The sequence below is a fragment of the Leptodactylus fuscus genome, chromosome 9 (genome assembly GCF_031893055.1).
Source record: "Leptodactylus fuscus isolate aLepFus1 chromosome 9, aLepFus1.hap2, whole genome shotgun sequence".
Lineage (NCBI taxonomy): Eukaryota > Metazoa > Chordata > Amphibia > Anura > Leptodactylidae > Leptodactylus > Leptodactylus fuscus.
Window position 1 is genome coordinate 74,220,731 of NC_134273.1, and position 69,843 is coordinate 74,290,573.

At 44.0% G+C, this 69,843-nt stretch overlaps 1 protein-coding gene across 3 annotated transcripts; it reads right to left on the reverse strand.

The window, feature by feature from the left end:
- Positions 1–1,107: 1,107 nt before the first annotated feature.
- LOC142218218 (putative ferric-chelate reductase 1) lies at positions 1,108–29,345 on the reverse strand. 3 transcript variants are annotated; one of them, XM_075286772.1, is made up of 16 exons: positions 29,259–29,345; positions 24,673–24,868; positions 21,316–21,452; positions 20,591–20,685; positions 16,230–16,374; positions 15,472–15,654; positions 14,851–14,949; positions 11,333–11,480; positions 10,997–11,110; positions 9,875–9,990; positions 9,390–9,476; positions 9,113–9,210; positions 7,574–7,632; positions 6,792–6,932; positions 5,552–5,613; positions 1,108–4,703 (listed from the first exon to the last, which is right to left on the reverse strand). In XM_075286772.1, the coding sequence occupies exons 1-16, from the start codon at positions 29,280–29,282 to the stop codon at positions 4,611–4,613; spliced, it is 1,797 nt and encodes a 598-aa protein (XP_075142873.1). In that variant the 5' UTR covers positions 29,283–29,345; the 3' UTR covers positions 1,108–4,610. The 3 variants fall into 3 exon arrangements, with proteins under 3 accessions (XP_075142873.1, XP_075142875.1, XP_075142874.1); XM_075286774.1 differs by lacking the exon at positions 29,259–29,345 and adding an exon at positions 26,785–26,830; XM_075286773.1 differs by lacking the exon at positions 29,259–29,345 and adding an exon at positions 26,123–26,213.
- Between the last annotated feature and the right edge of the window lie 40,498 nt (positions 29,346–69,843).

The following is a 69,843-nucleotide window of genomic DNA, read 5'->3' on the forward strand; positions in this document are numbered from 1 at the left end:
TCTGAATATACCTAATACCTTGTTCACATCTGCGGTTACCTGGGAAAACACGCGGACCCCATAGACTATAATGGGGTCTATGTGGTTTCCTCTCGGTTTCCGCACGGAACGTGGTGAGAAAAGTGGTGCTTGCAGGACTCCATGTGTTTTGTGCGGAAACCACACAGATCCCATTATAGTCTATGGGGTCCGCGTGTTTTCCCAGGTAACCGCTTTTCTATGCGTATACATTTTCGTTCGGGGGTCCCCAAGTGCAGATTTTACTTACAATTGCAATACTTAGGGTGAGTTTTACCACTAACTAGCATTATTTTATGATGTTACTTCAAGTCAAAAGTGTCAAATAATGAAGTGAAATACCAGAACATATCTATCTATCTATCTATCTATCTATCTATCTATCTATCTATCTATCTATCTATCTATATAAAAATTAGGGTTAAGGGGATATTGTCACTCCTTAGGGAGAGACCACCATTTAGGTGTGTGGAGTCTTATTAAGCCATTTGCGCTCCACTGTGCAAAGGAACATGGGAAGAATATGCTAATCTGTCTTCCATGATGTAATTAGGAAGACAGTGCCTCAGTCATGCAGCCCAATAGAGGGCGCTCCCTTTAACATCATGTGCCCTCTATTGGGCTGCATGACTGAGGCACTGTCTTCCTATTTACATCATGGAAGACAGATTTGCATATTCTTCCCATGATCCCTCACAGTGGAGCGCAAATGGCTTAATAAGACTCCATACACCTACATGGTGGTCTCTCCCTAAGGACTGACGATATCCCCTTAACCCTGTCTAGAAGCCTCTCACCTCAGCCAAGTCAGTCTTCTCTGCGCCGGGCTGAATAGATCCAATCAGATTGAAACAGCTGTCCTCGGCTGAGAGACTGTACTCGGTAAAATCCCACATCATTGCAGCAAAGGCCTCTGGGAAAGTCGGGCATGATGTTAAAGAGAGCGCCCTCTATTGGGCTGCATGACTGAGGCTAATTACATCATGGAAGACAGATTTGCATATTCTTTCCCAAACAAATTTAGGACACAATTCTTCTACGGAAAGAAAAATATTTATTTTGTAATAAATACATCTGTAATAAAATCAGTAATTCAGAGACATTCTTCAGAAGTGATTTTGGTAGAGACCTCAATACACTGATAAAACTTACAGATTTCTCTTGGCCAAGGCCCAGATTGACTACAGTCCTTGTGCCAGAATTTTGGTTTTACTTGCACCTTCTTTTTGTTCTCGTTGTCAGCCCATTGCTGATCATACAATAGGTCATCAAAATTCTAATTTCAAAAAGCCCTATCTGTCGTAGATTTCCATTCTGGCGCAGGGACGTTCGCAGGCTCATAAATCTCTCGGTCCCTATACCAGATAGAGTTAGAAAATATAAGCTAATGGGGCAGATTTATCAATGGATGCAGTACATAAAAGATGCAGATGTAGACTAGACAGTCCTACCCTGCGCCAGATTTATCAAAGTTCCTGATGCAGTTTTAGAAATCTGTCGTATTCTTAGGCCCGGTTCACCTCTGTGTTCGGTATTCTGCTTGGGGACCCCCTGAACGGAATACCGAATACATTAAAAAGCGGTGATCAATGGAACCACATGGACCCCATAGACCAGGGGTAGGGAACGTACGGCTCTCCAGCTGTTGCAAAACTACAACTCCCAGCATGCATACTTGCTCTGCTGTTCTTGGAAGTGAATGGAGCATGTTGGGAGTTGTAGTTTCACAGCAGCTGGAGAGCCGAAGCTTCCCTACCCCTGCCTTAGACTATAATGGGGTGCGTGTATTTTCTGCACGAGTTACGCGGAGAGAAAAGTGCTGTTTGAAGTATGGCGCGTTTTGATTGATAGATCTCCCCCAAAGTGTTACTAAAAAAATCTGCTAATATAACAATGTATTTATGGCAAGATGTATAAAAAAAAATGGCTGCATTCACGGCATCTGGTTGGTTGCCCATATGGACAACTACTCTTTTTCATTTCGATTCGTTTCGATACATCTACCCTGTTGGCTCCTTGGTTCCTGAGTTACCTTCAAAGATATGAACACCGTCTCATCAAAACCAGCTTGTCTTCTGGAACCTGCATGCTTTCTAATACAGTGGACGCTGCTCAGTGCCAGGCTCAGTAACATCTATCAGCCCAGCTCTAGGCCAGTCCACTCTGTAGCCGTTATCTCTATTCTATTGATCCATAGCTTTAATTTAAGTGTATTTTACTTGGTTGTAAAGATGTCAGTTTAGAACATCGTCCTGAATGATCTGAAAAAATGTCAAAGATTTCTCCAAGGCATGAGCAGCCTGCAATGTATGAGAACACATGCAGTCTGCAGAAGATTGAAACATATTCATTTTTTGAATAGGTTTGAATGAAAATCACATAATAGTATATACAACTGAACATATATTGTTCATGTGATGGTGTCCACGGCTGTTAAGGCTTCTATATATAGTCATCTATATATCAATATACATATATTAATACATTCTATTCATTCCAAAAAAATAAATTCTAGTATCGGATAAACCTTCCTACTAATGCAACGATGGTACACGTGATGCCATTTTCTAAAACAAGCATGGCCGTAGCTGCCTTCTATGCACTATAGATCTTCTACAAGCAGACTAGCTTATTTCATAGCTTCTTGTTACCCGATTTTGCACAATTATCTTGTCCTAAAGTTTGATAGACTGTGCACAAACTATAGGCAACATTTCCACCAGCAAAAAATTGTTGCGCTAAACTCTCACTTGCAAAATAGCTTTGATTGAAGATGCAAAGCGATATTGAAGATTTGGGCAATATCTAGTACTTTTTAATGTTAATTGCCATTTTTTTTTAATGTGGATTGTGAGCCCCATATAGGGGTCACAATGCACATTTTTCCCTATCAGTATGACTTTGAAGTATGGGAGGAACATACAAACTCCTTGCAGATATTTTATCCTTGGCAGGATTCAAACCCAGGACTCCAGCGCTGCAAGGCTGCAGTGCTAACCACTGAACCACCGTGTTGCCCCCGTTAATTGCTATTTTTAACGACAAAAATTGTAGTTGTAAAGCCACAAACGTATACCCATGCCACGAATTTGTAGCCATAGAAGACTGCTGAACGGTGATACAACTATAAACGGATAGAAAGGAGATTCTCCTCCCATATTGACAACAATTCAATCCTAATACTACCTCATTGATCCTTATATGTGTTATATAAGCTGAATACGGAATGAGGATTAAGGAAACAGTCGACGGGCCAATATATTTTAGGACTGCATTTGCAAGCAGAAATTTATATTAAAGGCACTAATATGGTCCCTGGTGACTGATCTACCCTGAGATGAGCAAGTCAACCTGATACTTCATGAATACATCTTATGTGCCAGAAGACTAGAAGTTAGTTAAAAGAAGGCTCCAGGCAAAACCAATGTGGTGTTAGACCTACTGCAGTGACTAGGGGGGTGGTACGTGCTTATGGATAGTTGGCAACAGTTCCAAATTTGCTGATTTTTCTGTAACAATTCTAACAAATTTGGCCTGAAAAGTGGAATGACTTGTGCAAAACCTCCTTCCCTTGGAGGATTCCAGAATTATTACAAAGCAGAAGTTGGTAAATATTGGTAGACGTCTACTGGTTCTCTCACCACAGAGTTTTCCATCCAGTTTCAGTAGCCGCTGAATGCTTTGCCTTTCATCTCCTGTATACATATATACTCTGTTTGGCAAAGAGTACATGGGTTTTCAAATTGAGAGAAGAAGGAGGAACAAAGGATGGAACGTGATAGATTTGATCATGTCCAATCGTCCTCCGGGGAGAGTCGGGAGACAACATCACTTAGTCATGCCCAAACTGGTGGGTTTAGAAGACTTTACTCTTATGTATAGGGGTCCTCAAGCGTGGATATGTTTGCCTGGAGTGTTCTTTTAAAGAGGATCTCTAACCAGTTCCAAAAAGTCCAATGTCCTAAATCATCTAAGTGCTGTCAACCTGAGCATTCTGTTCATCCAAATCTGTTCAGCCATTCCAAAGATATAATCCTTTTCACTGTTGATGCAATTTAGGGTAAGTGGGCAGTAACTCTGCTTTTATTGGGGACAGGGTCTCCCTGTGCTATAGGACATGCAGTGTTAACACCCACTTGGCTATTAGACACTAATTTGTATTCACACCAAAGGGGCTTATATCTTTGGAATGACCGAACAGATTTGGATACACAAAACACCAATAGGCTCAGGGTGACAGCGCCGATCGGATGACGTGTGTTATGGGGCTTTTCAGATCTGTTGACATGTAAATCCTCATGAAAAGCAGAAGACCAATATTTTAACAGCAGAAAATTAGACATAAATACACACGAACGCTTATGTACCGGCCCGGTATAGCTCTAAGGCACTTGGAATTCGAGGCCACAGTTCATGATAAAAGGTCTTTGGAGCATAAAATAGTTTTCTGATTCGCATCCGTCACACTCTGTGCAGCACCAGGTACTTCCACCAGCACACGATAAACGTCGTGTATACAGTAGAAGACCGGTTGGCATAGTAAAACAGGCACATATAGCAGCAATAAAAAAAAATTTTCCCCAGTGTTTTCTTCAAAGCTGGTTAATTGCAGCCAAGAATGTTATCAAAAAGGCAAAGTTTCCGCAGATGTATATGGTCAGCACAACCTTCTTGAAGGTGTAACCCTGAAAATGCAAAGATAAGACATTCAGTGACACAATGCAAAATGTTGCAGATAAAATATAGTAATGGGGGAGCGCCCTCTCTTGGCCATTATATGAACTGCAAGTAGCTGAAAAACGGCAATCAAGCTAAAAATAATACTATAGGGGGCATCATTGTCATCATATTGCGGAACATTACATTTTGATAAAAGCATATTGCCAAGCTTGTTTATAGCTAAACATACAATTTTATACATACTTTATTAAATCTAGTATAATCCCTTTATATTTAACATAGATCTACTATACAGGTGTAGCATCCATTAACATGTCAAGCAAATATCACATTAATGCAATTGACCTGCTATGTTAACTTGCAGTGCAGGCAATTTATTTGACTTTGTTGAGTGGTCCCTCCATTCATTTGCATTACAAGGCCTGCCTGCATTTCATATGAATAGCCAGGCAACACCTTCTGTTTCCTCCACACCCATCCTCGCTGTCTACTCTAAAATGACACAGTGGATGGATAATACCGTGTATCATACAGGCACAGTTACAGTACATAACACATTGGGACCCCACTATCATTTAACCTTCTAGTCATTGCACAATGTGTAGGAACATGGACAGTGGCACAAAGCCATACTGCAACCTACTATTGAGTGGTAGACACTCTGCATGCTGGTCTATGATGTCTCTATGCAATGTCTGTGGAGGCTGAGCAGCCTCTTGATTCAGAACCTGACAAAGTCTGCCATACAGAACTAAACCTCAAGAAAAAACAGCGTAATATGGAGCCATGAACATCAATAGGCGCTTATTACAGCTACGTGCTTCAATATGGAGGTTTTGATGCAGAGACTTACTTCAATTTTAGCTATAGATGGGTTGAGAATCTCCATTTGGTCTTCTAGTACTTTTCCACTACCTGCAAAAAATTGTAGCATGAAGCTTTTAAAGTATGTCTGACAACGCAAACAAGTCACTGCTAATAATTCTGACGCATCTTATGAGGATCCATAGGCCAGAACTGAAATCTACATGAGTCAAGTATATTTTAGCTATAATTTCTGCCAATATTCTGACCTGAGTTATAGGAAATCTTATGGCATCCCTGTCAGTGGCCCATCTTGATCCCCACTACACATAGTCTTACAAAGTGGGGAGCGGGGAAGAAAAAGGGTCAAAGTGGCATCTTTGGTGCAAGTTGGGCCCATGGGCCACTTCTACACCAGTTTTTTTGGTTTACAATTGCCCCACGTTGAGCACAGAGCCAGTGTTTGTCCATCAAGTGTCAAAATTGTGAGTGGCATGTGTCTTATGAGTGCTGTGAATGCATAGTGTTTACAATGTGTCAGTAATTGTATATTATGTCATAATCTGGTGCACGTTACACCTTAGAATTGTTATATTCTGATATAGTTTGTGCTATTATTTTAATATCTTTGCCCAATTGTGGTTTCAATATCAGGGTGCACACCCCTAGGCTGCATGTGTCGGAAGTGAACCGTCTAGAGAAGCGTGACATCACCAGGACAGTTGCTATTTCTGTGATGTCACTAGTCCCCTGTATAGCTGTATTCCCGGGACCATGAGATCTTGGACCGGGCTGTTATTTCTATGACACAACCGGGAATGCAGCGAATGTTTCCCAGCCAGCTCACTGGGGGAGATTTAGAGCTTAATGTAGCAGAATTCTGAACTAGTGCCAAAAATCTGATGTACAATACATGCCTTGTGCCACATTCAATGGAAATTTTTAAACTCAGATATGTTGGAGTTTGCATTGTTATAATTTGCAGTAAAAGTATCAGATTTGCACGAAGCTTTATAAAGTTTGGCACAGCTATATATCCCACAATTTTGTCCTGAGATGTTACTCGATTATCTACATTACCCCTATGGGAGGGAGATTGCAGAAATTATAAAGTCACCATGATCACTTTTCAATAGTTGAGTCCAAGTTTACAGTGTCCACATCTTGGACGGGATTACAAAGTCTTCCGCATAGACTTTATTCTCCCGACCGCTGGTTCATGCAACTACATAAGGTGCATTTAGATAAAATATTAAGTCACAACATAGAAATATTGAATGTTCATTTACCTTTGAACAGGCAAAAGTCATGGACCTCGAGTAAGATGTCTATGAACACGTGCCATAGGACAAATCCAGCCATGGTGTAGGTGTCCCAGGGGTCTGGGAGATCCAAAGCTTGTACATCCATGCCCAGGAATATTGCAACCACTGCAAGAGGAACAAAGGCAATATATATATATTCACACACTATACAGTTCCTCTCCTATAATAACAGTTCCCTGTTTCTATATAACAGACTCCACCTTATATATGAATAGTTCCTCCTTTATACATAATAGTATAACATAAAAGCGCCTTATACACAAGTCTCTCCGTTATAATAGCCCCCCTTATATATAATAAACTCCTGCAATAGCTCCCCTTATATATAATTCCTCTCTTATAATAGCGCTCCTTACATATAATAGTTCATTTCCTATAGTAGCCCCCTTAAATATAACAGTCCCCCCATTTAATACTCCACTTATATTTAACAGCCCCCTAATATATAACACTCACCTTTATAATAGCCCCCCATGGAGCTCCTGAGAATCAGGCCATCAGCCTAAAAGCCTGGTACTCTGAATCTCAGGGGTCCCCTTGCAATTGCCCAGTTTCCTCCCCCTAACACCAGCCCTGCCAGTCACTGCTATGGGGCTGCTGGAGATTGCATAATGTGTAATGGCATCTGTGATCAATGATGGGATCTCTACTGCTGTTCCTAATGTAATGCCATGTGAGCATAGCCTTAGACTGACATGAATCCACTGCAGGCTGGAACAAAGCACCAATTCCTAAAGATAACTTACCTGCCACTGTTCTGGCAATTGTACCAGTTCCCCAATGCATCCAGTTAAACAATGGCCTGCTGTATAGAAAAGCATTAGTTACTACAAATAACGATGCGGAAATGTACCGTATTTCATTAACAAGTTCCTGTGTTATACCCCTACATGCACGGATATGAATGGAGCTTCTGATTTCATAGATTACAGATTTAATAGAATGACATGTTTGATGTAGATTTCCATCATTTCCTAGTGTCAGAATATAGGCCGCAATGATGGAGTTCAGAGGATCAAACCTGACACCCCGATACATCATTCAGCACAGGATGACTAATAATCTGAAATTTCACTGTATATAAAAACTGCAAAAACTGACACTGAAATCCACTCCAGGTCTCAAATCTGCAGTACTTCCTGGATCAGTCTGTGATGGATGAATGTGGATGGAAGGAGCGGGATCATTTTGCTTTCTTAATGGGGTTATTCATGCTTTGGAGCAACACGTGGGGATGATAGTTAATGTAAAAGAAAAAAAAAGACATACTACTGGAAACAATGAGTGACTACTAGTCAGTGACCTCAGTGGTTGCTGTTAACGAACCGGTGATATGTCCCTATCTGGCGACTACTGAGGTCACTGATTGGTTTCAGTGGTCATGTGATCCTCATGACTTCTGGCGGTGTGAGCGCAGGCATACAACAGAGAGGAGACCAGCAGTGTACAATGGAGCAACGGGAAAGGCAAGTATGACCTTTACACCCATCCAGGGCACCCTAAGGGTAAGTTCACATGGGATTTTTTGGTCAGGATTTTGAGGCCGTATCCGCCTCAAAATCCTGACCAAAAAGATGGCTCCTATTGATTTCAATTGATTTCGTTGGTTCCGGCTCCCGGAAAAAAGAAGCGAGATGCTCATTCTTCAGGGCGTTTCACCTTGCAATTCGGCCTGAAGATACTCCCTCCTCCCAACTAGGCCCATTCATTGGGCCTAATCCGGAGCGGAGTGCGCGACTGGATGCCGGTGCAGTGCAGCGGCATTCCGTTGCGGCTACCTGTTTTTTGGTCCGGAACCTGAGGCAGCCTCTTCCTCAGGTTCCGGACCAAAAACCCTGTGTGAACTTACCCTTAAGATTGCACTTGGTTTCTTTAACCTCCAACAGATATCTCCTTCCTTTCTTTTCTTCTTGGGTCAAGATATCCTGGACAAGCGGCATAAGATGACCAGCTTTAAAAGGAATTTTTTTTTTTTTTGCTTAACTCCTATTGGGCTTTGCAAATAACATGAAAGCTTCTTCAAAAATGGTTAGCTCATGCTGCGGCTGACCTTGAAATATCTAAAAAAAGTAAGGGCTCCTGTAAGTCCTGTTTCAATAAATGAAAATCAGCATGCCCCCTGTTTCTCCTTACTGAGTGACTACAGTGATGAGGGGTTTCAATGGATTTGGTCCAGCGTAATTCCAATAAAAGTCTATGGGAACAGTAAATATGGCCAAGACAAGGTGGTTCTGTACCTGGGTAAGCAGTGGCAGTCATTTCTAGTGTAATGTTGGATTCCATACCTGCGACTGTGGGGTGGAGGTCTGAAAACAGCAAGTATTGGCTGGAGAATTGCCAAGGCCATTACAATACAACCTAAGTATGGATGGTAACCAGCTCGCTGCAACAAACATAACACGACATGTTAGTAGAATGAATTCTATGTGAACGATAACAAACTGATAAAACTACATGAACAGGATGTGATGGAATATACAACACGTAGAAAAGCAATTCTAGGCTGATCTAATACCGGACATGGAATCAGGTTGGATAGACGCAAAGATATTTTATACTCACAGAGCTCCAGTGGCCACGATATAAAAATGGCAGAACAAAAGCTATGGCTGTGAGTAAGACTGTGGTGACCATGAAGGCACGATGCAACTGGTAAAGGAAAGAAAGGAGTAAAAAATACATGAAATAGTAGAATACTAAACATTAGAAAAACTTCAAACTGGAAAAGAAGAAATTCTCTCATAACTAGGCAACAGCAATGGTCAATACACAAAAAAGACTTGACTATATGGGAGGCTTAACTATAGTGGTGCAGGATTTTTCTATTTGCAAAATGACCATACTATAGCATGACCAAAGGGGCCCAACCTCCTATAAGCAAGTTTTGCACAGATCCCTAATATGGTCGCTATGAGATATAAATTGAACTCTGTGCACTTAACATTTTGGGGCCATTTACAATAGGATTCTAACACACGATGGCCCAATGTAATGTAATGTAATGGTTCCCATATAAAAACATTCCACACATCCACAAAAAACCCCACCTGGAACCAAACTTTCTCCCCACACAGAGTAGATGTCGGCCAGACAGGTTTGAAGAAACGGGCGACCAGTACACCGATACTGACTGTGGTCATCCAAGCAATGAACATCATGGCTCCTAATGAGGTAAGCAGAAGAGAGTGAGAAGTGGCAACGAAACTCAAGCAGAACATCTAAAGTGAGATCTAGCCCGTGATCAAGCTTTATTGTTCACATATTCAAGGTCTTGTTTAGTTACAGGAGGGCAAGAGATTGGACTTTGTGTTTTGCTTTTGGTGTGAGTGAAGTGGGGAGGGGTAGAAGTATCAGCTCTATAACTACTTGTATGTACGTTCCATGTAGGCCCGAGGACGAATAACAGAAAAGGCTAGACTTTGTCATTATGTAATACTACTAAAAATAAGGCCCTGTTCACGCTACTGTCATGGTCAACATGGCCAGGATTTGTGATATGTATGATCCAGTCTACGGGCCTCAGGTCAGTACCATCACCCAGTCTTGTGGTTCCTAAAAACTGTGCCTCCATGTTGTGGTCTTACACCATTCATCATTGTCTCCTGAGTCCTCTGGCCTGTACTTCTGACCAAGGGAACACCAACCATCATCAGGCTCAGGAAGACTTACATAGGGAGGTTCCGCCAGGGATACTACCACCTCCAACTTCAACAACCTCGCCATTGTGCTAATGCTGAGAATTCCTGAATGAAAGGTTGGCCAAGCCATCTGAAGCCTCCGTGAACCCTACCACGGCTGTCTACTACTCCCATCCTCCCAGCAGATCTCCACTGACTTGTTGCAATTTCTGGATCTTATCATCAAAGGTTTCATCACACCTGAAGTTCTGTGACCTCAGTATCAACCATCATAGTCACATAGCGGATACATTTTGAGAAAAGATCTAGGTCCATCAAGTCTGACAGGTTGCCAATCATACTAGGGAGGGGGAGAAGCCTTACAAACTCCACATATGGTGATCAGAATAAAAGCGTTTGCTTAAGGATATTTATACATTGTGAGGATTTAAAGCAACATATCAAAATCAATTCAATTCTAAGTATGAAGGATCTTTATCCAAGCAAAACTTACACAAAATGGACAGGAGAGAAAAATAAAAGTTGACTAACCATGGAACTTAATAAGCAGAGGGGATCGTGATCCACCGACGTCCTCAGCAGACTCAGCGAGGTTATACATTTTGCTGGTAATGAGAGGCTGCCGTTGATGTCTGTGAATTTCACCTTTGATTTAAAAAACATATATTTATTAATAATAATAATAATAATAATAATAGTAATAATCAGAGAAGCTTATCAAATACTAAGAAATTTTGAGAATTTAGCACACCAAAGCCCAATCTGCCCCGGCGTTATGTTCCCAATGTGGGCACAGCACATCTATAGGACAAAAGGAAAAACAAGGATGATACCAACAATAAAATAAATGTCGCCATCCTTACATACCATCCTCAGCATCGCCATCAGCTAAAAATATATAATAACTGCCGTCCAATGGAAATCGTTCCGGAGTGTCTGGGATACGGATGTTTCTGTGGAAAGAGCATTGAAGAATTCCATCCTCCATCCTCCATGCCAGGTCACGCAGATCATCCTGGAGTAAAACGAATGCAAACTCAGGGTTAGTCCTGTACAGAGAAGAGAATGTACCGTATATACTCGAGTATAAGCTGAATTTTTCAGCATAGTTTTTGTGCTGAAAAAGCCCCCCCTCGGCTTATACTCGAGTCAGCAAAAAAAAAAAAAATATATATTTTAGGGTGGGGGGGAGGGTTTCTATGACCAGCCACAATATTAATGTATAGAATCTCTCATAAAATAGTGGGGGAAAAAAGAAGCTTTAAAAAAAATAAAAGTTGTGAATCCATCCTTTTCTTAGAATACATATAAAAGTAAAAAATGACTGTGAAGCACATACACATTAGGTATCCTGTGTCTGACAGTGCCCGGTCTACTGAATATAGGGGATCTGCAGTGCTCCTGTTCCATCGGGAAGGGGTTAATAGGAGCACTGCAGATACCCTATATTCAGCCAGGCTGAGTTCCAAGTGGGGGGAAAAACCCCAGTCCTCAAGCTCAGGGAAGGGGTAGACAGACAACCAAAACACCCCCTCCCCTTCCCCAGCACCTACGGCACCCAAAAACTCCGACCATTTTCATTTTTGAAATTTTCCAGTATCTGCTGCATTTCCCCCCTCGGCTTATACTCGAGTCAATAAGTTTTCCAAGTTTTTTGTGGTAAAATTAGGGGCCTCGGCTTATATTCGGGTCAGCTTATACTCGAGTATATACGGTACTTTACAATGGATCAATAAAAGAAACTGAACATTTTTAACATGAAGCATAGGAAAACCCTGATGGAAATGTTGTGTTGCCATCACTGGGCAAACAACAGGAGACTTCAGTATTATTTGCTAAACCACAGAACAAACAGGTTTTCATTGACTTGAATGGATGCCAGCATACAAGCGCTACCCATTAAAATCAATGGGAGGCTTTTTCCCCTATTACTTTCAATGGGATACGCGCGTATGCCGGCCAGGGCCGCCATCAGGAATTTTGGGGCCCCATACAGCCTACGTGTCTGGGCCCCCCCCACGCGACAAATTTAGCCCCACCCACTTTTCTGTTGACTCCGCCCATTCATTTTTCATGTGCTCCTACACAGTATAATAGTCCTACAGTCACCTGTAAATTATATACCCCCCCATCTCTCCCAGTTTCATATACACCCTTCCTCTGCCCCCAGTTTCATGTCCCCCCTCCATCTCTGTCCCCAGTTTCATGCTGTTCTCCCCCTTTCAACTGCCCACAGTTTCATGTCCCCCCGTCTCTGCCCCATTGTCATGCCATTCTTCCCCCCCTTCATCTGCCCCAGTGTCATGCCGTTCCCCCCCTTCATCTGCCCCAGTGTCATGCCGTTCTCTCCCCACCCCCTTCATCTGCCCCAGTGTTATGCCATTCTCTCCCCACCCCCTTCATCTGCCCCAGTGTCATGCCATTCTCCCCCCTTCATCTGCCCCAGTGTCATGCCATTCTCCCCCCCTTCATCTGCCCCAGTGTCATGCCATTCCCCCCCCTTCATCCCAGTGTCATGCCATTCTCCCCCCTATATCTGCCCCAGTGTCATGCCATCCCCCCCCTTCATCCCAGTGTCATGCTATTCCCCCCCTTCATCCCAGTGTCATGCCATTCTCCCCCCTACATCTGCCCCAGTGTCGTGTCATGCCATTCCCCCCCCTTCATCCCAGTGTCATGCCATTCTCTCCCCACCCCCTTCATCTGCCCCAGTATCATGCCATGTTCTCCCCACCCCCTTCATCTTCCACAGTGCCATGCCGTTCCCCTCCTCCCCTTCATTTGCCCCCGTTTCATGGTCCCCTTCACTTACCTCTTCCATCGCTTCGTGTCACCCGCCGCTCCGCTCTCACGCCACTGAAATAATTTAGGCGCGATGTGATGACGTCATCACATCGCGCCTACAGACGCCGAAGCCGGACAGCAGCGTTTAAAGAAGGAGCTGAGCTGTCACAGCTCCTGCTTTAATCGCGTAAGTATTCAGCTGAAATCGGGACCGGCAAGTGCTGGGGCGGGCAAGTGCCGGGGGCCCCAAGAGGCTCTGTGGGCCCCGGCACTTGCCCGACTATGCCCTGCACTGACGCCGGCCCTGAATGACTGGTGCAGGCGCCAGGAGGCCAGCACACGGTGGCGGGCCAAAACCGGGCCCCACCAGTTTTCAATTTGGCCGGGCCCCTGACGCCAGTACCAGTAATACTGGCCTATCGGCGGCCCTGATGCCGGCACCCATTCAAGTCAATGGGATCTGGTTTTTACGCGCTCATTCTGAACGTGTTTTACGTTCAGAATGAGCAGAGAGTATACTCCGTGTGAAGGCTCCCTTACTTTTCAACTCCGGGTCTTGAAGTGCAGGGTAATGATTTTTGTTGTTGCGACAGTAGAATTTTTTAGCCAGATCTGTATATGGGGACACTATATGGAGCTGCTACATAGGCTGTCAACTGGCTTTCCTGCAGTCATAAAGGGCGAAACGACCTTGTTGAATGCAGACAAAGAGACAAAGGGTAAAGCGTACCATCTTTGCACAATATATGACATGGTGAGAGGAGTTGGTACGGTTAATCAGGAGTGGTGTGCCTGGTGTTTTTTTTTTGTTTTTTTTTTATGTAGATTGTAAGCCCACATAGAGCTCACAACGTACATTATTCCCTATCAGTATGTCTTTTGGGATATGGGATGGAAATCCATGCAAACACGGGGAAAACATACAAACTCCTTGCAGATGGTTTTTTGCCCTTGGTGGGATTTGAACACCAGGACTCCAGCGCTGCAAGGCTGCAGTGCTAACCACTGAGCCACCGTGTGGCCCCTAGTGTGCCTGGTGTTGTTACAATTTAAGCTAGGGGTGCTCAACTTTGAACATCATTCTCATCCCATGATCAAAGTTTGCAACTTCTTCACTAATCCTTTGCAATCCTGACTTCTAGTCGCAAATTTTTTGGGCACTCTCAGAGTAGTGGCCAAAGCCGTGGTACGTAAAGTGGTGCAAATCTTCATTTACATACGTTCCCTGCAGACATGGACTTCATTTTTTGAGACAACATAATTTAGTCTGCCATTTTCAGATTTTTCATTCTGTTCACCTCCAATGTGGATGTGAACCTTGTCTTGGATACCAGCCAAGTAATTCCACTTTCATGGGAACCCCCTTACAATTTATGCTCATCTTTTTAATCCCTTTCTAGTTCATAGAGTAGGACATTCTGTAATATACTATAAGATATACCTATATATACAGTATATATATATATATATATATATATATATATATATATATATATATACACACTACAAGAAGACAAATGTATCATGTTTCATTGCAAAACTCTTCTCTAAAATACAATAAAAAAAAGTGATGGTGTCATGTCACAATTGCCTGTATTTACCGGTTGTGCTATATCTGGATGAGTGCGCCCCCTATTGTAGCCGGGGTTTATCTCAACAGTCTGACCGTCAATCACACACAGGTAGACATCATCGTCGCCCTAAGAAAAAAACATCAAAGAATTAGTATATGTAGGAGGACCAAAGACTTAACCCTTAGTGTTGGGTTTTAATAGGTTTTAATCCCCCAGCTCTCCTGGGTTCTCTGGAAGGTTTGGGGTGATCCCTTGGGGTCCTCTTCCGGTCTCTTGCAGCCTTCTAGATGACATCATGGATCCTGGGAGGGCCATTTGGGTTCAGAGGTCCCATGGGAGTACTCAGGCCCAATCAAAGGACTCAGTAGTCCCCTGGGGCTCATGATGTCATCCAGGAGGCTGGAAGAGGACACAAAGGGAGTGCCAGACACTGCAAATTTCCACATCTTCCCTGGATCTCCACGTATTATACTCTGGGGTCTGAGTGGTGTGCCCTGAGAAATTCGGACAGTACGGAGACATCCCCAACTGGAAACACCCTAGCCAAAAATTTCTATAGGAACAACAGAGGAACCGCACACAACAGAGTTATAGGAGACGATACACTAGAATTGTTACTTTATGGGAAATATATGGGTCTATACTAACCATCCACTGGTCATGTGACAAGGCAAATGCTAAGTATCCCTTTACTGGCCCGCTCATTTCAACCAATATGGAATCTCCTTCTCTTGTGAATGAAAGGAAGAAGCACTCGAGGTCCTTCTGAGGATCACATGACGTGGGATTCCTGACGCACAATTTTTTGCTTCCACATCCAGATGCGCTGAACTGCAAACAGAAGATATAATTATTTTTCTATAGAATTGTAGTCTTAACAGGTGTTTAGGTATTTGTGGCCGCCTGGTAACCCACCTCTCCTATGACCAAGAAGTTCTCTGCATGACACACTACATTGTATGGTTTGCATAGGGATTATATCTAGTATCTGCCTCTATTTCACTACAAGATCACAACATTTATTGTAGTTTACATAAAGAGACTAAGGCCTAATTTACAAGACCGACGCTCCTCTCCTCCAAATGGGCATCCAATGGTCTGTTCCATGCCAATGACCAGAGAGCAAGTCCTATCCTGCTCCATGTCTTTGGACATGCACTGAGCCCATCAATGTGTTAAAGTGGAACAGAACAGACTGTGTGGAACTCTATGAGGAGCCCACCAAGGAATATATCCCTACCACTACAGACCGGTGAGAGAAGGGGAACTATATCCTACTAACCGCATAACATCTGAGCCATGAGTAATGCCAAGAAGATTAACTGAGATGATGAGAGCGAGCTGGTATGTCATCGATACAAATACTACTAAAAGAGATCATTATATGTTCTATCAGACTGTATTACCCCTTTAGTAAGTAAGGACATCGCTGGCAAGGTTGGCAGCACAACAGGATCGGGTTGCATTGAGATGGCTGGAACACTGGATTGAGAAACAATCGGTCCCGGAATCTTCACCCAGTAGATTTTATATTTTTCAACAACAGTGGCGCTAAGGAGCAGAACAAAGGGAATCAGTGAGCAAAGAGAAGACATAACAAAGGACACAATATATTATAGATAACATTCACATGGTACAAGGCAATAGGGCAGATTTATCAATGTGTCAATGATGAAAAAAGAACTGCACCTTACTAAACCAACAGTTGTCAGTCGCTATACCCTGCAGTGTTATACCATTACTGACTACTCTCTTCCATAACTCTCTTACAGGCATGTCTGGTCCACGTGACATTGCAAACACGCTGTTTCAATACCAAAAACCCACCCAAGAAACCTAGAAAACCAGAGTGGTAACCTGGGAACAAGGATTTACCAGAATCCTAAGTTATTATCTATTGACAGAATAGGTGATAAGTGTCTAATCGATAGAGGTCTTACCACTGGGACCTCCACCAAATATGAGAATGGGCGTAGGGAGCCCAACATTTGAATGCTGTATTGGTCGCACATGGGGGCTAACACTTATTATTATTCACTCTCTAGAAGACTAAGTATGCTGCTATCTCTGTAAGGCTACATTCAGGTGTGGCATCCGATGCGGGCATCTGATGGTCCATTGAAAACAGAGCAGGTCCTATCCTGATACATGGGATGATAAGGACCAGCCTCCTTTGAAACATGTTGTTTGCATTGTCCAATAAAGCATTTCCAGTTCATTTAGCGTGAGCGCTGTTTGTTTGCTGAATCTTCTGAGGAGGCTGGTCCTTATCATCCCTTGTCTTGACGTGTTTGTGACGTTGGTACAGCAGCCGCCCCCACTTTCCACCACATAGGTGTTTCATGCTTCAATGGGTGTTGTGATGTATCATAACACCACCAGGTGAGAAGCTGTTTGCTCTTCTATCATCTGCTACATCCAGTGGTAATATACGAGGATCCGCTCAGTGCTTTTTTGCTATCCGGATCCATGTCATGGGAACAGTACTCATTAGAAGCCCCCTTGGGTGCCATCCAAGTGCACTCCACTCCAAACTTGGCCCCATATCAGATTCACACTCAGTTGTATGATTGGGGTCTTGTCTTATAGAAACAAATATAACAGCAGTGCATATGCTAAGCTAATGTTCTATTTAATTGGGGGACATGGGACCTCCATTGTTATGACCTGTGGGAGTTCCAGCAGTGAGACCCACATTGGACAGACAGTTATCACCTATAATTTGGGGAGGCTATTCTTCTGGGAAAACCAGTTTAACCTCATGATGACAAGGAGCAGCCCTCACTCCCATATAGAACATGGTCCTGAATTTAGCTATATTACATATAATACTACACTTTTCCTGCAGGCTACACAGGTTTCAGAAGCCGGTCCCCAAAGCGTCTCTACAGTAAGTTCAACGCTGGGAAAAAATGGTGTTGTCCGATAGGACCCCTTTAACAAAGGTCGTAGCTCAAACTACCTGATTTATAATAGGTGTCAGAATTGAGATGTTGTGACAATATTGGTCAATCTACCCCCGCAAGGACTGTACAGTCCAATGGATCGTATTAGAGAAGTCTGCGCTGACCTCGATGCCGTGTTCTGTAAAACAAGTCTTTCAAGCCGTAGAAGAGATGGCATTTGCTGAGTTAGTAAAGAATGTGGCCGCAGAAACCTCAGATCGGCTTACAAGTGTAAACAATTGGTGTTCCAGTAAGACGGATTCCTACCATTCTCTGCTAACACTACGACTCTCTGAAATGTGCTGAAATATTTCCTTATTACATGGGAACAATGGACGGGCATCTGAATAAGAAAACTGAGTGGCGGATTGACTTACAGACTGAGCTATTCATTTACTCTGCAAAAGTCCTAGGAAGGCGTTGAAGAATACTTTCAGAAATAGAAATGCTAATAGTTTATGTTTGTCAATGAACAAAATGACGTGAACAAAAGAGAAATCTAAATTCCATCAATATATGGGGTGACCTTTGCCCTTTGCCTTCCATCGGTTCTCGGTACTTGAAGAAAGTTTTTGCAGGAACTGGGCAGGGAGATTGTTCCCATCATCTTGGACAGACATTCTGTTGGTCCAATACTTCTGGCTCTTCATATCATCCAAGACAGACTGGAGGATGTTGAGATCAGGGCTACGTGAAGACTATACCATCACTTCCAGGATTCCTTCTCCAAAGAGTAGTCAAATATTGATTTGATTTAGATTTCACTTCTTTATGTTAATTGACAAAACTATTAACTTCAGTTACAGGGTAAATAATAATCCAATATCTGCATTAACAATTCTTCTGGCTTCAGAGCTGAAATCTCCCAGCATTCCCAGCTTGCTCTTTGCCACACAGAATGTGACTGACGTGGTATAGTAATGTAATGTTTTACAGAAAGCGTTGCAAGAGTTCATTGTATTATAGATTGGCTTTCCAAAGGATTGAGCGGTTCCATTACCAACCAGCAGAATAGTGAATGCAGCTATTGGCTACAATGTGGGCTACAAGACATGACTATTGCACCATGATGCCACATTTGTGTAGTGAATTTTTCACAGTGACATTTTTTTTGAAAGAAAAGCAAGAAAAGATTTAGAAAAGAAAGAACTAGACAAGAATGTATCAGGACGTGGCAAAGGTTAACTTGGTATAGACATTAATTGTTCTTGGCAAACTCTACCAATGAACCAACAATGTAAATAGACTGTTACACAATATTTCCCGGGGTTGGAAGTAAGGATGGCTTTTGTTCTGAGTAACCTAATGATAAGCAGCATGAGAAGGGCCTGGCAGCTACTTGTCTCCCCTTAAATTTCCATGTTTAGAGATTAGAGGACAGTAGACTGCTGAATGTTCACTTAGGTGGCATAATCTCAAGGGTCATTGGTTCCTTTGATCCCGTATTGGGATAATACTACAGAAAAGCAGAACGGGATGTCCTATATACAAAGTGGAGGGGATATTGTCACTCCATAAGGAGAGAACCACCATTTAGGTGTGTGGAGACTTATTAAGCCATGAGCGCTCCACTGTGCAAAGGAACATGGGAAGAATATGTAAATCTGACTTCCCATGGGAAAGGAGCGCCCTCTATAGGTTTGTTTGACTGAGACTCTGTCTTCCTAATTACATCGTGGAACTTAGACTTGCACATTCTCAGTCAGCGCCCTCTATTGGTGTGCATACTTGAGGCACTGGCATCCTAATTACATCATGGAAGTCAGATTTGCATATTCTTCCCATATATACAAAGTGATGACACAGGATGTTTATCTCGGTATACCAGAATAGAGGAAGAAGTGAAGTCCCCGAGGATCAGATGCAGATGCCAGAGTAGTGAAATCGCATGTGAGAGTGATAAATCCTATTATGGATGAAGGTCTTGACCCAACCGTGGACCTACCGACCTAAACTCACAGCCTCAAAGATCAAAAAAATGGGATTGTAATAGGCTTTTGTGAATCTGGACTCAAATGACAAACTTTAGAAAAAAAGATACTTTTCCAACAACTATCTGACAACCTGCTGAAAACAAAGACATGAATATAGAATTCTATTCTGAACATTTACACACCTCACAATTAAAGATATATGGGAAATTTACTAAACTAAATGTGCCAGAATTTGCACCAAAAAGTGATGTACAAGCTTAGCACCACATCTATTTTGCATTTCAGACACTTGCACCTAGTTTGATCATGGAAACGGCTTAAAGGAGTTGTCCAAAATCGAATAGTAATGGACACCGATGACTTATCCACCACAGGATGGGTCATCAGTTTCTGATAAATGGGGGTCTGATACCCAGGGGCCACATCAGTCAGCTGATGGAAGCCATATACAAGTGAATGGGAGTGGAGCTGCAGTTCCCTGGCACCACCATTACATAAGCATACACTATAGTGGATACTGAATACTCTGGTCATTAATATCCATTACCCTTAGGTCTATAGGATATGCCAATATGTAGCACAAAATCTGCACAGTAAAGCAACCGATAGGTAATACAAAGGAACATATGGAGAGAAAAGTCCTGCACAAACTACTTTCCTCTCCGCATGACTCATGAGGACACCGCACGGACCTCATTATAGTCTATAGGGTCCTGTGCTTTCATTGCTCACCGATTGTCAATGCATTCGGTATTCCATTCAGGGGGTCCCCAAGCTCCCTGAATGCCGAACACAGATGTGAACCAGGCCTGAATGCCAAAAGTCAATAAGATTTGCAATAATTGCAAGTGAAAATTTACAGCAGACTGAACCTTTAACGTGACATACAGGAACTGGACGTGCTGCGGGCCACCGCTGGGGGCAATCCAATAGATCTCCACCTGGTCTTTCCTCCTCTTATTGGTCTGACTGACAGCAGAATCCTGGAAATAGAAGCAACAGGTCACACAAGGTTGTCACTTGATACAAATGATACAAATACACACAGTCTAGCCAGGCCAAGTGACCAGGATGTACTGTAAAGGAATACTATCTTCTAGGGGGTGAAGCTTCAGCTTAGAGCAACTTTTGCACAAAATATAATGTGCAGGACAATCCATAAGCCTGCAGGCATTTATACTATATCAGACACCGTAGATGACCCCCACCCCATCTGCCTCTAGACCCCTGTCCAGCCTGGCTATGGCATCCAGGCATGGGGACCCCTGAATGGAATACCAAATGTAATTGCAAGCGCTGTGCAGTAAAAGCACACGGACCCCATAGACTATAATGGGGTCCGTGTGCTTGCCGCGCGCTGCCCGCACGAATCATGCGGACAGGAAAGTAGATGGTGAACTACTTTCCTGTCCACGTGTTCTGTGCGGAGATCTGGTGGCAAGCACATGGACCCCATTATAGTCTATGGGGTCCGTGTGCTTTTACTGCACAGTGCTGGCAATTGTCCCCATGCGGACCCCCCCGGACGGAACACCAATGCAGATGTGAACAAGGGGCAAGATGGAAACCTTCTTTTACTATAAGAACAAACTGGAGAAGAAAAGACACTATACCTGGACTCCTCCACATGTTAGAAGCCGAGATACACGATCATCGATTAAAGAGAAGGAGCCCACCGCATCGCTATCTAAATTGTTTGCATTTCGAGCCTGAATCAAAAATCCATCAAAGTGCGATCCAGACAAAGTGACTGAAAGAAAAGAAAAGTCTGCGTTAGTTTTCAGTAACAGCCATATTTACACTGCATTAATGTGACAAAATAACAACAATACAAGAACAATTTGGACCAATGGTCCTATTTAGGAGAACAGCGCTCACTGGTACAGGAAGAAGATGACAGAACGAATTTCCAAGGTTCAGAAACGTTTATTGAAATAAACAACAGCACAGCATAACGCGTTTCAAGCCTTAGCCGGCCATTTCTCAAGTGCACATAATGGTGGGTCCCGTCAGGCCAGATGCATTTATGCAAAATAACAACAATGAACTGTTATAACTCTGTGTTCCTCTGATATTCCTAGAAATGTATGAATAAATTGATAGCTGGACGTTACCAGTGGGAGAGGTGTCCTTACACAGTCTGATACTGTCCAATCCATGCTGCCTGTATCAGACGCTGTAGGGACAGAACTTTTCACAAGACAAAGGGTGACCCAAATTGTCTTTAGTTCTCTTGGAGCTTCAAGTCCTGCTCACCCTGTGGACCAGGGCCCCTGGAATATTTTTGCATTTTGCACAGAACCAAATGCAGACTGAAGAAATAAGGAAGCTAGAAGAGGTGCAAGACCTTTGGAGACGTCACATGACAAAGATCCTTCACGTATAGTTCCTGCATTCCTCTCCTGCCTCCATGTAGTAAATTACAACATCGTCTGCGGTACTACATGCCAGTCTTAATACATACAAGGCCAGTGTCTTAACTCACATCACTACTGCCACTTTACTCCGCATGTTTGGTGCGGAAACCACACGGACCCCATTATAGTCTATGGGGTCCGTGTGGTTTCTTAGCTAACCGCTTTTTAATGCGTATAGGTTTCCGTTCAGGGATCCCCAAGCAGACTCCCCGAATGGAATACTTAACGCAGATGTGAACCGGGCCTGATTGGGGTAGGAGGCGCCGTGGAGAGGGCTACTATTCTCCATTCGGCAGCTTTATGTGACCATGAATTGGGGCAGCTCAATTACGCCATCATCTTCTAGCTGTTCTGCTTTAAACAAGTCTGATCATTTTATTTCTTTTTAGGTTTTATAAATGTTTACTGCTTGTTATATTGTTACCTTTTATGCATAACGTGAATGTTTCTCTGCATTACTAATAGAGACAACGTGCAATTATTTCCTTGTGATTTGTCAGCAGTCTACAGTGACTGCCACCGAGCAGTTTATAATCTTCTTATGGATTTGAGGTTTCCCTGTTCTTGTCGGAGCAAACAAAGCCAAAAGAATCAATTCCTAGAAAATTACATTAGTCTGACTTTATTAGACACTGATGTAACCCACATAGATTCTTCAGAATCTGAACACTGCTACAATATTAATTTGGATAGAATATATAGTTATATAGTTATATAGGTTATCCAACACGAAGAATTAACAGGGGTTATGTCATGAAAATAAGACTTATTCTCTATCCTATGGACGATTAAACTGCTAATGGGTTGGGATCTGACTGCTGAGACTGCCCCATCTGCTACATCTGATGCACCCTCGGCTCTGCTAAGCACACACATTCAGCTCTACTTCATCGGGCTAATAGAATGCATTGGCCAATCAGCGCTGACCAATGCATTCTATTAGCGTGAGCTGAGTTTGCACAGGGGTTCTAGTGCACCCTCGGCTCTGCTACATCAGATGTAGCAGAGCCGAGTGTGCACACTCGGCTCTGCTACATCTGATGCACACTCGGCTCTGCTACATCAGATGTAGCAGAGCCGAGTGTGCATCAGATGTAGCATCATGTGTGCATCAGATGTAGCAGAGCCGAGTGTGCATCAGATGTAGCAGAGCCGAGTGTGCATCAGATGTAGCAGAGCCGAGTGTGCATCAGATGTGTAGTTGAGCAGAACTGGTTCAGCACTGCTAAGTCTCTGCATTCGCATAGGAATGCATTGGCTAGCCTTCGGCCAATCAGCGCTGGCTCTGCCGGAGGAGGCGGAGTCTAAGGTCGGACCTGAATGGAGACTGGTGTGGAGCGATCTTAGAATCCGCCTCCTCCAGCAGAGCCAGCGCTGATTGGTCGAGTTCCGTACTCTGGCCAATCAGCACTGTCCAATGCATTCCTATTGGAAAAAGTTTATGTCACAAAAATCACAATTACACACCCGATAGAGCCCCAAAAAGTTATTTTTAATAACATTCCTACCTAAATAAAGGTTATCCCTAGCTATCCCTGCCTGTACAGCTATCCCTGTCTCTTAGTCACAAAGTTCACATTCTCATATGACCCGGATTTGAAATCCACTATTCGTCTAAAATGGAGGTCACCTGATTTCGGCAGCCAATTACTTTTCCCGATTTTTTTCGATGCCTCCGGTGTCGTAGTTCCTGTCCCACCTCCCCTGCGCTGTTATTGGTGCAAAAAAATCGCCAGGGAAGGTGGGAGGGGAATCGAATTTTTTTGGAGTTTGCCACGTGATGTTCCATTCGAATCGAACACATCGAACAGCCTGATATCCGATCGAACATGTGTTCGATAGAACACTGTTCGCTCATCTCTAATAGTAAGGATACATCATTATTTTTAGTCTGGGACAGCCCCTTCAATAACATGGAACAAAGTTGCAGGTCCTTCAAGCTTAACCCAAACATCCTACAACGCTGATCAAGAGGATGCCTTGAAGGAAATGACCCCATATTAGAAAAAAAATCCTTCCTAACTGCAAATATGGCCCCCCTCATCTCCAAAAATATAGTCCCCATAACCCTCACTGCCATATTATATGAGACAAGTATATGGCTGTTTTAACCATTTTACCTCTTGGTCCAGGGTTACCATACCTCGAATGCTCGAACTGTAAAGAGGCTTAATATGAAGATCATGGACCCCAATGCAAAATCAGTGCATGACAACTATAATGTGTCATTCATAGTATTGGGAAGAGACACCTTATGGTCTCCTAAGGCTCCTGGGCGCTCCTGCACCCTTTTCACCCCATCAAGTTACACCTGTAAAGAACCGTATTCTATGTAGATGTCTATACAGATATCATAGTCTAAGGGTTATTGTGTGGTTGATGCATATCAGTCCCCATATCAGTGCCACAAATCCATGAGTCCTAGCCTAGTAGTTGTCTGATGGGTCGCTCTAGTATTTTGCACTAATGGCTTCCTATTTGTTGTGTTTCTCCCAGTAGCCAACCCAACATGGCGGGTTTCCCTGAGCCCACTTTTGGCAATGTATCTCTTACCTTTGATCTGATCTCCTGGGTTAAATACAGTCTTATCCACAGTGATGTTATGGATGATTTCAGTCTGAGGACTATGTGAATGTTGCGGCCTCATGTCTTTGCAGGCCACGGTGACTTTCCCATCTGGGTAGCTGGTAACAGGTGAATAGGTGCAAGCAAGCAGGCAGAGAAGAAGAAGCGGAGTCTCCGCGGCCATCTAAAAGTGGGGTATAGAAAAAAAACAAAACATTATATTACAGAACAGCAATTATGACAACAATACTCCAAGTGCTCTACCCAACATTGACTACAGATGACCAATACCTTAGGCTTGGACGACAGCGACTCCGGTTGTGCAACTAAAAATTGATGTGTCGCCCTGAGACCCCTTCACAAATGTTAGTGGATTTGTATTGACACCACAGCTCAATCTTCTTGCGATTAGAAGCTGCAGCACCCAATGTGACTCTTTTCATGGACATTAGAGAAGGACTCACAGGGCAACACGATTTGTTGTCGTGGAACAGGCGTTGCAGCCAAAGTTACAGTGTAGCACTAGAATAACCAGTCAAACAGCTTAACATCAGACAACGTTCACACTATGTTCCCTTTGCAGCCTCTGCTAAATTTTACTACTGCAAAAATATCTCACAAAGGAAATTTTAGCCTGGGAAATTGACAGGCATCATAACAGAGTCCCGACAGTCCCCATTATAGTCAGCGGAGTCCATCAGCATCTGTTTCTATCCACCATATGACAGATCTATTCCCATATCCATATTGTGTTTCCTTTTGCCAGAAAATACTCAGAGAGGTGTGAACATAGCCTTAGAAATAATATCTTGTCAAGCAGACATTGGAGGGGGGTCCTGTACTGCACCCCCTATAGCACCCCCTATAGCTACTCCCCTAAAACCTGTCACATATGGTAGATTTTATGCAGAAGTTTCTGCGACGTTCCATATTTATGAATGAGATTGTTCCTACAGCAGGTGCGTGCCCCATTCAGATGAATAGTATCGTTACAGATAATTCTGCAATTAATCGTCCTCATGTCAATTAACCCTTAGGCCAGTCTGACAGCGCTAGGACACAATTCTACCGAACGATTTTATATAACGCAGCTTCACCATACTGGATGTAAAATAAGATTCTAGTCTCTGCATTGTTATATATATTATATGCACTTTTAGCGACATCATGTATAGTCAGCTATATAGTTCATAGAGGAATATATTTCCAAACCGCAGCAGGATATTACGTATATTGGTCTTCATTGCTAAAGAACATTCAGTGACAGTAAACTCTCCACCTCCATGTAACCGCTCCACCACAGACATGACACAATAGCAGCTACAGACAAGGAAGTGATCTCGCTTGCCATTGCCACCACCTACACTCCATGCCCCACTCCAGTGCTACCGGATACATGTGGGCGACAATGCCCAGACCCCTGGAATCTCTCACGTACCTTATAGCGGATGGACTCTTACTAGCCTCCAGCAGCCCCAGCTAGTCACTGACCCCTCACCGGTGTCTTCTCACACACTGGAACTGAAGGGGTGCGGCTTACTGGACGGAAGGTGCGGTCACAGTACTTGCCTTCCCGGTCATTGGCTAGTAGGTGTGTCGTGATAGTGAATGGGAAGTTATGACGCCCTGGGACTGCTGCTATTACGTTTCTCATTCCAGGCTGCCTACAGTAACTACATGCAAGCAGACATTTCTGTGACTGTCCCATTTACCTAAACAATACAAGCCCCCTAAGATGTATGCAATTTGGAATTTTCAGTCTTAGAAGTTTCTGAAACAAATCTGCCACATCTGAATAGACGCCAAAAGAATAGGGTTAACCTTTTCTCTTCTGTTGTGAAAGATCTACTCCCAGCATTCAATGCTCTGCTGTAGGACATGCTGGGAGTAGTAGTGTCACAGTTAGACACTCTGCCTTCCTTCCCCGGCTGTTATGACAAAAGCTCCCAGCATGTCCTGCACAAGCCCCTGCCATAGGACATGATGAGGGTGGTGGCTTTAAGAGAGCACTGGAGTCCTAACTATGACAAGTAACCACTTAGCTTTCCCTCTTCTGCGGCAATGGAAAAACAGCATGCCCTATGTGAGCGGCTACTATACCTGGGAAAGCTGGGGCTTCAGGACAACCAGCCTAGCATGTAATACAGAGGCTCAAACAGGGACTGCTGGGAGTTGTTGTTCCATAGCAGCAGGTAGCTTCTGCTTTGAGCAGGGTTAGTGGAGTCCCTAGAGTGTAAGGAGGAAGAAAGCAACATCTTAAAGACATCAATCCTCAGCTTGTGTCTCCTGTTCTGTCGCTGTCTACAATGTTATGTTTCTTATAGGGAAGCCCAGCTCTGCTTTATGATGGTCACAGCTAGGCACAAAGAAAATAAAGAAATTGTTACTTTTTATATAACTGCATGACGGTTTGTTTTTTGCAGGACAAGTTGTATTTGTTCAACAGTCCATATATTGTATCGACAAAATGTGAAAAAAATTCATAATATTTGTAGGGTGAATGGAAACCACATTAACTTTTTCTTTTCTTAAGCTTAGGGCCACACATTACAGAAATGCAGAATATCTGTCTGTTGCTTTAACATCATAAGAAAACATGCTGCGATGTGCATACCCAGTATAGTGAAAGGGATTTTATTTAATCTCATCCACACACACACAAACTGCAGCAGTGCGTGCTTAGATAATTGTAGCATGTTAGGATACATTTTTCATGGCCGTCTTGCCACCCAAGGGATACCCGTTTTCATGCATTCCCCCATGCATACAAGTTTATGGAAAATGGACAAAAACAGGACATGATAGATTAATCGTTGTTGTATGAGGTTTTACCTGCAGAAACACAGCACCCGTCCCTGGTGTCTCCCAGCCCAATCTGGTCCAGCTGCTCCAGTGTTTTCTCAGGTGAAGCCCTGTCACACGTGACCATTGAGGCCAATCTAACTGTGACATCCTGTATCCTGTCCTTAGGTCACTGAGGCCTATCAATGGCCTAATGAAAGGAACATGGGACGTCACAGTGCAGCGGGAACTTCCACTACAAGAAAACAACGGAGGAATGGAGCGCTGAGAAGAAGCGGAGCACTGGAGCACTGTTTTTTTTTGTTTCACCTTCCCTGGCCTAATATAAGAAGTTTATTGTGGACAATCCCTTTAATAATAAAAGCTCCAACTGGGAATGAGTGTCTCCAGCTTCCTCATAAATCGCCCACATGTGCCAGCACCAGAATGGAAATCTACGGCACTTAAGAACGCCCTGCCCATTTGCACAATGTGGAGAGCAAGGTGTGGCGCAAGTTTTGTGCAAGAAACAGTGTTGCATTCAGGGCTCGTTCACATCTGCACCCGGTCTCTGTTCTGCAGGTTTCCGTTTCCTGCACAAAACTGAACAGGAGACGGAAATCTGCAGGAGTCTTGCAAACCCATTCATTTTAATGGCTTTGAAAGATGTCCGGCTGTGAGCACCGGTAAGCGTTTTATGCTCTCCGCCGCGAAACCGTTTTTTTTTAAATCGGACACAGAGTCGAAGATGCAGTACTCTGTGTCCGATTTTAAAAAACTGGTTTCGCGGCGGAAAGCATAAAACGCTCACCGGCGCTCACGGCCAAACCCGGTCTGACAGCTTTCCGTCTTCTGCATGCAGAAGACGGAAAGCTGAGAACGGACTCCGGGCGCTAGTGTGAACCTAGTGTCAATGTATATCACAATATCATCCGTATACGCCAGTTAAATATCCCCCACTGTGTTATTTCCTTGCAGAAAATAGCTAAATGCAATGAATAAACGCACCTACTGAAGTTGTTTACAGCCTTTGACACCCATAACAAATATTCCACCTACATAGCTGTTTGAGGGCTTGCTTTTACAGGGCAGATCTGTAGTTTCAATTGATGATACCAATTAAGTTTATTTATTTTTATTGCAGTTTTTTTTTATAGGTAAAATAGTAATTTTATATAGTATATTGTAATATAACATTTGCTAGATTTGCTAGCTTGTACTTCTGCATTACAGTATTTCATACCTGCTCTTTATATTACACCCTGTCTGTGGTAGGGTATACCAGCCACAAAATCCCATTATGTTGCATATATCAAAAGCTAATATTGTGCAAGACTATTGGTAAGGGTTATCCCTTTCAGTCTGGTGAATTCCTGATACTCAGCACCATACTCTGTGTGTAAGGGCTGATAAGACTCCTTGCTGTCATTTGTGCCAAGAGATAAGGAACTTGCTGTAAGGGAGATATTGGCTCTGCTGTGCTAACACTGAAGCTTGCCCATGTGTGTATGTTGTTCCCAAGCCCAAATTAATTATTTACTGGGGGTGATACTGAATGGAGACAAATCTGTGACATCCTAAACCACAGCTCAGTGCACAGGTCATGTGTTGGACTAGTGTGTTGGAAGTATATGGCCTACAGATTTAAAGGGGCTCTATCAGCAAAATCATGCTGCTAGAGCCCCACATATGCGTGAATAGCCTTTAAAAAGGCTATTCAGGCACCGTAAATGTTATATTAAACTTCCCCCCATTTTAAAATAAAACCCTAAAAAAGAATGTGATCTACTTACGCATCGTGCACACTGGGCGGGCATTCAGGGTGCGCCGTCTTCTTCATCCACGCCTCCTCTTCCTGCGATGTCCTCGGGTCCCGGCCTCCTCCGGCGCTCGCGGCCTGGGCGCATGCGCTGTAGCATGCGGCTTCTACTACGGCTACTGCGCATGCGCCCAGGCCATTTTTTTATCAATGTCAGTTCGCGAGCACCGGAGGAGGACGGGACCAGAGGACATCGGAGGAAGAGGAGGCGTGGATGAAGAAGAAGACACACCCTGAATGCCCGCCCAGTGTGCACGATGCGTAAATAGATCACATTCTTTTTTTAGGGTATTATTTTAAAACGGGGGGAAGTTTAATATAACATTTACGGTGCCTGAATAGCCTTTTTAAAGGCTATTCATGCATATGTGGGGCTCTAGCAGCATGATTTTGCTGATAGAGTCCCTTTAAGGGGATTTTGCTGCCCCAAATTGAGTTTTCATTATGCATGTCCTATGATATCAAATCCATGTCATCAGTATGTGAACCGTCAGGCTCCGATACCTGGACCCTGCACAGATCATCTGTTTTAGCAGCTTCTGGGTGCCATAAGTTACTAGTGGATGGGTCCCACATGTATCGCTGCTTCTATTCATGTACAACAGGCTTGTCCACTGTATAGCAATGGTTCCAGTGAACTGCAGCACTGCAACTATGACATAAATAGGAATGGGGCTGCACACAGTAACCATACACTAGGTTGCTAAAATAGATGACATGTGTGAGGTTATGGTGTCAGACCCTCAAAGATTACATACTGACTATGGATAAGTCATCAGTATGAAAATTCCATATGGGGTTTGAAAACCCCATTACGGATGCACGTAGTGAACCACAGTGAAAAAGTGCTGCGCAAAAAACCCAGCCAAGAGGGGTTGTCCAAGACTACATATTTCTGAGCTACAATATAGGTCTGTACATGGTGCAGATGTCACCAGATTTGTGAGTTTGCCATATGTCAGCTTGTAACGGTCTTTGCCCGTTGTTATGCTCTCTCTCCTTGCAAACACAGCCGTCAGCTTGCCTCTGGTTCACACTATGTAGGTTCTGCTTCTTCATGTTGCTATGTGTTTCCTTCTGTTGTTTCATGTGATCCAAAGGACAAACCGTCTAAGGCCAGGGCCCCGCAGGTCGTAAACGCCGCGATTTGCCCACGGAGGAAACGCTGCAGTACAGGCAAAGTGGATGGGATTCTGGTGAATCCAATGCCCACTTTGCAGTGAAAACCGCTGTGCGGACATGTCGCGATTTCCAAATCCGGCAAGGTTTTGGAAATCACAGCATGTCAATTATACATACAAAAACACTGGTGGTTTCTCCATAGGTATAATTGCAACAGAAAGTCCATGGAGGACTGTTTAAAACGCTGCAGGAAGAACCGCGATGCTTTGCCGCCATGGTTCTTCCCGCAGCGCTTTTTGGCTGTGGCACATCCCATGGGTGGGGCCTTAGCCTAAGATAGAATTCACTTTATTTTAGATGCAGATTTTGCACTAGGGCCCTGGAGATTCAAGATGTTTCTTGATATTTCAGACGAGCATTTTTCGTGCCTCAGAGGACCCTGGTCTATTAATTCTATTGCTACACCTGTATTATGCTATAAACGTTGACCTCCATATCTTTATGACAGCTATTCTTAAAGCAAATATTTGAGCAGAATGCAGAGCAAACAGAGGCAGAGAGTATTTCCTTCAACAAAGACTAACAGTGAATAGAAATAAATGAGGTTGGTTAAGGTAGCCGAAAATCCAAATAAGCTACAGGCAGTGGTGTAACTACCGCCATAGCAGCAGAGGCAGCTACCACAGGGCCTGGGACATTAGGGGCCAGGTGACAGCCGCTACCGCTGCTATCATTATACTCAGGAGTCTTTTCGGACCCCCAAGTATAATGATCGGTGGACCGGGAGAGGTAAGAAACATAAAAAACATGTTACTTATCTCTCCACAGTCCTGCCAGGCCTCCTTCCTAGTTGTCTGACGTCACATGAACCCGGCCTGCGTCCCGGGTCATGTGACGTCCGACGTCATTGAACAAGGACGGCAGCGGAGGCCGACAGCGTAGGAGCCAGGGGAGAGGTAAGAAACAGCAGTTTTTTATGTTTTATTCTGAAAAGACCCCAGAGTATAATAATTGTTTATGGGTGCCACAGTGGGGCATAATACTGTGTGCAGGGGACACTACGGGGGATAATAGTGTGTGCAGGGGCCACTAAGGGACATAATACTGTGTGCAGGTGCCACTATGAGGTATAATATTGTGTGCAGGGGCCACTATGGGACATAATACTGAGTGCAGGGGCCACTATGGGGTATAATACTGTGTTCAGGGGCCACTATTGGGGATAATACTGTAAGCAGGGGCCACTATGGGGGATAATACTGTGTGCAGGGACCACTATGGGGGATAATACTATGTGCAGGGGCCACTATGGGGTATAATACTGTGTGCAGGAACCACTATGGGACATAATACTATGTGCAGGGACCACTATGGGGGATAATACTGTGTGCAGGGGCCACTATGGGGTATAATATTGTGTGCAGGAGCCACTATGGGACATAATACTATGTGCAGGGGACACTAAGGGACATAATACTGTGTGCAGGGACCACTATAGGCTATAATACTGTGTGCAGGAGCCTTTATGGGGGATAATACTGTGTGCAGGGGCCACTATGGGGGATAATACTGTGTGCAGGGGCCACTATGGGGTATAATATTGTGTGCAGGGGCCACTATGGGACATAATACTGAGTGCAGGGGCCACTATGGGGTATAATACTGTGTGCAGGGGCCACTATGGGGTATAATACTGTGTGCAGGGGCCACTATGGGGGATAATACTGTGTGCAGGGACCACTATGGGGGATAATACTGTGTGCAGGGGCCACTATGGGGGATAATACTGTGTGCAGGGGCCACTATGAGGAATAATACTGTGTGCAGGAGCCTTTATGGGGGATAATACTGTGTGCAGGGGCCACTATGGGGGATAATACTGTGTGCAGGGGCCACTATGGGGGATAATACTGTGTGCAGGGGCCACTATGGGGCATAATACTGTGTGCAGGGGCCACTATGGGGGATAATACTTTGTGCAGGGGCCACTATGGGACATAATACTGTGTGCAGGGGCCACTATGGGGTATAATACTGTGTGCAGGGGCCACTATGGGACATAATACTGAGTGCAGGGGCCACTATGGGGGATAATACTGTGTGCAGGGGCCACTATGGAGGATAATACTGTGTGCAGGGGCCACTATGGGGTATAATACTGTGTGCAGGGGCCACTATGGGGGATAATACTGTGTGCAGGGGCCACTAAGGGACATAATACTGTGTGCAGGGACCACTATGGGGGATAATACTGTGTGCAGGGGCCACTGAGGGACATAATACTGTGTGCAGGAGCCACTATGGGACATAATACTCTGTGCAGGGGCCACTATGGGACATAATACTGTGTGCAGGGGTCACTATGGGACATAATACTGTGTGCAGGGGTCACTATGGGACATAATACTGTGTGCAGGGGCCACTATGGGGTATAATACTGTGTGCAGGGGCCACTATGGGACATAATACTGTGTGCAGGGGCCACTATGGGGTATAATACTGTGTGCAGGGGCCACTATGGGGGATAATACTGTGTGAAGGGGCCACTATGGGGCATAATACTGTGTACAGGGGCCACTATGGGGGATAATATTGTGTGAAGGGGCCACTATGGGGCATAATAGAACGCGCAGGAATGTGTAGGAGGGGGTCAGTTGAGGTCTTCCGGGTCGTTCTGGGGGGGGGGCCATGTCAAAAGTTCACCACGGGGCCCCGCCATTCCTAGTTACGCCACTGGCTACAGGTATGAACAAAAAAGTAACATCATAGAGGACAAATTACGTGATCCCCACAAGTAGCACACGTAATGTAATCCTCATCATAACAGGTAACAGAAAATATTTCCTGCATTATAAAAGTTGTAAGGAAGCCAATGGGGAAAACACCATACAGTGTCAATGATCATGTCCGTATGCCTACATATGCAGCCTCTGTGTCGCATTGCCTACACCAGCAGATGTCCAAGGGGTGCGGGGGGGAGGGCACAGGTGGGCGTTGGGGAGGAGGGGGGTCAGGGTGGGTCCGGGGCACACCTAGATATACTGCTCATATATACAGATGTAGTCAGATGCTAGTGCTGGATATAAAGTGTTAATGATTATTACTTCTGCAAGAATTTGCGACTGACATCTGTCCAATTTAGTTACTTTAAATACATCCAGCTCCATAATTCAAGAATGACAAAATCTACTAATTGAGGAGATTTTATTACAGTTGATTAATATTTAATATGGAACATAAGTCAGCAGAATTGTATTGATCGTTCAGAAATTGCTGTCACCATATGTTATTTGTAGGAGTGAATGGAAACAAATCCTTCCAAGACATAAGTAGGTTGAAGACCTTAGACTTTGGAATGTAAATTCTCCTAAGCTCCTTATATGAATAAATTATCCTCATATGCACAGGGGCCATTCGCTGTCAGTATCTTCTCCGGTTTTGAGATTTGGAGATACCAGGTTTGAAGTCTTATGGAGACCTATGGGGAAAACACAAGAAAAAGACATTATACCCACTCCAATCTAGCACCTGTCCTAGTGTCCTCACCGATGGCTCGCCATCTTCCATTATACATGCCAGTGCACAACAACATCAATACATTTGGCGAAGTGGAACATAACAGCACACTCAGGGTCGCAATGTGACTCCATTCACTAACTGGAGTAAAAGAGTCACAAGGCGATATGGCAAGGGAAGTCGTGGCCAAAGTCGCCTTGTAGTCCTAGCCTTATGGAGAGGTAAGGTAACTACATCGCTCCATTACAAGGATTCCTTCTCAATACACAGGGTTATGCTGTTTTCCTTCCTTTGTTACAGTCCTATGAAAAAGTTTGGGCACCCCTATTAATCTTAATCATTTTTTGTTCTAAATATTTTGGTGTTTGCAACAGCCATTTCAGTTTGATATATCTAATAACTGATGGACACAGTAATATTTCAGGATTGAAATGAGGTTTATTGTACTAACAGAAAATGTGCAATATGCATTAAACCAAAATTTGACCGGTGCAAAAGTATGGGCACCCTTATCATTTTATTGATTTGAATTCCCCTAACTACTTTTTACTGACTTACTGAAGCACAAAATTGGTTTTGTAACCTCAGTGAGCTTTGAACTTCATAGCCAGGTGTATCCAATCATAAGAAAAGGTATTTAAGGTGGCCAATTGCAAGTTGATCTCCTATTTGAATCTCCTCTGAAGAGTGGCATCATGGGCTACTCAAAACAACTCTCAACTGATCTGAAAACAAAGATTGTTCAACATAGTTGTTCAGGGGAAGGATACAAAAAGTTGTCTCAGAGATTTAACCTGTCAGTTTCCACTGTGAGGAACATAGTAAGGAAATGGAAGACCACAGGGACAGTTCTTGTTAAGCCCAGAAGTGGCAGGCCAAGAAAAATATCAGAAAGGCAGAGAAGAAGAATGGTGAGAACAGTCAAGGACAATCCACAGACCACCTCCAAAGAGCTGCAGCATCATCTTGCTGCAGATGGTGTCACTGTGCATCGGTCAACTATACAGCGCACTTTGCACAAATAGAAGCTGTATGGGAGAGTGATGAGAAAGAAGCCGTTTCTGCACGTACGCCACAAATAGAGTTGCCTGAGGTATGAAAAAGCACATTTGGACAAGGCAGCTTCATTTTGGAAACAAAAATTGAGTTGTTTGGTTATAAAAAAAGGCGTTATGCATGGCGTCCAAAAAGAAACAGCATTCCAAGAAAAACACATGCTACCCACTGTAAAATTTGGTGGAGGTTCCATCATGCTTTGGGGCTGTGTGGCCAATGCCGGCATCGGGAATCTTGTTAAAGTTGAGGGTCGCATGGATTCCACTCAGTATCAGCAGATTCTTGAGAATAATGTTCAAGAATCAGTGACGAAGTTGAAGTTACGCCGGGGATGGATATTTCAGCAAGACAATGATCCAAAACACTGCTCCAAATCCTCAGGCATTCATGCAGAGGAACAATTACAATGTTCTGGAATGGCCATCCCAGTCCCCAGACCTGAATATCATTGAACATCTGTGGGATGATTTGAAGCGGGCTGTCCATGCTCGGCGACCATCTAACTTAACTGAACTTGAATTGTTTGTCCAAAATACCTTTATCCAGGATCCAGGAACTGATTAAAAGCTACAGGAAGCGACTAGAGGCTGTTATCTTTGCAAAAGGAGGATCTACTAAATATTAATGTCAGTTTTCTGCTGAGGTGCCCATACTTTTGCACCAGTCAAATTTTGGTTTAATGCATATTGCACATTTTCTGTTAGTACAATAAACCTCATTTCAATCCTGAAATATTACTGTGTCCATCAGTTATTAGATATATCAAACTGAAATGGCTGCTGCAAACACCAAAATATTTAGAACTAAAAATGATTAAGATTAATAGGGGTGCCCAAACTTTTTCATAGGACTGTATATTCAGTCTATACTTTGTGTTTGCCTCAGATTTCAAGGTAATGATCCGTCTTCAAGTTCTGAACCTCACATAATAAGGTGTTTTGTTTCTCCTCGATGAATATGAAGTCATGTCTGTCTTGTAATTGCAGAAGGCTTTATTGTTAGACTGGCCTCATCTGGGGACAAGGGTTAAGTGATCATTTAGACCGCTGTGATCTTAATCTTAAGGCTTTGAAGCTGAAATAACAAAAAGTCATGGTTGTGTTGGCATGGGTGTTTACTTAAGTCAGCATCATGGTAGGGGGTTTGCACACACGTCACTTTAATGCTGTATTTTATGCTTTTTTATGCTTACGATTTTTAGTTTTTCAGCCAAAACTATGAGCGGATTAAAAAAACAAAAAAAACCCAGAGAAATCCAGTTTTATATCTGTCCCATTATTACCCACTTCTTGCTGTAGCATCAAAAGGTGCATTCAAAACTAAATCAAAATGGCTCATATAAAAGCATTCTCAGGGATTGTGACCAACCATCACTGACGTCATCGAAGACAATTGTCACTTTGTTTTAGGCGACATGCACATGACCATATGTGTGTCACCGGGCTGCTATAAAATCCATGTCCCACCATTGAAATCAGTTTTCATGGACCGCAAAATGGGCAGAATTAGGACCTGTCCTGAGTTTTTATCACGACCCCATACACGGGACCCTGAAAATACACTTTAAGCTTAAAGGGGTTGTCCAAGCAAAAATTTTATTTTTTAAATAGGCCTGTGCAGGTGAAGTCAAGTGACCCGTGTGGCCAATCAGAGGACGTCACAGATGGCGAGGAATTTCACTTCAAGAAGACAGCTGAACAACAGAACCGGAGCGGGTTGGGAGGACCCTGGAGCACTGACAAGAGGTATGTCTTTGTTTTTTACACCTCCACTGGCCTATTAAAAAAATAGAATTTAAGCTGGACAACCCCTTTAAGGGGGCATTCACATAGAGTAAAGTGGCGCTGATTCTGCCACGATAACTTGCGGCAGAATCAGTGCCGATAAAAAGACTCCCATTGAGTTCAATGGGTTCTGCGCGGAAGACGGGACCCAGTGAACTCAATGGGAGTCAGTTTTCATCAGGTTTCTGCCCTCTTATAAACCAGACAATTCTATTGTACAATTTCCAAGTAATAGTGACAACATGCCGATGCAAAGTCCAGTTCTGCAGTGGCGTTGAGAATTTGTTCTGTGATCACGATCCAACCACCACCCTCGTGCTACATCCATCGTAGCTCCGTGCTAAGGTTAAAGGGTCTGGACACCTTTGCCAAATTATTATTTTTACTTATGGTAATGGTTCCTGAACACCAATTGCTCAAATATGAAAGGGAGTTTGTTAGCACTAAATTGGTTATAAAACTAATTCCAGTACCTTACAGAGGTGACTCTACAGCTCCAAAAATGTCTCTGTGATTTGCCAAAAATGTCTCTGTGATGTGCCAAAAAACATCTATGGTAAGACAATCCTTTATTGCCAGTTACAGAAGCCAGGTGGAGGATTTCGATGAAGTTATATATTACATTGATATTGATTAATTGATTGATTGATTGAATACAATGAAGGAAAACTAATTTGGCATCTGAACATTATAATGGTGCTCCCTCTGCTGGCTGTATACAGAAAATGCAATCACATTATTAAAGTGTAACTGAACTGTAGAATAACTTGATTTTCTGGCAGCATTTGTGTCATTTTGTCTCCTTTCTGTAGGATCCTGCATTTCTTTACTCGTTCCCTTACCTCTCTATTGAGAGCTGTCCCCTGATTCTTTCTACATATGATGCATGAGCTTGAAATTAAGAGAAAAATGTATATAAAACATAGAACATACTTCTGGTGTATGAAAGAGAAGATCCTCAACTTTCATATGAACCGAGCCTGAGCTTCATGATGGACTCTGTAGATAACCGGTATCTCTGCCCATCTTCCAACCTACTGACAGGTGAATAGCACTTTTGTGTGCGAGTCCTCTAACAACAGACAGAGCAGTGTCCATGACTGCAGGCGCTCACTGAACTCATTCCCTTTAATTAATAGACCTGGTAATTATCCCTATACACCTCTATTTATAGGTAAAGCTTCACCATGTACGGATGGGGTCATACACACTCTTTTTGTGACATATTTCTCACTCCTTTTGTGGCTAAGTTCCTACACAGTACAACGGCTAAAAAAAAACACTGCAGAAATAAAGGCAGTGAAGAAGCAGCGCAGCATTTTTTTCTGCAACCTTTTCAGGCTAAGGCTCCAGGTCGCAACTTGAAGCATAAAAGTGCTGCAAGAAAAACCATGTGGTTTCCATTTTTGATTTTTGACTGAAAAGGGTGTGGCCTTGTGGGTAAGGGGCGTGGCCTAAATTGCACCTCTGTTTGGCACAATGCACCAAGAAAGTATCTCGACCTACCATCCAACTCTACTGAATTCTGGCGTAATTTGCACCAAAAATTTGTCTGGCATGTGACATTTATCTGGTGCACACCGTTCATAAATAGCACAAAAACAAAAGCTCCATTTTCCAGCAAAGTGAATGAGATTTTGGTTAAAGGGGCTGGACACTTTCAGACCAATATTGAGAAACAAATGTTATTGTTTGTACAATAAAAGGATATACAATTTTCCAATATACTTTCTGTACCAATTCCTAACAGTTTTCTAGATCTCTGCTTGTTGTCCTGGCTGTGAAACCTGGTCTGTGTATGTGCTGAATTTACTGCCCTGAACATTACGCATTAGTACTAGGTGTCCCTGATATGCTGCAAAATACTGTTCCATACTGTAATAACTATAGATCAGGGCCACTATAGGGCCAACAGTGCACTTACAGCAGGCTCTATGGTAATGGGGACACTTTAGACAGCAGGACAGTCCTATATTTTCTGTCCTGCTGTCCAGGGCAGTTGGTCTGGTCTGTAGACATTAATGGCGTGGAGAGCCGCTGCTTCACCACCCGGCCGCTGTCTTTGCTCCTGGCGTCCAGGGTGCAGGAGGCCTGATGTAGTGACGTCACCTGCATTGCTCCTGTGGCTCCTTGAAAATTCTGGGACCAGACACAAGAGTGAAGAGTAAAAGGGGGAACAGTAATAAGGTTTGTTATTTTTATTTTGATTACATATATAGTGGGGGACATGAAACTGTGGAAGCAATTGGGGAGGGTGCACATGACACTGTAGTGGACATACCATGGGGGCAACATGGGGGGACATGATACTGTAGGGGCAACCTGGGGGCACATGATGCTGTGGGGGAAGCCTGGGGAGGGAACATGACACTGTGGAGGTAACCAGAGGCAGACATGACAATGTGAGGGCAACTTGGGGGGTACGTGACACTTTAGGGGTAACCTGGGGGTGGGAAATATGAATCTGTGGGGGCAACCTGGAGCGGGACATGAAAATGTGGGAGCAACCTGGAAGGAGATATTATGAGGATCCTTATGGGGCCATTAGGTAGGCATGAGCCTGTAAGGAGCGTTATACTACAGTCCTATCAAAAAGTTTGGGCACCCCTATTAATCTTAATCATTTTTAGTTCTAAATATTTTGGTGTTTGCAACAGCCATTTCAGTTTGATATATCTAATAACTGATGGACACAGTAATATTTCAGGATTGAAATGAGGTTTATTGTACTAACAGAAAATGCGCAATATGCATTAAACCAAAATTTGACCGGTGCAAAAATATGGGCACCTCAACAGCAAAGTGACATTAATATTTAGTACATCCTCCTTTTGCAAAGATAACATCCTCTAGTCGCTTCCTGTAGCTTTTAATCAGTTCCTGGATCCTGGATGAAGGTATTTTGGACCATTTCTTTCTACAAAACAATTCAAGTTCAGTTAAGTCTGATGGTCGCCGAGCATGGACAGCCCGCTCTCAAATGATCTGAAAACAAAGATTGTTCAACATAGTTGTTCAGGGGAAGGATACAAAACGTTGTCTCAGAGATTTAACCTGTCAGTTTCCACTGTGAGGAACATAGTAAGGAAATGGAAGACCACAGGGACAGTTCTTGTTAAGCCCAGAAGTGGCAGGCCAAGAAAAATATCAGAAAGGCAGAGAAGAAGAATGGTGAGAACAGTCAAGGACAATCCACAGACCACCTCCAAAGAGCTGCAGCATCATCTTGCTGCAGATGGTGTCACTGTGCATCGGTCAACAATACAGCGCACTTTGCACAAGGAGAAGCTGTATGGGAGAGTGATGAGAAAGAAGCCGTTTCTGCAAGCATGCCACAAATAGAGTTGCCTGAGGTATGCAAAAGCACATTTGGAGAAGCCAACTTCATTTTGGAAACAAAGATTGAGTTTTTTGGTCATACAAAAAGGCGTTATGCATGGCGTCCAAAAAGAAACAGCATTCCAAGAAAAACACATGCTACCCACTGTAAAATTTGGTGGAGGTTCCATCATGCTTTGGGGCTGTGTGGCCAATGCCGGCACCGGGAATCTTGTTAAAGTTGAGGGTCGCATGGATTCCACTCAGTATCAGCAGATTCTTGAGAATAATGTTCAAGAATCAGTGACGAAGTTGAAGTTACGCCGGGGATGGATATTTCAGCAAGACAATGATCCAAAACACTGCTCCAAATCCTCAGGCATTCATGCAGAGGAACAATTACAATGTTCTGGAATGGCCATCCCAGTCCCCAGACCTGAATATCATTGAACATCTGTGGGATGATTTGAAGCGGGCTGTCCATGCTCGGCGACCATCTAACTTAACTGAACTTGAATTGTTTGTCCAAAATACCTTTATCCAGGATCCAGGAACTGATTAAAAGCTACAGGAAGCGACTAGAGGCTGTTATCTTTGCAAAAGGAGGATCTACTAAATATTAATGTCACTTTTCTGTTGAGGTGCCCATACTTTTGCACCGGTCAAATTTTGGTTCAATGCATATTGCACATTTTCTGTTAGTACAATAAACCTCATTTCAATCCTGAAATATTACTGTGTCCATCAGTTATTAGATATATCAAACTGAAATGGCTGTTGCAAATACCAAAATATTTAGAACTAAAAATGATTAAGATTAATAGGGGTGCCCAAACTTTTTCATAGGACTGTATGTGGGGGCCATCTAGGGGGCATTATAATTTGTGCAGGTCAGATATTTCTAGGTGGTGGTGATAGGGGGGCACTTATTAAACCCTTGAACAACAGCCCTTTTGTAGATTACTATAATGCTAACCTGTCTCCCTACATGGGGGGAGATTTATTAAGCAAAATGCTAGAGAGATCTGGTGTAATATGCACCAAAAACCTGTCTAGTACACTGTGCACCACAGTTATGTCTTAGACTCTTTTTAGACACTTCTCCGACTTAACCGAAAAAGTGCTTGGTCTTGTGTAAAGGGGTTTGTTCTGATTTGCGATTCTGGGCTCCAGAAATGTGCCAAGAACTTTAAGCCAACTAATAGGAGGTGTAAACTTCGGGGGGTGGTCACACTACCATTGCTTGTGTTGGTTTCTAGCATCCATCGGAAAATATTAAAAATGGACATTAACAGATCCATTGAAAATTTGTTAAATGTCCATTATGATAGGCTTTCGTTTTTTGGGGGGAGTTTACGGATCTTATCAGTACAGACTGATCTGACGATATTGTGAAAGCCCCCTGAGATTGTCACTAGACAGTCTGATAATTCTGACATATTCTTATGATAAATATGGTGCAGTATAAGACTATCTAGTTCACGTTTGTACTGTGTAGCTTTTAGGCTTTAGGCCCCAGGTAGCAAAGCACAGCATAAAAACAGCGACGGAAACACATCACATATCTTTCTTTGAGATTACACAGAGTTTTCTACTATGGACTTTATGTCTCTATTGTACCTATATGGAAAACGCCAGAGTTTCTGTAGGTATAATTGACATGTCGCAGTATTTGAAAATGCAGCTTTATGTTGCGGATTGTTTTCTGCAATGTGTGGATGGGATTAACCAGAATCCCATCCCCCTTTGCAGGTAATGTAAAGCATAGCGGGTTTTTTTTTTTTGCTGCTGCATTTTTGCAATGTGAGGCCCTGGGCCAAAGAGGACAATTCAGGACATGTTGAAAAACATATACTGTATGCAATGACCCTGTCCTCTGATAGTTTATTCACGCCATTGTAGAATGTATATACTGTTACTATAACCTCCGACTCCGAGGTATTCTTTATGCCTGGACTGTACAATACAGAAGGTGGCCATGTCTGGGTATTGTCAGATATTTCTGGTGCTCTTCTAGCTATTTCCTATTGACAGATCAACTTGTTACATATCACTTAGCAGTGTGTTTTTATTCCACTAGATGGCGCTCTGTCCAGGTTATACTGGAACACTTGGAAAAGCAAGTCAGAGAAAACAAGAAGAGAATGAGAAAAGCAAGGAATAGATAACATTTGTAAATCAGTAAAAAACTAGTAACTAAGGCACTAAAGTCAGAGAAACGGCCCATTCCCATCTACCCTGATAAAAATACACACCTGAGGCTCCAGCTTTTTTGTTGTAAAAGCAATTAAAAATGCTGCAGAAAAAACGTGATGTGTCTCTGCCATGGTTTTTTCTGCAGTGTATTTTTGCTGCGTCTCTCTACAGGGGGTCTTAGCCTTATGTCAGTTTAGTGGTGCAAATGATCTCTGAAATCTACGCCAGTTTCAAGTCCGTGCAGATCTCTGCACATGTGCATGGTCTGGCAAAGGAGCTGTCAGATGTATGAATACATGTGCAACTCTTATTTATTATGCTTACTTGTATAGCACCATCATATTCCGCAGTGCTTTACAGATATTGTCAGTCACTGTCCCATATAGGGCTCACAATCTACAATCCCTATCAGTATGTCTTTGGTGTGTGGGAGGAAACCAGAGTACCTGGAGGAAACCCACGCAAACTTGGGGAGAACATGCAAACTCCTTGCAGATGTTCAGTGCTGGGGATATGGAGACTGCAGTACATAAGTATCTCCTAGTAAGTACAGCGCTCAGTCTATTATGCCCCATAGTGATTTTCTAGGCACACTACTGCACCAGTCACACAAGGGACTTAGGGTTTCAGTAGATGGACATCCAGCGATCATACAGTTATCCCTTGTGACACTAAGCGCTTAGTTTGTCTTCTGTGCCACCAGGGCATATTAAGTCATATATGATACTTATGGATTTGCCAGCTCATGTACAGACACTCTTTATATCCACTATAATGGAGGCCCCGCATGATTGACGCCTCTAATTTAGAATACCCTAAAGGCCTATGTGAAAATTGGTTTCCATGCTAGATAACCTTACAATCACCAGTCAGGCTGTAATAGAGTCAAGCAGGTAAGCCCTAGCTTGTATAGCTTGTTCAGTCAGTAGCTATTCCTCCTGACCTGACTAGACTAGAATAACAGATGTGGCAAATAGATAAGAAGCCGATTACAGATGGGCTTATATAATGGCTGCTCCAGCATGTTGGAAGCAAACCTGCTATACGGCGAATGCAGTGTAATGTATAGGCAGCATGTTATAGAGCAGGAGGAGCTGAGCAGACTGATGTAGGGAAAGATTCACTATAATGAGGGATTTATTCATTCAAAGTCAAAATACAAGAGATGCCCCCTATTCTTAAAGGAATCTATCCAAATCACTGAGTGGTGCTAGAAGATACTGGGAAATTCGTCTCAATATATGAAGTAGTAGTTTGTCACTTCAAAGGTGTAAGTTGAAAAACACAAGTATAAAATATTTTATTCTAAGACAAGGGGGGACCCATTCTAGGGATCATTGGGAGTCCTAATGATGGGACGGCAAGTTGGTGAAATTGCGGCCGCAAAATTACGGGCGCAAAATAACGCGGCATATACGCTCGTAACTCCCATTGAAATCAAGGGGATCTTTTTGAGCGTGCAAAATGCTGATACGCGTATACGTTCCAGCTTGCACTCCATTTTACATTGTGTGAACGCACCCTTATTGTGCATGTGCGGTGGACGTTCATTTGTGTGTTTTGGCTGTTTTGTGTTTTCTTTGCAGGTTCCTTGAGTGAAGGTGAACTGTTGCTGCATCTTGGGAGGAGTTTTGGGGTTATTCCAAGGCACTCTGCATAATAAAGCAAGCTTTGCACATTTCTGGGAAGTCGAACGGTAAGTTCAGACGGAGTTTTTTGGTCAGGATTTTGAGGCCGTATCTGCCTCAAAATCCTGACCAAAAAGACACCTCCCATTGAAATGGGAACCGCTCAGGAGTTTTTTCCGGGAGCTGTTTCCTTCGTCTCCCGGAAAAAAGAAGCGAGACGCTCATTTTTCAGGCCGAGTCGCTTCGCGATTTGGCCTGAAGACACTCCCTACTCTGGACTAGGCTCATTCATTGGGTCTAATCTGGAGCGGAGTGTGTGGCCTCCGTCTCAGGTTCTGGTCCAAAAAATCTTGTCTGAACTTACCCTGAGGCTCTGTTCCCACGGAGTAACGTGCCGCTCATTCTGACATGTGTCAAAGTGAGGCGCTTCAAATCAGATCCCATTAACTTCAATGGGTGCTGGCTTACGCGCGTATCACATTGAAAGTAATAGGTAAAAAAGCCTCCCATTGAGTTCAATGAGTAGCACGCGTAAGCCGGCACCCATTGAAGTCAATGGGATTCTGTTTTGAAGCGCCTCACTCTGACATGTGTTTACGTGTCAGAATGAGCGGCGCGTTACTCCATGGGAACAGAGCCTAACCCTTTGGGTTAGTTGATTCCATGAGTCCTAGGAAAGTAGCCGCAGAGACACAGGTGTTTGAGGCCTAGTCTGGGAGTACAGGAAGGATAGTTGCCTGTGAAAACAGAAGGGATACTCCCTGGCTGGTGTGTGAGACACGTGTATCTAGATTCTGTTTTGCATACTATATATTGTATGTTTCTACCCCTGCTTATCATCTGCTATCTGGAATTGAGGGCAATTTAGTTGTAAAAAAAAACAAAAACGCAGTGGGCCTGAGAAAATTATTTTTGGCAGACTAAATTCTGCTGTCTGCAATTGTGAATTGCTCTGGAAGTATTAGCTATCAGCTATACAGGTATCTACAGAAAACATCTTGAGTAATTAAACAATCCGGATTATAATCTTGAGTCATTGACAAAAAAAATCCCGTATATTGTTTTCTAGGAACTCATTAGAGGATTTAGCATAATCACCTTTTACATGCTCCATCAATGATAATATGCATTGTTCCTAGGAAAAATAACTTAGAATGTATTTTTGCATAGAAATGAATAACATGCACTGTATATACACAGACTATATGTATATACCTACTGGCTACTTTATGAGAGTCCCCTGCCATTTCACATAGTTTCCTTGTGTTCACACTAGATAAATGACCACAGAGTCTTGTAAAAAAAAAAAAAAAAAAATCAAATGAGCAAGTTGCGGCACAGGTTCAGTGCGAATCCACGGGATGAGATTGATCAAGACATGGTCATCACGATTTGACAAGCCATAGCCAGTATTTATAGAGGACCTTTCCCCACCTTCACCAATAGGCGCTGCTCCACTGATTCCAGCACAGTTGGATTTTTTCCTCTAGTCCCTATCCTTTCCCAGCATTCAGTGCAGTTGGAGGCTGAACTCAGAACCACACCCCCTTGCCTATTCTTGCCTGGCACCACCCACTTGACATTAGAGAGTTTAGTTAGGATATCAGGCATCAAAGACAATTGCACTTATTACTTGGAAATGGTGGGGGTTACAGAAAAAATTCCAATTGTGCTGGAATTAGTGGAACAGCACTTACCATAGGATGAAAAGAGATTGAGTTGGTGGGGGTGGTCTTCTTTTATACACTGCCAACCTTGTGGGGTTTTCTCATGCAATAGAGAATGGTGTGGTCAAGGAAAAAACATCAATGTAAAACGAGACAAAAATTTGTTGAATAAAGAGGTGTAAGAAGGTTGTCAAGAAACGTTCAGAAAAACAGGTGGCACAAAGTACATCTAAATACAATGCTGTGCTCCAACTAATATGTCCTAATGCACCCTAATGGGATATGATGATGATCACTTGGATGTTGAGCCATGCCGACTCCAGTGCTGTGGCCAGCTGCGCTAGGTTACGCGGTTGAGCATCCATGGCGCGAACAACACGATCGAGGTGGTCACACAGATTCTCGATTGGGTTCAAGTCCGGGGAATTTGCTGGCCAAGGGAGTACGGTAAACTCATCCTGGTGCTCCTCGAACCACGCAAGTACACTGCGAGCTTTATGACACGTCACATTGTCCTGCTGGTAGATGCCATCATCCTGAGGAAAAACAACTTGCATGTAGGGGTGAACATGGTCCGCAAGGATAGGTGCATACTTGTATTGATCCATCGTGCCTTCCACAATGATGAGTGCACCCAGATGGCTGATGACACGTGTCTTCTGCGATTGACTGATATGGTCAGTTCTTGTTTCTTGACACCGATTTTACTTTTCCACAACCCAAGTTGGAGCCTGAGGCAAAATTCTTCTCCCTCTACATTAGAACTGCGGTCTAGAAATATTAACATCCCGGGCAACATATAGCTTACTCCTTTAGCACAGAATAAGATAGTTTTAGGTGCGGTTTGGTACATTTTTGAGACCCATTGGCTTGTTCAAGCGCCTGAGGACCAAGGACCATTACAAAGGACTGTGCTTTACCCGTAGAGATTTTGAATAGCTGCATACAAATTTATTGAGGTTCACACACAACGCATTTCGGGTCACGTGACCCTTTATCAAGTGTATAAGAACTTATACAAGTTTTACTGAACAGTCAACCCTGGGAAACTTTCTGGCTTGAATAGGAGCCCTCAGTGGGCCAGGTCTGTTAACATAGTGATCCAATTGAAGACAGTCCCTTTGATCATGTTCAATTCACAGATTTTGTATAATTTTACCATAATACATATAGATTATTTTTCCCTTTTGTTGGAAGAAACAAAACAAAACAGATTTAAAGAATAAATCACATAGTTACATAGTTACATAGTAGATGAGGTTGAAGACATCAGTCCATCAAGTCCAACCTACAACCCTACAATCCCCTACAGTGCTGATCCAGGGGAAGGCAAAAAACCCAATTGCCCCATTTCAGAGGAAAAAATTCATTCCCGCCTCCAATCTTGCAGTCAGTATAAAACCCTGGATCAACGTGTCACTAAAAATGATAGTAATAAATATATAATATAATATAATACTATTTCATAATTCTCACATGCACCTTAACAAGGCTCCACATGTTTCCAGTAGTATCTGGTGGCGGTAAGTAATGACATTACTCAACAGTTCAGTGTTATTCAGGTTTATTGTTTCATCTCATCCAAACAATTCGTGTAAAACTTGCGAAACGAGCTCAGAAGCCGGTCACGATCCATTAAACATGAAAATCATTCCGGCACCTATTAATCCCTGTTTTCAGTGTATTACTGAGGATGTGTATCCCGAATAAAATAAAATAAATATTTGTGTGTATTGTAATCCCTTATTTTTACAATAGGCCTAGTAAATGTTTGTGTCCTGATTCTGACCGCGCACGTGTGGACTCTATTAACATAAATAGGTAGGTACCAACTCTGCGCTAATGCCTTATGGAATGCCTAATAATCCCTTAAAATATTATGACCCGTCCTTGTAACCAATGAGAATATCCTGCCGATGATCAGGCTCTCTGGCATGTCTCTACAAGAACATATTATTATTAAAAATTTGTACCAGATTTATGCCTGGTTTTGGCCATCATAATGTAGCTACATCCCAGCAGCCAATACATTGTAGTTTTTAGGGGTTTTTTTCAGCAACATTTTTGGGTACATACATATTAGCCAATATAGTTTACCTAAACATGCCCCAAAAACAAGTAATATGGAGTTTAGGGTTGACTTTTCCCCTGAAATGGGGCAATTGGCATGAGCCTCAGGGTTTTTTTTTGCCTTTCTCTGGATCAACACTGCAGGGACTGTAGGGTTATAGGTTGGACTTGATGGACTGATGTCTTCATCCAACCTCATCTACTATGTAACTATGACCCTATTATAGTAAAGAGTTCCTCTGGATCTGTTGTTATCCATCATTAGACGGATCTGTCTTTACTATTTGGTCCATTTTTTGTTTCTATGGTGGAACAGAGAAATGGACTAAACAATGTATATGTGAACCAAGCTTAAGGGGGTCTGTCGAGCCTAAAATAATAACTCAGCCCTGCAGAGAGATAGGTTAGGGACACGTGAATTACCTGGTGACCCTCTTTAGAGCAAGGGCAATGCCCTTGTGGCACTAAAGAGCTTATCTCGGTAAGAGAAGCATCACTTCACAAGGGGAACACTTCTCTATCCTTCTGTGAAACTGGGTTGATATGCTGGGTTCTAGTTAAAGTGCTACATCTGTATATGACATCTAATAGGCAGTAGGAACCTACTTTTAATGGCATCCTATCATTGGATTCTATCATGCCCGGGCCGCAAGAAAATGGCAGCTTAAACAGTAAGCTGGTGTAAGCGGCCATTTTCTTGTGGCCGCTGACACAGTAAGCTGGTTTAAGCAGCCATCATTTTCTTGTGACTGGGGCATGCACAGTTGGCTCTGCCCGAGACCTAGAAGATTGAAGCCCAGGACGGAAGGCGGCGCTGGAGAGTTCTTTCGCAGCATTGGGGACACTCCTGTGCTGTTTGAGCGCTGAGGCCTGCCCCCAGTGCTGCGAGAGAACTCATTTGCATACCGAAGAAAACCAGGATTTCTACTGAACGGCAGTTTCCAATGATAGGATCCCTTTAAGGTATTAGTTGCCCCCTCATTTACTAGGCATCTGTGCATCTTCACAGGTTGAACATATGGTATGTCCACCCCGTTAAGACACTCAAAAAGTTCTACTTTTATATTTGATAGCACTCCACATTAATCCAGCAGAAAAAAATGTGACATACACCACTGGATATCATATTATGGAGGCACCATATGGCGGCAGAGGGATCGATTATGGAAACATAGCTGCAGGAATTCCACCGTCCTCATTACAGTGCCAGTACACATGACTTACTGTGTGTATGAGACATAAGAATGCATATGTGTACAAAAAGAGAAAAACATGGCCCGCACATCCCAACCTTATACATTGATACATTGACATAAGAATACACTTACCACAGTAAGCATTAAGTGCACTTGAATATCAGCCAATAAAACCTAACATAATCTTCCTGGCATGAGCTACGGCTGTTGTATCCTTCACCTGCAATTCTGGAATATCAAGTCAATTATGTGTAATTAGTTACATTGATATTCGACTTCTCATCGCTTAAGTTATGTTCATAATGATATTAGATACTACGAGGATTTAAAGATTGAATGATATGGAGTTACCTGGAAATAAATAATTTCACCAACGTCCCTTGTTATGTCCATCTGATAGCAAAAGTGTATCAAAAGGTCACCATGTGTGACCATAGAGAAAAAGATAGAAAAGATAATAGAAAGAGCTTGGCTGAGTGTTCATGTATTCTCAGTAGAAAGTGAGAGGAATAAACTACCGACTAGGGTTGAGTGATCGGGATCGGAAAAAATCGGATTCCGATCAGCGATCGAGTAAATTTCACGATCGTGATCGGAATTCCGACCCGATCTTTTCCAGCGGGATCGAGATCGGAGGTTATCTCAAGATCGGCTCAACCCTAAAAGTGACTTTTCCCATAGAGAAGCATTGACTAGGGTTGAGCAATCGGGATCGGAAAAGATTGGATTCCGATCGAGATCAGCTGGAAAATGATCAGAAATTGGATTTTAAAATCGATCTTGAAATCTTTTTCCTGATCTGAGGAGTCAGCACACACACACATAAGTTATAAATATGATATATTATCCCGCAAGATCAGAGGGCTTGGCTAACGTTGCCTCTTTATGTACGGTCGCCTTAAAGGGAGTTTGTAATCTGAACCCATCATATAAACCCAGTCCTACAGATAAATAGATTATCTCTTAGGCTAAGGCTACAAATGGCTCAAAAGCACTGCGAGAAAAATCACAGCAGCACCGCATCGCCGTTCTTCTGGCAGCACTAAAGTTCGCAGAGATTTCCTCTGCGGACATTCTGTTTCAATTATACCTATGGGGAAACCACCAGCATTTCCATAGGTATAATCGACACGCAGCGATTTCCAAAACAGTGCTGGTTTTGGAAATCGCAGCGTGTCCGCACCGCGGTTTCTACCGCAAGGTGGGCATGGGATTCGCTAGAGGGGTTACGCCACTGAGTCTGAGGGTAAGTCTGCAAATCTCAAGTGTCAGAATGTCATCTGAATGAAAATCTGTTCCAACAACTTTCTACACTACGTAACTCCAGGGGCTGTGGCCACTAACATCAGCATACCAGTGGGGATGAAGGACCCCACCGATCTGATATTTATGAGCCATCCTAAGGAAAAATCAAGACTATCTTGAATCAGAAAACCGATTTAGGAGGAGGCCCCACACTGCAGAAACGCAGCTTCTTTTATTGCAGATTTTGCAGCAGTTTTTTGAGCCAAACCTAGGAGTGACCACAAAAGGAATGGGAAATATATAGGAAGCTCTTATGCTTCTCCCTTCTGCTCAATCCACTTCTGGCTTTTGCTAAAAAAAAAAGCAACAAAATCTGCAACAAAAAAAGCTGCGTTTCTGCAACATGGAGCCTCAGCCTTAAGGCCAGGGATTCTGGCTAATCCCATCCACACATAACTGGAAAAGATTTGCACCAAAAAATCTGTGTCTTCAAAAACAGTGTGTTTGAAAATCCCAACATGTCAATTCTACCTGCGTACAACGTGCGTTTCTTCTGCAGCCTTGTTTTTCTGCTGTGTTTCGCTACATGGGGCCTGCGTATAGCGAAGTTTTCTGCTTCGTCATTACGATGTTGCACGTGATACTTGTGTATTGATCTTCCCCACATGTGTATTAGGATACATTACATATTAATTATTTTAATTACATTGTATATGTGTAATAGGTGTAAGTACGTCAGCAGGCGTTTTCTAGGTAATGGTTATACCTATAATTAATGTATGAATCATTTTAGGCCATACACCTTGTCTGCCTGACGCACATTTGTAAGGAAATTTCACAATTATGTAACAATACAACTTTAGGCTGATGCCCCACGTAGAAGAAACGCAGCTTTTTTTGTTGCAGATTTGGTTGCGGTTTTTTGAGCCAAAGCCAGGAGTGGATTGACCAGAAGGGAGAAATATAAGAACTTCTTATATCTTTCCCATTCCTTTTGTAGCCACTCTTGGCTTTGGCTCAAAAAACCGCAACAAAATCTGCAACAAAATAAGCTGTCTTTAGTCGGCATACTGGTTACACTTGATATCTAAGGTCTTCCTTTATCGTAATTTTTTGAGCATACGGCTTACATTTTAGGGCAGGTTTATATGATCATGGTGATACGATATATTTTTTTTTTCCTGTTTTAATCGTTTTACAAAAATTTGAAATGAAAAAAATGAAATATATTTCTTTGGCTTTCTTTCGTATTCTGACACCTGTAACTTGTTTTATATTTCAGTGGATGGAGCTGTGTAAAGGTTTTTCTTTAGGAACAATATCTAGTTTTTATTGATACCATGTCGGGGGATGTTTCATTTTTTAATCACTTTTTATTCCGTTTGAGTAAAGTGGCAAAAAGAAACAGCAATTGAACCATTTTTCCTTACGATATAAACTCGAGTATAAGCCGACCTGAATATAAGCCGAGGCCCCTAATTTTACCACAAAAAAACCTGGGAAAATGTATTGACTCGAGTATAAGCCGAGGGGGGAAATGCAGCAGCTACTGGCAAATTTCAAAAATGAAAATGGTCTGAGTTTTTGGGTGCAGTTGTTGCTGGGTACTGGGGAAGGGGAGGGGGCTGAGCTTGAGGACTGGGATTTTTTCCCCCCACTTGGAATTCAGCCTGGCTGAATATAGGGGATCTGCAGTGCTCCTATTAACCCCTTCCTGACGGAATAGGAGCACTTCAGGGATACCTAATGTGTATGTGTTTCACAGTAATTTTCTACTTTTATATGTATTCTAGGGAAAGGAGGAATTTAGAACTTTTATTTATTTTATTTTTTATTTTTTTTAAAGCTTCTTTTTTTTTCACTATTTAATGGGAGATTCTATACATTACTATTGCGGCTGGTCATAGAACCCTCCCCCCCAAAAAAAAAAAAATAAATAAATTTTTTTTTTTGCTTGACTCGAGTATAAGCCGAGGGGGGCTTTTTCGGCACAAAAACTGTGCTGAAAAACTCGGCTTATACTCGAGTATATACGGTACTTTCCTGCTACAGTGTTTGCCTGATGGGACAAATGTTTTTATATTTTAATAGGACTTCATAATTCCACTTCAAAAAATTTTATCATTAAATTGTATTATTATAATTTTTATTATTAGTATTATTATTAGTATTATTATTATATTTATATTTGTATAATTTTATTATTAGAATTTTATTATTATTATTATTATTATTATTATTATTATATTTTTTATAATTTTATAATTTTATTTTATTATTAGAATTTTATTACATTATTTGAATATTTCTTACTTTTTACTTCCTCTACTTTGTTATTTTTTTCTTTGAAGCTTTATCGATATAAATTATTTTGTATGTTTTCAACTCACTATAAGGTTTTACATCGCGTGTTTTACAGTATTTTAAAGTCGTTTAAGGTCGCTGTCTACAAATTCATGCGTGCATTTGCATAAGTAGCATTATCATAATAAGGAGTAGACAATTCTAGACATCATTACATATTGAATCATTATACAAGCACAACAGAGCGAGGAAATTGAAATGAAAGATGAAATCATGAGTTTCTGGAATGACAGGAAGTGTGGTAAATCATAATACGGTGATAGAGACAGCAAGTTGTCATTTAATTCTTTATCCTAATGTGTGACAAATCCACTATAAAATATAAGTTCAAAAACCAAATAGATCCAATTTTTTTTATAAAAATCTAGCAAAAAAGTTACATTTAGCCTAGAACACATAAAACATGTTATATTGCGATTCCTAATTTTTAAAGGGCGTTGTGGTCAGTTCTTAAACTCTGCTTGCTTTTTCTTCTGCAAACTTTAGTTGCTGTCATATAATGCAAACTGTGCGCCTTGTTTCTCAGGGATCTGTCTGCGAGCAAATCACAGCGTTTCCAGTCCGTGGGGCCCCGACCTTAAGATAGTTTTAGGTTAAATGTTTGTTGTTGGCATCGATGATCCGCTTATATTCAGCAATTTGCTGCCGTCGATGGTTTGCCTGCTCCGGCGTTTCGGCAGCTGTTAAGCTGGCCTGCCGCTAAACTCATTCCTCGCGCTGTGCCCATGATTGTTTCGGCATCTCAGCAGCTCGTTGGGACGCTATATAATGAGTGTGTGGTTGGCGCCGATGATCCCCCTCAGCTCCGCTTGAGGAGAACCCTGTTGACTTCGGGCTCCTTCATAGCTCTCATTGTTTTAGAATTTTGCGACAAATTTGATTTTCTTTTTCCCCCAGCTTGTTTAAAAGTAGCAAACTGCCAATTTGGATTAAAAGTGTTTTCCCATTCAGTGTGTCAGCACTGCCTGGAGCAGATCACATAATATGCAAATGAATGTACAGAATGGTCTGAGTGTTAGCTGTGTGTTTACATAGAGAGATAACAGAACTGGCTTTATCAGAACCTGAGATAATGCTGCTGCAGGAGCAGTGTAATATAGTATGTGAGCATAAATTCATAACAGTCATGAAGCCATGTCATTTACTAGGATAAAAAGTAGCAGAGGTTACAAACTATCTATGTGTTCAATTTCATTCAAATCTGTTCAGCCGGTTTTCACATTTATAATATTAGTCGGATAGGATTTAGAAAGTTCAAAAAATTTCAAGCATCACTGAGATGTTATTTTTGACTTGTAAAAACACCACAAATACTTTTAAGGCTATATTTGCATCTCATGTTTTTTCAGTTGTTCTGCTTTGTTATAGAAGTAGAAAAATAAATAACTGAGCGTATAAGTAAGCACTGAGCGTATTGTACGACTTTAACAGGATCCTTCAGGTTTCTGAATGAATCTTTGATAGAAGTTCGTAACGGCGCCCCCAATGTAGATGTGAACGCAGCTTTACATGCGTTTTTACTTGCCATATTTTTTTATAGACACATTTTACATTTTTTTTTGTTTTCATGTTTTTCAAGTCCTGTAGAAAGTCTATGGAAAAATACCTGAAAACATTCCGCGCCTAGAGTATGCTGGATTTTGAAAGAAAATTCCAATGACTTTGAAAAAAAGCACAAAAAGAGAAAAATGCTAGAACAAAATGTTCTGTTTGTTGAGAGCTTTCTATTTCCCATTTGACTTTCAACTAACATACTGTCTGGTCGCAGAGTTTTTCGAAATACAAAGCACAAAAAAAAAACCTTGGATAAAAAAACCAAACTTAACTCTTCAAGATGTGAAACCACCAATTTACAGGCATTTTTTCAATGATGTTGTAATTGAGACAATTTTTGGCATGAATTTTTTTTTTAAAGGGATCCTATCATCAGAATCCCTTTTTTCTCCCCCTAACACGTAGGAATAACCTTAAGAAAGGCTATTCTTCTCCTACCTGTAGATGTCTTCTCCGTGCCGCCATTCGGCAGATATTCCGTTTTCCGTCTTTATGCAAATGAGTTCTCTCGCAGCACTGGGGGTGGACCCCAGTGCTCAAATAGCACTGGGGGAGTCCCCAATGCTGCGAGAGAACAATCCAGCGCCGCCTCCATCAGGAACTGGCCTTTACGTGTCGTCTTTCAATCTTCTACGCATGCGCAATCGGCTCTGCTCTTACGACAAGAGCTCGCGTAAATGGCCACAAAAAAATGGCCGCGCGCAGGTGCAGTTGGCTCTGCCCACTGGCAGAGCTGATTGCACATGCTTAGAAGATTGAAAGCCAGGCTGGAAGACGATGCATAGTGGCTGGTTCCTAAAGAAGATGGAGGTGGTGCTGGAGAGTTCTCTCGCAGCATTGGGGATGACCCCAGTGCTGTTTGAGTGCTGTGGCCTGCCCCCAGTGCTGCGAGAGAACTCATTTGCATAAAGATGGAAAATGGAATATCTACCGAACGGCGGCACAGAGAAGACATCTAAAGGTAAGAGAAGAATAGCTTTAAGAAAGGCTATTCCTACATATTAGTTAGAAAAAAAGGGATTCTAATGATGGGATCCCTTTAAAGACCCATAGACAAGTCTATGGTAAACAATCACATCACATCCGTCACATAATGTGTTTTGGAAAGAAATAAAGCTGTGAACCCTGAAAAATGCACCAAAAGAATTTCCATTCCTTCCCTTTCTAGTTCAATTATACCTATAGGGAAACCGTCAGCAATTCTGTAGGTATAATTGTTATGCTGAGATTTCCAAAAACGGTTTAGGAAATGGAAGCATTTCTTCTAGGGGTATTATTTGGATTATGGGATTTACTAAAATTCGGTTTTAAGGATGCCTTGGGCGGTCGCAAGGGGTTAAAGGGCTGTGACATCACAGGGCTGGCATGGCATTGTGGCATTGCGAATCTAATGTTAATGATATTAAATATGCATGAGGGAATTTCTATGATTTCATTGAGCATTAACTTGCATCCTAATAATACCATTTACTATTACTGTACATTCTTGTAAAATCCATCTCTGCCAGCAAAATATCTTTATGATTTTAAGCTGCACCCTGACAATGTGATGTATTATTTGCGCGCCCGCCAAAATCCTGCCGCCTAAGGCACCGTCTGCAGGCCGCCTCATTACAGAACCTTAGCTGACAGGTAGGTAGGTATGCCAACAAGTAACTATATCCGCATATACGCCTAGAATTACTCAGGCTTTGTTTTCACATAGTAATCAATTATTCACATGATTAATCTTCTCATTTAGAATCCTGAAATTAACGACGTACCAGATAGCAAGGAGAATACAAAGACGTGCTGTCACTCATGATGAAGTATGCCTGTGCTATGAGTTTACTATGAGCAGAGATTAATGGTTAGGAAAGCAATTTACATTGTAGACTATGCAGCATGGCTAAATCACTTACAGTATTTCTAATGTTGTCTATTCAGCATAATTTGTTTAAGTATTTTTAATATGTTACTTAAAGGGGTGGTTTGCGTTTTTTCCCGCAGCACTTTTTTGCTGCGGAGCGCCCCGTGGGGCCTTAGCCTTAGATGTGAAAGGAAAACTCAAGCTTGAAGTGGTTGTCCAGGATTTAGGTTTTTGGGACTCTTCACTGATCAGCTGTATGGGGCCGCATCCCACACATGTCACCATGGTTTTTCCACATCGCTTTTTTGCTGCAGGACCCTACGTGGGGCCTTAGACTTAAAGGGATACCCTTTTTTTCTAACTAACACGTAGGAATAGCCTTAAGAAAGGCTATTTTTCTTCTACCTTTAGATGTCTTCTCCACGCCGTCATTTGGTAGATATTCCATTTTCCGTCTTTATGCAAATGAGTTCTCTTGCAGCACTGGGAGCGGACCCCAGCGCTCAAACAGCACTGGGGGTGTCCTCAATGCTGCCAGAGAACTCTCCAGCGCCGCCTCTATCTTCTTCAGGAACTGGCCTCTATGTGTCGTCTTCTGGCCTGGCTTTCAATCTTCTATGCATGTTCCGAGGCCCGGGGGCAGAGCCTACTGCACCTACGCACGGCCATTTTTGTGTCCGCTTACTACAAGAGCTCGCATAATCGGCCACAAAAAAATGGCCGTGCACAGGTGCAGTCAGCTCTGCCCGAGGCCCGCTGGCAGAGCTGATGTGCAAGCATAAAAGACTGAAAGCCAGACCGGAAGACGATGCGTAGAGGCCGGTTCCTGCAGAAGATGGAGGCGACGCTGGAGAGTTCTCTCGCAGCATTGGGGACGACCCCAGTACTGTTTGAGCGTTGGGGTCCGCCCCCAGTGCTGCAAGAGACTAATTTGCATAAAGATGGAAAATGGAATAGCTACCGAACAGCGGCACGGAGAAGACATCTAAAGCTCTTTACAGTCAGAAGGGTGTTCCTGACAGTCTGTCAAGAACGTCCTTCTCCACAGCAGCGCCTATCGCGCTGTACAGTGTGAGCGGGGAGGAACGCACTGTCAGGAACGCACTTCTGACTGTAAAGAGCTACAGTACTGGGACCGAAAGCTCTTTACCTGGGGCACAGATTGGGAAAGCCGACAGTGCGCTGAATTCAGCGCACTGTCGGCTTTCCAGCAGTATATAGAACTGCCTGTGCCCAAACCATGAAAGGTCCTCTTTAATGACTTTAATGATTCTTGCTAGTACTGTGAATGTGATTATGGTGCTAATATCTGAGGTCATAGTTCAAACAATTTTACAACCTCTATGGTTTACAAATGTTGCTATTGACTCATTGACTGCAAAGTATCTGAGCTATGTTATTTACCTTGGAAGCTGTGGAATCTATTACGTACCGTACCTCTCATTTAGTAAAGAGAGCCATTACAATTTTTATTACAATGAGTGTAATAAAGAGAGTCCATGGACTATTAATTGGAGACTGATAAACAATTCATTTGTAAAGTCCAATTCCTTCCTCTCTGCATTGGCTGTAGATATCTCCACTGATTTCTGATGTGGTTGGTTATCACTGAATAAATACACATTAGACTTTTTAAATGTGTGTTTCTACTGTGTGAACATATCCTTACATATCTGCATGTATGTACGTGGCAGAATTTGTGCTGGATTTCATTCAACCCTGGTGCGTAATACACAGTCCAGTCACATTAATGTGACCACCTGTCAAAATCCAGAATAACCCCCTTTGGCAGAGCGGACCGCTGCGAGACGTGCAGGAAGAGAGGGGATGTTGTGATGATGTCACTGGGATGTTGAGCCATGCCGACTCCAGTGCCGTGGCCAGCTGCGCTAGGTTACGCGGTTGAGCATCCACAGCGTGAACAACCCAATCGAGGTGGTCCCACAGATTCTCGATTGGGTTCAAGTCCGGGGAATTTGCTGATCAAGGGAGTACGGTAAACTCATCCTGGTGCTCCTCGAACCACGCACGTACACTGTGAGCTTTATGCCACGTTGCATTGTCCTGCTGGTAGATGCCGTCATCCTGAGGAAAAACATTTCACATGTAGGGGTGAACATGGTCTGCAAGGATAGATGCATACTTGTGTTGATCCATCGTGCCTTCCACAATGATGAGTGCACCCAGATGGCGGATGACACGTGCCTTCTGCCATTGGTTATTTAACCTTGATGTCAAAAGTAGGCGGTGTTCACATTAATATGACTGGACTGTGTATAAAAAAAACTAGATAAAAAATAAATGTAAAAAAAAACCCAGCAACAAGACCTTACTATGGGGAGATCTAGGACACTGCAGTTTTTAAGACAAAGTATAAAGTGGAAACGTAGAATGGAAAGCAGTTCAGATTTTTGTAAGCAAATGAATGCAAAAAATGAACGGTGGAGACGTCTCATCAGGCAAATGCAAGAAAGATCAAGCAGATTCTGAAGGTGCGGAAAGCTCACTGCCCTATGTAACTAGATAGGTGGAGGACCTGTTGTTCTCCAGTATCTGGTGTACCTAAAAGCAGTTCATCTTTATTTCATCATAAACACAAACACAATGGGGGAATGGTATCAAATTCTGCAATGGCCGAGGATTCATCTGATTTATGATAAGACCTACGCCTCATCAAGAATCAGGTGCATCCTCTGCCAGGTCATATACTGTGACAGAATCAAGATGTTCCTAGGCCTATACAGATTGGCCAGCTATATAAGCATTATACAGCCATATCACCAGCTTCATGACCTTCAAACTGGGTTATACAATATAAGCATTAGAGATGAGCGAACACTAAAATGTTCGAGGTTCGAAATTCGATTCGAACAGCCGCTCAATGTTCGTGTGTTCGAACGGGTTTCGAACCCCATTATAGTCTATGGGGAACAGATACTCGTTAAGGGGGAAACCCAAATCCGTGTCTGGAGGGTCACCAAGTCCACTATGACACCCCAGGAAATGATGCCAACACCTCTGGAATGACACTGGGACAGCAGGGGAAGCATGTCTGGGGGCATCTAACACACCAAAGACCCTCTATTACCCCAACATCACAGCCTAACAACTACACACTTTACACACTCAATACCACCTCTCTGACAGTAGGAAAACACCTTGAAACATGTGTATTTGGCACTTGCAGTGAGGAGAGCTTGTCACCAGCAGTGAATTTGGCCCTTGTAGTAAGTTGAGGTTGGCACCAACATTTGTTTTGAAAATCAGGGTGGATTGAGCCTCTAACCAGCAGAGTTTGGGCAAATTCATGGTGGAGGGAGCCTCTAAAAACCCCAGTTTGGACCAATTCATGGTGGAGGGAGACTCTAAAAACCCCAGTTTGGACCAATTCATGGTGGAGGGAGCCTCTAAAAACCCCAGTTTGGACCAATTCATGGTGGAGGGAGCCTCTAACCAGCCCAGTTTGGGCAAATTCATGGTGGAGGGAGCCTCTAACCAGCCCAGTTTGGACCAATTAATGGTGGAGGGAGCCTCTAACCAGCCCAGTTTGGACCAATTAATGGTGGAGGGAGCCTCTAACCACCCCAGTTTGGACCAATTCATGGTGGAGGGAGCCTCTAAACAGCCAAGTTTGGACCAATTCATGGTGGAGGGAGCCTCTAAAAACCCCAGTTTGGACCAATTCATGGTGGAGGGAGCCTCTAACCAGCCCAGTTTGGGCAAATTCATGGTGGAGGGAGCCTCTAAACAGCCCAGTTTGGGCAAATTCATGGTGGAGGGAGCCTCTAACCAGCCCAGTTTGGACCAATTAATGGTGGAGGGAGCCTCTAACCAGCCCAGTTTGGACCAATTAATGGTGGAGGGAGCCTCTAACCACCCCAGTTTGGACCAATTCATGGTGGAGGGAGCCTCTAAACAGCCAAGTTTGGACCAATTCATGGTGGAGGGAGCCTCTAAAAACCCCAGTTTGGACCAATTCATGGTGGAGGGAGCCTCTAACCAGCCCAGTTTGGGCAAATTCATGGTGGAGGGAGCCTCTAAACAGCCCAGTTTGGGCAAATTCATGGTGGAGGGAGCCTCTAACCAGCCCAGTTTGGACCAATTAATGGTGGAGGGAGCCTCTAACCAGCCCAGTTTGGACCAATTAATGGTGGAGGGAGCCTCTAACCACCCCAGTTTGGACCAATTCATGGTGGAGGGAGCCTCTAAACAGCCAAGTTTGGACCAATTCATGGTGGAGGGAGCCTCTAAAAACCCCAGTTTGGACCAATTCATGGTGGAGGGAGCCTCTAACCAGCCCAGTTTGGGCAAATTCATGGTGGAGGGAGCCTCTAAACAGCCCAGTTTGGGCAAATTCATGGTGGAGGGAGCCTCTAACCAGCCCAGTTTGGACCAATTAATGGTGGAGGGAGCCTCTAAACAGCCAAGTTTTGGGAAATTCATGGTGGAGGGAGCCTCTAACCAGCCCAGTTTGGACCAATTCATGGTGGAGGGAGCCTCTAAACAGCCCAGTTTGGGCAAATTCATGGTGGAGGGAGCCTCTAAAAAACCCAGTTTGGACCAATTCATGGTGGAGGGAGCCTCTAATTAGCCCAGTTTGGACCAATTAATTGTGGAGGGAGCCTCTAACCAGCCCAGTTTGGACCAATTAATGGTGGAGGGAGCCTCTAACCACCCCAGTTTGGACCAATTCATGGTGGAGGGAGCCTCTAAACAGCCAAGTTTGGACCAATTCATGGTGGAGGGAGCCTCTAAAAACCCCAGTTTGGACCAATTCATGGTGGAGGGAGCCTCTAACCAGCCCAGTTTGGGCAAATTCATGGTGGAGGGAGCCTCTAAACAGCCCAGTTTGGGCAAATTCATGGTGGAGGGAGCCTCTAACCAGCCCAGTTTGGACCAATTAATGGTGGAGGGAGCCTCTAACCAGCCCAGTTTGGACCAATTAATGGTGGAGGGAGCCTCTAACCTGCCCAGTTTGGACCAATTAATGGTGGAGGGAGCCTCTAACCAGCCCAGTTTGGACCAATTCATGGTGGAGGGAGCCTCTAACCAGCCCAGTTTGGACCAATTCATGGTGGAGGGAGCCTCTAACCAGCCCAGTTTGGACCAATTCATGGTGGAGGGAGCCTCTAAAAAACCCAGTTTGGACCAATTCATGGTGGAGGGAGCCTCTAAACAGCCCAGTTTGGGCAAATTCATGGTGGAAGGAGCCTCTAACCAGCAGAGTTGTGGGAAAGCAGGGTGGAGGGAGCCTCTAACCAGCAGAGTTGGTGGAAATCAGGGTGGAGGGAGCCTCTAACCAGCAGAGTTGGGGGAAATCATGTTGGAGGGAGCCTAGTATTAGCAGAATTGTGCAACGCTTATGGTGGATGAGTATGAGGATGCGGAGGAATTGGAGAGGTTGAGTACAGACATGGAGTTTCATGTTGGGGTGCTTTACACAGGTGGGCACTGTAACGGAGCAAAAGTATACGTCTTCCTCCGGATGGTCTTTTGAATCAACACGGACGCAAGAGGTCGGGAGACAACAGCAATTTATTGTAATCCACAAAGTTAGTAGCCGGCGGCGGTCACATCAACCGTAATAACAATAAGTCCACAGAAGTCACAATCCAATGATAACTTTGGGTTCTTGGTCCTGTAACTAAGTCCTGGCTCTCTGCAGAGCTGTGCACAGGCCGGCTAACACATACTAACTGCTAGCTATATCTATATACTAAACTGTTACTTCCTCTATCTGTGGGTGGGAAGGGCTGAGTCACAGATCCTTCCCCCCTCACCTATACCAAGGAGAGCAGACTCCCTGTCTACTATGGACAATGCACCGTCCAACATCTTCTTGGAGACACTGATCAGATTATCTCCACCCATTGTCCTCACTGGTCCTCACTAGTTAGAGGGATTTGCATACAATGTGCTAACACACTAGACCCGAATCAGCCAACTACACACTGATGTTTACAACAGGTTAGAGAATACATTCCACATGAAATATATATTACACATTGCCTATAGTATAGACTCTAACCATCCCGTGACAACCCCTCCCCCTCTCAAAACATGTGCATGACACAATTGGCCTACACAGGTAAATTGGGGAATGCACATCAGTCTCTATAGCTCATATGTCCTCCTGCCGGGATAACCCATCTGTGTTCTGGTGTTGGTTCCCTCGGCGGTGCTGAATGGTAAAGTTGTAGGGTTGAAGGGCTGGCATCTGTCAGAAAATCCGGTGGATCCATGTTGGCTTCTCCCTGAGCTTGGCTTCGGGTCACTGCTCCCACAAAGTGGCACTGTAGATTTCCAACATCGTTGCCTAACAGAACATCGGCCGGCAGCCCGCTCATCACACCAATTGTGCATCGTTTTGGTCCATAACCATAGTCGAGTTCCACGGTAGCTTTAGGAATACGTCTCCGAGTACCTCCTGCCAACTCGATAGAAATGCCAGGGCCCTCCTCTAGGGCCTCGGGTCGAACCACTCGGGGGTCCGCTACCGTTAGGAAAGCTCCCGAGTCCCGGAATCCAACAACTGTTCGGCCATCCAGTAGGACCTCCTGCAAGTGCTTCCGCTGAGGGTTTGCGGGATGTGTGGCAGAAGGCTGAATCCCATAGACCCCTGGAGGTGGAACAGATGGGTCATTCATGGAGTCATCTGGAAATGGGGCCAAACTTTCTGTCCTAGGGGTGGTTCCCAGGTAGTGAATAGGCCGGGATGCCACGGTGGCCCGTGCCCCCATGTTAACAGGGCAACTAGCTTGCAAATGTCCAGGCCGCCCGCACCCAAAACATCTGCGCTCTAGCATTCTTCCAGTAGGTCGTTGTCTAGGGACAGGGTTGTTCATAGCTGGAGGCCGATGGGCTGGGGCAGGGGTAGAGGGGGAATTGTAATCCTGAGGCCGGGCACGAAAGGTGGGTGGCTGGCTGAAGGGTGTCTGGCAGACTGTGGTAGTTTTCCGCTCCTCTGCAAACAACCTCTTCCACTGCGGCTTGATGGTCAGGCCCTCATCTGCAAGGGAAGCAGCTTGCTCCACTGTGGCTGGGTTCCGTTCCAGCACCCACTCACGGATCTCAGCGGGGCACTGGGAAAAGAACTGTTCCTTAAGTATGACTTGGAGGATCTTATCGACTGTGACAGCCTCCTCTCCTTCTAGCCAGCGCTTGCATGCTTGCTTCAACTTGTGGGCGAACATGTGGAAGGAGCTTCCCCCATTGTAAGACAAAGAGCGGAATTGAACTCGGTAGGTCTCTGGAGTGACTGCATAATACTTCTGCACCGCTCTTTTAATGGCCTCATAGTCCCGCTGATCACTAGGGTCCATGGCTCTGAGAGCTTCCGCAGCCCCATCTCGTAGGTGCCCCACCAGATACCGGACCCAATCCTTCTCTGGGACTTCCATCAGGTGGCACTGGTGTTCGAAGTCCTGAAAATATCCATCAACATCCCCAGCCGCTTCATCAAAGGTCTTGAAGTGTTTATGGGAGACATATGGTGGTTCTCTCACTGTTGGGCTGGGGGTCGGCGTTTGATTATAATTCCGCGTAGTTATCTCAGCCATTCGCATTTCATGCGCCATTCTTTCCTTTTCATGCGCCATTCTCTGTTCCTCCTTCTCCGTTTCCTGAGCCCTCTGTAATGCTCTACTCCTTTGCTCCGCAGTTGCTCCTAGCCCCAGCACTGCCAATTCCTCCTCATACAAAACAACCCATCTGCTCTTTTGGGTCTGTACCTGCCACTCCCGTATCTCTACTGTCTCCTGGGGGCAGCCCTCCTCATGGTCGCTTTGCAGGGTCATCTCCTCCAGTGCCTCGATCAGTTGATCTTTCGTTCTTCCCTGGTAACTCAGGTTTAGTTCCCGGGCCCTTACTTGTAGACTTGCCATAGTCCAGTTCCTGTATTCTGAGGTTGTGGCTCCATTAATCGCTGAGCTGCTGTAGTCCATCTCGCTGTCCGCTGTTGATCCCACCGCTGCCACCAGTTGTAACGGAGCAAAAGTATACGTCTTCCTCCGGATGGTCTTTTGAATCAACACGGACGCAAGAGGTCGGGAGACAACAGCAATTTATTGTAATCCACAAAGTTAGTAGCCGGCGGCGGTCACATCAACCGTAATAACAATAAGTCCACAGAAGTCACAATCCAATGATAACTTTGGGTTCTTGGTCCTGTAACTAAGTCCTGGCTCTCTGCAGAGCTGTGCACAGGCCGGCTAACACATACTAACTGCTAGCTATATCTATATACTAAACTGTTACTTCCTCTATCTGTGGGTGGGAAGGGCTGAGTCACAGATCCTTCCCCCCTCACCTATACCAAGGAGAGCAGACTCCCTGTCTACTATGGACAATGCACCGTCCAACATCTTCTTGGAGACACTGATCAGATTATCTCCACCCATTGTCCTCACTGGTCCTCACTAGTTAGAGGGATTTGCATACAATGTGCTAACACACTAGACCCGAATCAGCCAACTACACACTGATGTTTACAACAGGTTAGAGAATACATTCCACATGAAATATATATTACACATTGCCTATAGTATAGACTCTAACCATCCCGTGACAGGCACAAAAATGAAGGCTCTATCCAGTGGTGGTTCATTTTTATCAAAGTGAGCCGGTCGGCACTCTCAGCTGACAGACGGGTGCGCTTGTCAGTGATGATGCCACCGGCTGCACTGAACACCCTCTCAGATAGGACGCTGGCGGCAGGACAGGACAGCACCTCCAAGGCATATAGGGCAAGTTCAAGCCACAGGTCCAACTTCGACACCCAATACGTGTAGGGCGCAGAGGGGTCGGAGAGGACAGGGCTGTGGTCGGAAAGGTATTCCCGCAACATGCGCCTATACTTCTCACGCCTGGTGACACTAGGACCCTCCGTGGCAGCACTTTGGCGAGGGGGTGCCATCAAGGTGTCCCAGACCTTAGACAGTGTGCCCCTCGTTTGTGTGGACCGGTGAGAACTTGGTTGCCTACTGGAGGAACTGCCCTCCCTGCCGCCAACGTCACATGCTGGAAACATCTCCATCATATTCTGCACCAATTGCCTGTGGCAAGCATTGATGCGATTGGCCCTCCCCTCTACCGGAATAAAAGACGAGATGTTGTTTTTATACCGGGGGTCAAGGATAGCAAAGATCCAGTACTGGTTGTCCTCCATGATTTTGACAATACGCTTGTCGGTTGTAAAGCACCCCAACATGAACTCAGCCATGTCTGCCACAGTGTTAGTTGGCATGACTCCTCTGGCCCCACCGGAAAGTTCAATCTCCATTTCCTCCTCATCCTCCATGTCTACCCATCCGCGCTGCAACAATGGGACGATTCGAAGTTGCCCGGAAGCCTCCTGTATCACCATCACATCATCGGACAACTCTTCTTCCTCCTCCTCCTCCTCCTCCTCCTCCATTAAACGCAGTGAAGCGGACAGATGTGTGGACCTACTCTCCAGCTGTGACGGATCGGATGCTATCCCTAACTCCTCTGTGTGATCTGAGTTATCCCTGATGTCAATCAGGGATTCTCTCAGAACACACAAGAGCGGGATTGTAAGGCTCACCATCGCATCCTCAGAGCTCACCCTCCTTGTGGACTCCTCAAAGACCCGTAGGATGTCACAAAGGTCTCTCATCCATGGCCACTCATGGATGTGAAACTGAGGCAGCTGACTTTGTGGCACCCTAGGGTTTTGTAGCTGGTATTCCATCAAAGGTCTCTGCTGCTCAACCACTCTATTCAACATCTGAAACGTTGAGTTCCAGCGTGTGGGGACGTCGCACAAAAGCCGGTGTTGTGGCACATGCAGGCGTTGCTGGAGAGATTTTAAGCTAGCAGCGGCTACTGTCGACTTGCGAAAGTGGGCGCACATGCGCCGCACTTTCACCAGTAGCTCTGGAACATTGGGGTAGCTCTTTAGGAAACGTTGCACCACTAGGTTGAAGACGTGGGCCAGGCATGGAACATGTTGGAGTCCGGCAAGCTCCAGAGCTGCTACCAGGTTCCGGCCGTTATCACAAACGACCATGCCTGGGCCCAGGTGCAGCGGCTCAAACCATATTGCCGTCTCATCGAGGAGGGCATCCCTCACCTCGGAGGCAGTGTGCTGTCTGTCCCCCAAGCTGATCAGCTTCAGCACAGCCTGCTGACGTCTACCAACGCCAGTGCTGCAACGTTTCCAACTCGTAGCTGGGGTCAATCTAACAGCGGAGGAGGAGGCGGTGGCGGAGGAGGAGGCGGTGGCGGAGGAGGAGGCGGTAGAGGAGGAGGAGGAGGGGGGTGTTCTTCTCGTGTCCCTGCCAGGAATGTTAGGCGGGGAGACGAGGTACACCGGGCCAGTTTGGGAAGCAGTCCCAGCCTCAACTACATTCACCCAGTGTGCCGTCAGTGAAATGTAGCGTCCCTGTCCGCATGCACTTGTCCACGCGTCGGTGGTCAAGTGGACCTTTGTGCAAAGCGCGGAACTAAGGGCCCGCCTGATGTTGAGTGACACGTGCTGGTGCAAGGCGGGGACGGCACACCGGGAGAAGTAGTGACGGCTAGGGACGGCATAGCGAGGTGCCGCAGTTGCCATCAGGTCCAGGAAGGCGGGAGTTTCAACAAGCCGGAACGCCAACATCTCCTGGGCCAGCAGTTTAGCGATGTTGGCGTTCAAGGCTTGCGCGTGTGGGTGGTTAGCAGTGTATTTCTGCCGCCGCTCCAATGTCTGAGAGATGGTGGGTTGTTGTAAAGAAACGCCTGATGGTGCCTTTGATGGTGCAGGAGAAGGAGATAAGACAGGACCAGGGGAGGATGAGGTAGAAGTCAACAAAGTGGCGGAGGCAGATGAAGTGGTGTCCTGGCTCGTCCTCTGGAGTGCATCGCCAGCACAGTCAGCAGTGGCAGTGGCAGAGGCAGAGGCAGTGGCGTGAACGGCAGGCGGCCTTTGTCCTGCCGTTGCTGCCTGCCACTGATTCCAGTGCTTGGATTCCAAATGACGGCGCATTGAAGTGGTGGACAGGTTGCTCTTCTCAGAGCCCCTAATCAATTTCGAGAGGCAAATTGTGCAGACAACACTATATCTGTCCTCGGCGCATTCCTTGAAAAAACTCCACACCTTCGAGAAACGTGCCCTCGAGGTGGGAGTTTTTCGGGGCTGGGTACGAACTGGAACATCTTGGGAGATTCCGGGTGTGGCCTGGCTTCGCCTAAGCTGCTGACCTCTGCCTCTGCCTCTAGCTACCCTTTTTGGTGCTGCACCTGCCTCAACATCCACACTACTTTCCCCGCTTGACATCCCCCCTGTCCAGGTCGGGTCAGTGTCCTCATCATCCACCACTTCCTCTTCCAACTCCTGTCTCATCTCCTCCTCCCGCACAATGCGCCGGTCAACTGGATGCCCTGACGGCAACTGCGTCACATCATCGTCGATGAGGGTGGGTTGCTGGTCATCCACCACCAAATCGAACGGAGATGGAGGAGACTCTAGTGTTTGAGCATCTGGACACAGATGCTCCTCTGTTAGGTTCGTGGAATCGTGACGTGGAGAGGCAGGTTGAGGGACAATGAAAGGAGCGGAGAACAGCTCTGGGGAGCAGGGACAGTTTGGGTTATTGTTCTGTAAAGCTTCGGAATTTTGGGAGGAAGGAAGACAAGACTGTTGGGTAATAGGAGGAGAGGAGGCAGAGTCTGACTGGCTGCTGGACAATGTGCTGTAAGCGTTCTCTGACAGCCATTGCAAGACCTGTTCCTGGTTCTCGGGCCTACTAAGGTTTGTACCCTGCAGTTTAGTTAATGTGGCAAGCAACCCTGGCACTGTGGAGTGGCGCAATGCTTGCTGCCCCACAGGAGTAGGCACGGGACGCCCTGTGGCTTCACTGCTACCTTGCTCCCCAGAACCATTCCCCCGACCTCGCCCACGGCCTCGTCCACGTCCCTTTCCGGGAGCCTTGCGCATTTTGAATTCCTAGTTAGAAATTGGCACTGTATACCAGTAGTAAAAATTGTGGGTGCACGTAACCCCAATATATTCTTTGAATTCCCAGTCAGACACTGGCACTATATGGCAGTAGCAAGAAATGAGGGTATTTGTATTCCCAATATACTCTTTGAATTCCCAGTCAGACAATGGCACTGTATACCAGTAGTAAAAATTGTGGGTGCACGTAACCCCAATATATTCTTTGAATTCCCAGTCAGAAACTGGCACTATATGGCAGTAGCAAGAAATGAGGGTATTTGTATTCCCAATATACTCTTTGAATTCCCAGTCAGACAATGGCACTGTATACCAGTAGTAAAAATTGTGGGTGCACGTAACCCCAATATATTCTTTGAATTACCAGTCAGAAACTGGCACTATATGGCAGTAGCAAGAAATGAGGGTATTTATAACCCCAATATATTCTTTGAATTCCCAGTCAGACAATGGCACTGTATACCAGTAGTAAAAATTGTGGGTGCACGTAACCCCAATATATTCTTTGAATTCCCAGTCAGAAACTGGCACTATATGGCAGTAGCAAGAAATGAGGGTATTTGTATTCCCAATATACTCTTTGAATTCCCAGTCAGACAATGGCACTGTATACCAGTAGTAAAAATTGTGGGTGCACGTAACCCCAATATATTCTTTGAATTCCCAGTCAGACACTGGCACTATATGGCAGTAGCAAGAAATGAGGGTATTTGTATTCCCAATATATTCTTTGAATTCCCAGTCAGACAATGGCACTGTATACCAGTAGTAAAAATTGTGGGTGCACGTAACCCCAATATATTCTTTGAATTACCAGTCAGAAACTGGCACTATATGGCAGTAGCAAGAAATGAGGGTATTTGTATTCCCAATATATTCTTTGAATTCCCAGTCAGACAATGGCACTGTATACCAGTAGTAAAAATTGTGGGTGTATATAGCCCCAATTCTATTGCTAGGGGACTTGCAGGGTATTTCTGGGGTGAAGGTGGGGGGGCACACCGTTGGAACGGGTATCGGGGTATATATCGGGTATACGGGAATACACTGACAGTGTATTCCATTCAGGATCCTGGGAAAGCTGGGTTGCGGCGATTGAGCCCGTCAGTGCCACGTTACACTGACAAGCTTCTCCCTGGAATTTAGCTCTTACAAGAGCTGTTGGTTGTCTTCTCCTTCCTATCCTAGCCTGTCCCTGCCTACCCAGAATCTAAGCCCTAGCTAGCTGGACGGAAACCTCCGTCCTCGGTGAATTGCAAGCTCAGAATGACGCGAACCTGGGCGGCGCTGTTCTTTTAAATTAGAGGTCACATGTTTTCGGCAGCCAATGGGTTTTGCCTACTTTTTTCAACGTCACCGGTGTCGTAGTTCCTGTCCCACCTACCCTGCGCTGTTATTGGAGCAAAAAAGGCGCCAGGGAAGGTGGGAGGGGAATCGAGTAATGGCGCACTTTACCACGCGGTGTTCGATTCGATTCGAACATGCCGAACAGCCTAATATCCGATCGAACATGAGTTCGATAGAACACTGTTCGCTCATCTCTAATAAGCATGTATGGCCTTGCAACTGGACAACCTGCATAATAAAGGCAGCAAATATACTATCACCTACACATACATATATGTACAAGGCAAAAACAACTAAACTTCTAAGTAGCCTCTCGGAATACAAATCAACCCACATAAAGAAATAAGCAAATATTTTTCATAAACTAAGTCTTCAGTCCATATGCAGCAAATGGACAGAGTAAGTTCCAATCTGTGAATATGACATTCATGTCTTTTGTGGAAAAACCCCTTTAAGATTGAGGAGGCGTGGCTTTGCAGGGAAATGGGGTGTGTCTTACTGCAACAAAATGTACAAAAATTTTGGTGTAAAATTCTGGCCAAACTAATAGATGTCAAAAGTTTAGATTACTGTATATACTCGAGTATAAACTGAATTTTTCAGCACAGTTTTTGTGCTGAAAAAGCCCCCCTCGGCTTATACTCGAGTCAAGCAAAAAAAAAAAAAAAATATATATTTTTTTTTTGGG

Coding starts and splice junctions, on each gene's coding strand:
- LOC142218218 (XM_075286772.1), bottom strand. CDS start 29,282: ATGCCCGCCCAGTGTGCACGATGC. Junction 20,686..21,315: donor TAACATGTGGAGGAGTCCAG/GTATAGTGTCTT, acceptor TTCTATTTCCAG/GATTCTGCTGTCAGTCAGAC. Junction 9,477..9,874: donor GGGAGAAAGTTTGGTTCCAG/GTGGGGTTTTTT, acceptor TTCCTTTACCAG/TTGCATCGTGCCTTCATGGT.